The 69,919-nt window shown below is 51.5% G+C and overlaps 2 protein-coding genes and 1 non-coding gene across 3 annotated transcripts; 1 reads left to right on the top strand and 2 right to left on the bottom strand.

Annotated features, from left to right (window-relative positions):
* The first annotated feature begins 10,241 nt into the window (after positions 1-10,241).
* Positions 10,242-33,383, top strand: WDR86 (WD repeat domain 86). Its single transcript, XM_069461833.1, has 6 exons — positions 10,242-10,886; positions 19,088-19,229; positions 22,351-22,771; positions 30,190-30,325; positions 32,971-33,074; positions 33,160-33,383. Exons 1-6 carry the CDS (start codon positions 10,724-10,726, stop codon positions 33,319-33,321), a joined length of 1,128 nt encoding a protein of 375 aa, XP_069317934.1. The 5' UTR covers positions 10,242-10,723; the 3' UTR covers positions 33,322-33,383.
* A 2,821-nt stretch (positions 33,384-36,204) lies between these two features.
* Positions 36,205-66,086, bottom strand: NUB1 (negative regulator of ubiquitin like proteins 1). Its single transcript, XM_069461269.1, has 15 exons — positions 65,981-66,086; positions 62,774-62,891; positions 60,936-61,103; positions 59,515-59,573; positions 58,079-58,149; positions 55,357-55,539; positions 55,121-55,212; positions 53,073-53,179; positions 46,828-47,014; positions 46,111-46,218; positions 44,945-45,097; positions 40,499-40,645; positions 38,388-38,483; positions 37,634-37,811; positions 36,205-37,402 (listed from the first exon to the last, which is right to left on the bottom strand). The coding sequence occupies exons 2-15, from the start codon at positions 62,888-62,890 to the stop codon at positions 37,224-37,226; spliced, it is 1,845 nt and encodes a 614-aa protein (XP_069317370.1). The 5' UTR covers position 62,891; positions 65,981-66,086; the 3' UTR covers positions 36,205-37,223.
* Positions 49,640-49,830, bottom strand: LOC138377766 (U2 spliceosomal RNA). Its single transcript, XR_011231908.1, has one exon. It is a non-coding gene; the product is annotated as a U2 spliceosomal RNA (small nuclear RNA).
* Positions 66,087-69,919: the final 3,833 nt, after the last annotated feature.

The following is a 69,919-nucleotide window of genomic DNA, read 5'->3' as shown; positions in this document are numbered from 1 at the left end:
TGACTTCTTAGCTTTTAAACATCAGACCTTTGGTCATTTCCTCAGATAAATATGCATGGGGACACCTCGGGGGTCTGCCGCAAGAGTGTTTATGAGGATGAACAGCAAGATGTGAGGGTCGGGGGTGGGGTGGGGGAGGTTACGCTCTTGGCGGGAACCCACCCTTACTTCTAGGCAAGAAAGTGTGGCTGCTGCGTAGTGAGATCTTGGAGCTGTGTGGACGTAGGTTCAAATCCAGCCTCTCACTCATGCCGATGGGGAGAGTTGCTCAACTTCTCTGTGTCTCTGTTTCCTCACTAATGAGATGAGGATGTTAATTGTGCCTCTTCAAAAGGGTACTGTGAGGGTCACTTAAGATATTTAAAGCACTTGGAGGCCGGGCGCAGTGGCTCAAGCCTGTAATCCTAGCATTCTAGGAGGCTGAGGCTGGCGGATTGTTTGAGCTCAGGGGTTCGAGACCAGCCTGGGCAAGAGCGAGACCCTGTCTCTACTAAAAATAGAAAGAAATTATATGGACAGCTAAAAATATATATAGAAAAATGAGCCAGGCATGGTGGTGCATGCCTGTAGTCCCAGCTACTCGGGAGGCTGAGGCAGGAGGATCCCTTGAGCCCAGGAATGTGAGGTTGCTGTGAGCTAGGCGGATGCCACGGCACTCACTCTAGCCTGGGCAACAGAGCCAGACTCTGTCTCAAAAAAAAAAAAAAAAAAAAAAAAAAAAAGATATTTAAAGCACTTGGAACAGGGTCTAACCTGTTCTCCGTGTTCAGTCAATATTGCTACTTTGACTCCGATTGTTAACACAGCCAGAGCTAAGGGCTAATGCAACACTAAAGTCACTGTTTACAGGCGGGACCACCAAGGACTCGGGCCTCTCAGGAATAAAGGCTTGGGTCACTCCACTTGGCCAAGAATCTCACCCGGAAGACGTGGGTCACAGAAGCTGGGGGAACGTGAACAGCTAATGGGGACAGGAGACCATATACACATCACAGGAATAAGGCCAGTAGCCTCCATCTGTGCTTCTTGGCTTGCTGTGTCATGTACATGTTTTAAATTGTCTTCTCTTTGTAAGCAGGGTGGGATTTTGGTGTCAGATGTTATTATTTAGCCCAGACGTTGCAGAATATTAAACCAGTGTCTAGATGGGAAAGGGACATTACTCAGAGCTCTTGGACCCAGAGACCAGTGGTCCTGTCCTATCACTCTGGAGTACGGAAAACGGGGTGGGGGGCCTTGGATCGTCACCCACTGGGAAGAGGGAATTGCGCTTGTGACTCACTTGGGACCATTACACTGTAGAGCAGGGCACTTTTGGAATTGTGATCGTGGAAACACGAGTGTTTGCGTGTGAACATCTGGCAGCCAAGTGAGACTGTAGCGAGTGATCTGTGGGGTCCCCTGACACGACGGCTGTGGTTCTGACGGGGCTGTGGCCACAGGGTCCTGACCCCAACCAGATTAAACTCAAGGGGAGTCAATGAAATCCTCTCTCCTTAGAAGTTCAATCTGGTGCGAAATCACACCGGACAAGAGGGCTGGAGCCCGTCAACTCACAGCAGCATTGCGGAGACAAATGCCCCAGGTTCTGGCTGCTGAGCCCCCTGGCATGTCCCTCGAGTGTCCTTGTTTAAATCTGCACATTCATCGCTACCTTCGCTCACTCCATTCCCAGTAAACCCGATTTTCTCATTTAAACTCACTGAACTCATTTCTTTCCCCACAACCAAAGGACCCTCACTGATTCCCCCTCGCTCCCGCTTCCTGCCCCGGCCAAATAAGGGCAGGTGTAGGGCTGGTGGCTTCGCAGGCCCTGGCTGCCCTTAGGCAGGACACGAAACTCATCTAAAATGCCCTGTGTAGGACTGACAGCCTGAATGCTAATTAACCTGGTTCAGGATCCACACAAAGAACAAGCAAAGGCATCATCTTGTGGGCGGCTGGAAATCTGGAGTGAGCGAAACAGATGCTCCTAGACAACGGGCTTCCCTCCTTGCGTCACACGCTCACACACACACACACACACACATGCACACACTTGCACTCACACCTACACACTCTCACACCCACTCACACTCACACTCCCCCACACAATCACACACCCACACACGCACGCACTACTCTCTCCTTAACCAGGATGCCTTACTGTTTCAGATGAGAGCAAAAGCCCCTCACGAGACAAGTGATGCCTACGTGCAGAAGGTCCCAGATCCCCGACTGGGACAGGAAAACTGTGCCAGGAGCCAGGAGACAGGCTGACAGCTTGCTTGTCCCCGTCCTCGGAGAAATATACTGAGAATGGTGCACACAGTTCCTCATGAATTTTCAGGGGAGAGGCTCTTCCCAGACCTTCGCCCAAGATCTCTGTCTTTAGGGAAATTCAGCAGCATTGGAGAGAAAGACAGTAGGACGAGCCTTCTCTGTCTTGGGCACAGAGGAACCAAGCTGTCCTGCTGAGTCTCTACCATTTGGTAGACAGGTCATTTGGACTTTGGGGCACAACAGTCCTGAGACCTTCTGCTCACTAAATGAGTGACCTGTCTACTTAACCTCAATTGACCTCCATTTCTTCATCAATAAAATTGGAATAATATGTATCTTAACAAGCTGTTACGGAAATGTAAAATTATTACACAGGCCAGACGTGGTAGCTCACACCTGTAATACCAGCACTTTGGGAGGCCAAGGCAGGAGTTCGAGACCAGCTTGAGCAACATAGTGAAAGCATATCTCTACAACAAATAGAAAAATTGGCTGGGGATGTTGGTGCACGCCTGTAGTCCCAGCTACTCAGGAGGCTAAGGCAGGAGCATCACCTGAGCCCAGTACTTGGAGGCTGCAGTGAGCTGTGATGCTGCTGCTGTACTCTGGCCTGGGCAGCAGAGCGAGATCCTGTCTCAAAAATAAATAAATGAACAAACAAACAAATAAATAAAGTTATTACACATGTGAACTAAAAATCCTAAGCTGTTTGCTAACTGAATGGACCCCTCTCAGCCAAGACGGCCCCAGAAACACCTTAAAACTGAGTTTCCAGCCATGATGGGATAGAACTAAAGCACAATTACATGCATCTGCTGTCCCTTCATGAATATTCATGACTCCTCCTATAGCTTGTTGAATATGTATATTTGACTACCTTGCTCAGTATAAAATCCTGTTCCTTTTGTTTCCTCTTTGAAGCACTCCTGCCTGGCTTCTGGCTGGGAGGCTTGGCTTCCCAATCTGTTGGAATGGCTGCCCGGCAGGTTGCTACCCCTTATGAGAAATAAAGCTCTTCTTTCTCCAAAGTATGGACCTCACTAATTTTTTTTTTTTTTTTTTTGGTTAACACACATTGTGCTCAGCATAGTGCCTGCTTTATAATTTTCACTTAATTATAGTGAAATAATATAAAAATTCTTTTCTTCTTTTAATTTTAAATTTATTCTTTTACTCTCTTTCAGGTAGATAAGGCAAGGAATACTTTTTTTTTTTTTAGAAACAGGGTCTGGCTCTGTCCCCCAGGCTAGGGTGCAGTGGTGTCATCACAGCTCACTGCAGCCTCAAACTCCTGGGCTCAAGCGATCCTCCTGCCTCAGCTTCCTGAGTAGCTGGGACTACAAGCGTGCACCAGCATGCCCAGCTAATTAAAAAAAATTTTTTTATAGAGATACAGTCTTATTCTGTTGCCCATCTGGTCTTGAATTTCTGGCCTCAAGCGATCCTCCCACCTTGGCTTCCCAAAGTGCTGGGATTATAAGCCTGAGCCACTGCACCTGTCCTAAAACTATAGAGAGAGAGAGAGAGAGAGAGAGAGACAGAGTCTTGCTTTGTTGCCCAGGCTAGAGTGAGTGCCGTGGCATCAGCCTAGCTCACAGCAACCTCAAACTCCTGGGCTTAAGCGATCCTCCTGCCTCAGCCTCCTGAGTAGCTGGGACTACAGGCATGCACCACCATACCCGGCTAATTTTTTCTATATATATTTTTAGTTGGCCAGATAATTTCTTTCTATTTTTTCAGTAGAGACGGGGTCTCGCTCTTGCTCAGGCTGGCTAAAACTTCTTATCGCATAAGAATTTTTGTTCATTTAATGTTCGAGGAGAATAAAATATGTAAAAAGGCTTCTGTTGGCCTTATAAACTGTCGCTTTCCCATTGGTTTGTGGTGACCAGTGCAGAAGGCCTGATTTTACATCTTTATAACCTGTTCCAGGCAAGACGCTGGTAGCGTGTGAATGGGTGGTTAGTTTCAGGCAGTTACTTGCAAGAGGAATGAGCAGAGTTGGCCTGAAGCCATAAGCCAAAGGCAGCTGCTGCCTGCATGGTGCAGTCAGGGGATGGAGAAGGTTCTTCTGTCCCCAAATATTCCTCCCTCTGCCTTGTAAAGGCTGAAAATCCTGTAAGCAGGGGAGAAGCTTATTCCCTACAACAGCAAAGGGAAGCTCAGCAATTCTGCTTCAGGAAGCACAAGGTGTGGTATTTCCAGAGCAGAGCCCTCAGCCACAGCGGGGACCTGTGCCGGGGCGGGTGCGGTGGGCAGGGGGCTCAGGCCAGACCCTGGAGGAAGGAGCAGCAGCCTGAGAAGGGGTCTTCTGACTGCATCTGCCAGGCCTGAGGCTGGAAGTCCTTCCCACAGGGCCACCAACAAGCGTCACCTGCTGGGGTCTGAACAACACCTAGAACGGAGGGAAGGAGGTGAAATGAGCACATTTTGCTTTTGTTGTTAATGGCTTTACTGAGGCACAACTGACATGGAACAAACTGCACATATTTAAAGTGTCAAATCTGAATACATCTTGACACGTGCATACACAGTCAATTTAGTGAACATAGCCCTTTCCCCAAAACACAGCCATCTACCCAAAAGTTTCCTCTGCTCCTTTGTAATCCCCACCCCTGCCACCCGCCCGCTCCCCTCATCCCCAGGCAACCACGGGTCTGCGTTCTGTCCCCACAGACCAGATCTGCGCCTGGCATCTTTAACGACTCTGAGACCCATCCGCGGCCGGCCCTGCGCGTGTCAATACTTCATTCCCACTCACTGCTGAGGAGTGTTCCGTTGTACTGACAACCGTCACGGAAACTTACATGTGAGTCTCCGGGGGGACACACGCTCCCACTTCTCTGGGCAGACAGGAATGGACAAGTCATGTGGTAGGTGCACGTTTAACTCTTTACGAAACTGCCAAACTCTTTTCCAAAGTGCTGGTACCATTTTATAGTCTCACCACCAGAAACATATGAGAGTAACAGGCGCTCAGCATTCTTGCTGACAAGAAATGTTTGGACGATCAGTCGTGTTCGTTTTAGCCACTCTGACAGGTGTGCGTGGTGTCCCCTTGGGCATTTGCCTAAGGACGAGTGAAGCTGAGCGTCTTCCCCGCACCTGCTGGAGAGTGGCCTTGTGCAGCTCTCCAGGGCTCTCTCGCCTCCGCCGTGCTGTCCTGCCGACTCCAGTCACTTTGGTCTCCCCGGCCACTCGGTTGTGTCCTCAACTCAGGAAGTTCACTGGGCTCCATCTGGGATCCCCTTCCTGCCCTGTGGTCTGGAAATTCTCTCAAGGCAGTACACTGGGCCAATCGCAGGCTCACCTCATTTTTTTCCTGTCTCCCAGGGATTACTGACCATACGTGCCTGATGTCTTGAAGACAATTGCTGCATATATTCTGCGTGTTTGTTTGGGGGCTGTTTCAGATAGGAGGTGGGAGGGTCCATAAGTCCTTATTACTCCATCTTGGCCAGAAGTGGAAATCAAAGCTAGAGAATTTTGAAAGCTTTTTCAAAACTGCATTCCCTTTGCCTAGTTAGCCTTTGACACTTCTCCGAAGTTGCCAGGAAGAGGCTGTGGGGAGATAAAGTGAAAATTTGGAGGGATGTGATGTTTACCAGCCGGCTGCTTTCTACAGAACAGCCCTGTCCTTACTAACACGGCCCTGGGCAGAGACCCAGGAGAGACACGGACATTCTAGTCCCACGTGTGGGGACCACAGAGAACCCTGTGCATGTCCCAACTCTGGACCTCCATCTCTACCCAGGGCCAGGCTCCATGCGGCCTGGCTGCTGATTCGAGGGGCCGGCAGCTAGAGGCAGCAGCCAGGAGTGGCTAGCTTTCTTAAGATGAGCAGATTTGGTTTTCTAAAGCTGTGTCCTTTTTAATTTGCCCTTTTAATTTGAACCTGACTGCAATGGACAGTGACCCCTTGGAGCCATGTTGAGAGAATGCTGTGCTGGGTATGAGACGTGAGCTGTGGGCCAGCTCCCAGCGGGGCTCAGAGACTGGGGGGCCCAGAGACTGGAGGCTCAGAGACTATGGGGCTCAGAGACAACTGCAGGACTGAGAGACTGCAGGGCTCTCTTAATGTCTAGCGCTGGCCCCATCCCCCTCTGGGCTCTGGCCACGCTGACAGTCCGGGACACATGTATACACACAGGGTCCACATGGCCATGTAGTATTCTCCAAACATTAATAACTTTACTTCTCTGATCATTGTTCTCCAAACATTGATAATAGTAGTAATAATGTCTGGGCTTCATAAAGCCTTTTTTTAAAATGGCACAGTAAGTTTCATGTGCGTGTGGCAGAATACCCACAAAATTTACCAGCATAACCATTTTAACCAAACAATTCAGTGGCATTAAGCACATTCACAATGTTATGCAACCATCACCACCATCTAGTTACAGAACTTTCTCATCACCCCAAATGGAAACCCAGTACCCAGTAAGCAGTCGCTCCCGGTCCCCTCCTCCAAGCTGCTGGCCACCACGGGTCTGCTTCCCGCCCACATGGATGCGTCCGTGCTGGGTGTTTCATATAAATGGAGTCAGGCAGTGTTTGTCCTTTTGTGTCTGGCTTCTTTCACTTAGCATAACGTTGTCTAGATTCCTCTACGTTATGCATGGAGCAGTACTTCATTCCTTTTGTAGCTAATATTCTCTCGTATTTTATTTATCTTCTTGTCTGTTTGACAGACACTTGGGCTCTTTCCACCTTTTGGCTATCGTGAATGGCGCTACTGTGAACATTCCTTTCCAAATTTTTGTTTGAATACCTGTTTTCAATTCTTTTGGGTATGCACCTAGGAGTAGAATTACTGGGTCATATGGTAATTCTGTATTTAACCTTATTGAGCAACCACCAAACTGTTGTCCAAAGCGGCCGCACCATTTTACATTCCTACGCAATATACGAGCGTTCCAATCTCCGCATCCTTGCCAACACTTGTGATTTTCCATTTTAAAAATTATGGCCATCCTAGTGGATGTGAGGTGCTATTTCAGTGTGTGCGTGCGTGTGTGTGTGTGTGTGTGGTTTTTAAAACACATCTTTATGGAGATGTAGTTCACATACTGTAAATTGATCTGAGTGAAGTTTTTTCAGTGTTTTTTTAGCATATTCACAGATACATGCAACCATCAGTCAGTCCATTCTAGAACATTTTCATCACCCCAGAAAGAAACCCTGCGTGCTCTGCCTGCAAAGAACACAACGCGGGCACTTCCCCACTGTCACAGGAGCGCTCCTGCCTCTCACTCAACGCTAGTCTCTCCTTCCTCCCGGGACTCCTCCTCTCAAGGCCTGGGGCTCTCACTCTGCCTGTAGCCCTTTCTCTCCTGTGTCTTCACCTTCTCCCGAAAATATTGTAAGTCAAAAGTGCACTTAATGCACCTCACCTACCAAACATCATAGCTTAGCCTCGCCTGCTTAAATGTGCTCAGAACACTTACATTGGCCTACAGTTCAGCAAAATCACCTAACACCAAAGCCAATTTTATATTAAAGTGTTGACTGTCTAATGTAATTTATCCAAGTCTGTACTGAAGGTGAAAACACAATGGTTGCACGGGTACTCGAAGTGCATTTCCACTGAATGCTATCACTTTCCAACCATCATAAAGTAGAACCTTTGTAAATCGAACCATCTTAAGCTGGGGATCATCTATGTCAGTGGTCCCCAGTCTTTGGGGCACCAGGGATGGGGCCCCAAAGAAGACAATTTTTCCACAATGAGGATGGGGTAGTGGGGGTGGTGGAGGCGGAGCTGGGGAGGCACAGGCAGAGGTTGGGGACCACAGATCTATACAATCTTCCTAAAGTACAAGGTCTGTCCAGAAAGTACCCAGCCAGTAACTGTTCTCATTATATTAACAATGGCTGGTTACTTTCCGGACAGACCTCCTATGTCTCACGCACTCTCATCCCCCACGTATAAAACCTTTAGGGGCTTCCCATTTCCTCCTGAATCCCCGGAGTCTGGGGTAGCAAGCTCTTCTCTTGGAAATGCAGTGTTTACAAAATCTGCAGATAACTTAAGGATGGGGAAAGCTTCCATCCGTTGGAAAAAATCAACACTTTTATAAAATGAAGAGATCTAGGAGAGGCCTGGGCACCACAGGACTCAGGCTCTCGAAGAGTTAAGGGCATGAACAGGGACAGGGTGGGCAGCAGCCCAGGCTCTGCTGGCAGACTCAGCCTGGCTCGTGGGTCTCTATCGCTTTGCTGTCTCAAGGTGGGGAGGTGGGGAGAGACCCCAGTTTCAAGGGAATTAGTGCTGTTTTCCACCTTTCCCATTTCCTTGTGCTCCTGTTAGATTTGGGGAAATTCTCCAGAGCAGAGTCTGTAATCTGCGGCCTGTAAAAGAGAAGGGAGGAAAAACTGGCTGAGGACAACATCTGTACTGTGCACCCCCCCTTCCAAGCAGAGACGGCTGGCTCACCCCCACCAAGGAGCCACTTTGTGCCAAACCAAGGAGACGGAAGGCGGGTGCAGAACAAAAACAAAACATCCACCAAATTGGAAAGAGGAAGTTGGTAGAATCAGCCTGTGCAGACTGTAGGCTCAGAGACCAATGGCAGATGGTGCTTCCGAACACCCTCTGTGCACCAGGCCAGAGGGTCTGGGTTGGTGGCTGGATGGAGGAACCAGAGGGCACAGGTCCCCTCTTGCTCAGCAATATTTCGTGACCCCCTTGAAAGTTACACGGTTCTTTACAGCTCCAGGCAAGCTCCTTGAGGGAGTGGCCAGTTCTCCCCACCCAGCCTGTGACCCTCCCTTAGTTTCCAGAACACCAGATGCCTGTTTTACCCTGATCCTCTTCCCCCGCCCCCAGAACATCAGGGTACCCTCTGGCTCTTCCGCAGGTAAACTGCCGCGGCCTCCTCGGCCTCCTCGCTCCTCACACTGCCCTTCCCAGCTCCCTCTGTCTTCTGTCCTCATCTGGAGGCCACACCTGTATGGGCAGCTGCCAATCAGTCTTCACACCTGGATGTCGCAATGGCCCCTTGAAGCTCACAGGTCCCAAGGGGAACTCATGATCAGCACGTAGGTAGCGGATAAAACATCATCCTCAGCCACCACCAACCAGCCTTTCAGCAAAAAGGGGAAAAGAATGGATTTCTCTGGTTAGGCTACTCGGGAAATAAAGGCCCAGTGCCCGGTGGGACCCGATTATAGGGTTTTCTTTTGGACTCTGGACAGAGTGAGAAGGTCTGGTCGTATTGGTGTGGGCTAGTTCTCCAAAGCCACCCCTCTCCTTGCCCTCCTCCCCGGATTCTTGCAAGAGCCCTGGAGAGCTCGGGAAATCCTGCTACCTCTAGGACCTGGAGGATCCGAGTCGGGGGTCAACTTCCCCGCCCCCCAGCGAAGTCGGCCGGGGAACTGCTCTAATGAAAACCAGCAGCGGGGCGCTCCGGGCGGGGTGTGGGATTCCCGCACAGAAACCGCTGCAATCCGCAGAGGCGCGCGCGGAGCCCAGTGGAGCCCGCGGCGGCTGAACCTGACCTCGGGCCGCTGGGCTCGCACCCACCCCCGCGGCGGCGCCGCCCCCTCTCCCCATCCCGGGGCCGGACTCCTGTAGAATTCGGATTTCCCAGCGAGGGCGGACTCAGAGCTTACCCCGTTGCGCCATCCGTCAGGGGGACCACCCCCACGTCCCCGAGAGCCCCACTGGCTAGGCCCTTAGGGATGGGGGCCGGGGAGGACCTGACTTGCGGGCAGGGGCGAGCAGCGATTCTGCTCCACCCGGGCCCTGCCGGCCGCCGCCTCCTCCCTCGGCTCTGGGGTAGGGGGCGGGTGGCAGAGGGCAGAGCCGCGAGGCGCAGCCCGGGTAGCCGGAGGGTCGCACCTGGATCGGTCCCCTGGACCCGCGCGGGGGCGGCGCCCGGAGGCCGAGAGAGCCCGGGGTGGGGGCTGGAGTGCAGCCCGCGAAGTGGGAGGGGACAGGGTGAGGGGTGGTCTCTGAGGAGGAGCCAGGCTGGCCGGTATTGTTCTGCACTCGGCCGCTGGCGGCGCGGGGCGCGGAGGGCGCGCGGGGCGCGGAGCGCTTGGCTTCCCGGGTTTCTCTCCCCGCCCTGGCACCGCGGGCGCGAGAAGAGGCGGGGGCTCCCTGTGTGCCCCGAGACGCCGCCGCCCGGCTCGCCGGCGGGGTGCGGGTCCCCCGAGGCGGTGCGGAGAAGGGGGGTGGTCTGCGCTCGCGCGCCTAGGACTGCCCCATCTGGGGGCGTGCGTCCCGAGCGGGCCGCCCCCCGCAGAGCAGTGCCCTGCCCGGCTCGCGGGCTGGGAGGCTCGTGCGCGGCGAGGAAGTTAGGGCCCCTCATCCCCTCCGCGTGCCTCCGCAGGAGCCGGGTGTCCAGGCTCCCCGCGATGGCCTTGGGTCGCCGCCGCACCGAGCCGCCGCGCGGACCCTGGGGCGTCCCTCCCTAGTGGGGCGCGTACCCTCCTCGCCTCCGCCCGGGCCGGCGGGATGGGGGGCGGCGGGTCGGCCCTGAGGGTCTGCGCCGACCACCGCGGGGGCATCAACTGGCTGAGCCTGAGTCCCGACGGGCAGCGCCTGCTGACGGGCAGCGAGGACGGCACGGCCCGACTCTGGAGCACCGCGGACGGCCGGTGCTGCGCGCTCCTGCAAGGTAGACCCGCCCTCGCCGCGCCCCCCGCTCCTCTCCTGTGCTCTCCTCCGCCGCTCACCTGTTCGCACCGCGGCCGGGGGCTCTTGCGCCCGCAGACCGCTTTCCTAAAGTCCAGTCCCTGCCCACGGCCCACGCGGGGTAGAGTGCCCAGCGGCCGGCCAGCGGGGCTCTCGGTGGGGGGCGAGAGGTGAGGCGCTGGGGTGGGGCCGGGGTCGAGTGGCCGAGGGGCGCCGCTGCGGAGGCGAGTATCATCTGTCTACCGGATGCAGGAAATCTACCATTACAGCAATTTTAACAAACAAAAAGAAGTCGCATCTATCCCGCTTCTAAGCAGTGCTTCCCTTCTCTTGTTGGCCTTTTGGTCTTGCCCCGCATTTCCTCTTTGGGACTGCGTGGCCACTGTAGGGTTGTGTTAAGGGCCAGCCGTGCTGAGCAGTGCGCTATCTCACTGTGTTGTCCCACGTGTGGGTTTGGAAACAGGGGACGCGAGTTAAGTAACTGGCCCAGGGTCTCACAGCCAGTGAGGGGGGCAGGGTTGAAATTTGAGCTCCCCACCCCCATAGCACCCCGCTGCCCACCTCTCTGCCCACCTCTCCAGGGCATCTCATCTGCTATAAAAGGGTGGGTGGGGTGGGATTGATCGAAGTTTCTCTAAAGGGGGTTGTTAAATCCGTTTAGCATTTGGAAACGGTGAAATACCAGGTGTCGCAGGTGGTAGCGTGAGTGCTGTTATGAAGCAGTTTTGTACATGCACCTACTGGGTTCTGTTTGTGTACTGCTCTGACTCTGGAGGTCAGTGTACCTTGGGTGCATCTCACCCTGGGCCTGTCCAACGTCTGCACTGATGCACTGGGAGGTCCCTTGCAGCTCCTGCTACTGCCAGAGCTGCACACACAGTCTGATGAGGCACGTGGCTTTCTGCCCTGGGCACACTTAGTTGTCACAGCTGGCTTCTTTGCCATACGCAGCCAATCCTGGTTGGCCTGGCAGCTTAGCTAGGATATAAGCCTCTATATTGGCTAATCCTGACGCTACTGGTTTTAAATAAAAACATTCAAGGTACTCTGGGAGGCCGAGGTGAGTGGATCATTTGAGCTCGGGAGTTCGAGACCAGCCTGAGCAAGAGCGAGACCCCCGTCTCTACTAAAAATAGAAAGAAATTAGCTGGACAACTAAAAATATAGAGAAAAAATTAGCCTAGCATTGTGGCGCGTGCCTGTAGTCCCAGCTACTCAGGAGGCTGAGACAGGAGGATCGCTTGAGCCCAGGAGTTTGAGGTTGCTGTGAGCTAGGCTGACGCCACGGCACTCACTCTAGCCTGGGCAACAGAGTGAGACTCTGTCTCAAGAAAAAAAAAAAAAACAGTCAAGGTATATATTACAAAGACCAACAGGGATGAATTTTGGAATGCTAGTTTTACTGGTTAGTGTGGAAAATGGAGAGCTGGCCACAAACTAACACATGCCTCCTACCCTCAAACTGTCACAGACACCCATAGGCACCCAACTAGGAAGAGAAGATCTGGGCTCTGTTACAGATTTTACATCCAACTTGTATTTGCTTCCCAAACATAAAACGTTATTTGGAGGGGTTTCAGAAATGCAGATCCCCAGGCCCAGGCTCCAGTGATCTTCCGTGAGTAGGACTCTGGAACTGGCATTTCTAACAAGCTTTTGGTTGGATCTGATGCCCGGCTTCGTAGGTGGGTTTTCTCCCCAGCGAAGCCCCAGGCTTCCCCAGGCTGGCTCTGGCCTGGTGGGCACCTGGCTTTGCCCCCACAGAATTCTGGAGCCCCACCAAGCCTCCGGGGCCCACCTTTGGCCCAGCTCTGGGTCTGGCATCTGCACTTTCTTCCATCACACCCACTTTGGTGACCCTCATAGCTTCTCGTCCCCTTAAGGCACTGGCACCCACTTTTCATTGAAGGGTGCCCGACCTTCTGCCCCAGTTGAGGGCCATCCCCACTCGATAGAAACACTGTTGAATTAAAGAACTGCTGTCCATTTCTGCCAGGTTGTTTCTGCTATTATAAAGTTGGCATTTCAAGAATTTTCTAGTATGAGGGGACAAAGGTAACCTTTCTTTATCCTGAGATTGCACTAATAGAATTAACTTGCAAAGAGCCATCCTGGGTGTGCGATAATCCTTTTGTGTGCGCCCCCCACCCAAGGACAGCAAGGTCTTGCCAGCTCCTTCCTTCTGTAGGACTTTTTTTATATCAGTGAAATATTAATAAAATGTCTTAACATTAGTGCCCTATGTTTTATAACTACACATCTATGTACATCTTTAGTGTGTGGGGAACCCTCCCAACTCTGAGACAGCGGGATTGGCACCAGCTTACAGAGGAGAATGGGGAGGTGCAGATGTAGTTTCCACACGAAGAGGGTTCTCAGTGTTTTCCGGATGCTTCCCCCCCTCCCAGTGGGGTGGGTGCTGTCATCAACATCCCACCAGCCGCCATGCAATCCGAGGACTCGTCCAGGTCACGAGGCTGGTCGATGGCAGAGAGGGCTTCTAACTGCTGTGTGGGTGCTGCCTTTACCCGGGTCGCTGCTGTGGGGGGGGTCGTGCCCAGGCTACACTGCTGATGACAGCAGCCCTGGTCCCTTGCAGTCTCCTGGCTCCCAGTCCAGAGCTCTTTGCACTCCTGTTGCTTGCTCCTCACACACATAGCCCAGGCCCACGGAAGCCTCTGGATAGAAGCCTGTGGTGGATCAGTGGCTGGAGTTGGTGACTCATACAGGGGTTTTCCTCCGAAGATGAGCTTCTTGCTCCGTTCACATCAGCAGAGACGATCGAGGGGGGGGCAGAGGCTTCCCTGTGCACCTTGCGGGGCTCAGGGCAGTTTGGGCAGAGGGGTGGGATGGAAGGGAGGAGTAAGGATGGTGCCCTGTGGAGTGGGGCTTGGTGGCACGCAGTTGCTCTTGGGGGCCCCGGGAGAGTGACCGTGACTGGAGGGCAGGCGACCTTCTCTCTGTGAACAGTTTTTAATATGTGGAAGTGGCTTTCAAATACAGTTGGTGAGCTCACAGTGGAAAAGAAGGCTTAGTCGCCAATTGTTCTGTGAAAGAAAGAATTGCTTGCTGTGTAATCCTCCCGGCCTCTCTTCCTCTCTTTGACTTACCGGTGTCCTATTGGAGGACACTTTATTGGACCAATGGGATGAGGGACCTTTTCCAAAATGGTGGCTTGTCCTGTTCCTGTTGAGTAAGGGACCAGCCTAGGGATTGCAACTGACTGTGGCTATGCCACAAGCTTCCTCATCTGCTAACATGATTGGAGGGGGTTAATTCTGTGGGTACAAACTGCACTTGCCCATTTACTGGGTGCCTGTGGCATGGGAGGCGCCTGCCTGGCGGAGTGACCCCTGCCGGCCACCAGTGGGCAGGAGCCTGGGCTCTGACGCCGGACTGCCTGGGTTTGAATCCTGTTACTTAACTTCTCATGCCTCAGTTGCTTCATCCGGAACAGTGGTAACCCAACCTCGCAAGGCCGTGGCGGTGATTAAGCCGGTTAACGAGCCCCTCCTGGCGCATCGTATCAGTGGTCCTACCCACACCTGCGTCCCGCAGGCTCTGCGTCACGAGCAGCGTCTCATGGCGTCACACCTTGTCAGGTTGGAAGCTCTTCTTCCTCTTTTGCTTCTCGTATCCCGTTGTTATTTCTGTTTTATGGATGAGGAAACTGAGGCTGGGGGGCTGACCCGCCTACTCACGTTCGCTCCGGCAGAGCAGGACCTGGTGGAGACAGCGGCCTCCTAGTCCAGTCTCCCCTCGCCTGCCCGTCGGGCCGGCTGTGCCGGGTGCCTGTGCTGACGCTGAGATGCAGGAGTCCCGGGTCCTGCCCCGGTGAACTTGCAGGTTGGACCGGGAGAGTGAGCGCTCAGCCCAGGGGCTGTGCAGTTGAATTTCTGATAAGCATGAACTCTGTGAGTAGGGGTACTCGGGGTTCCCCTCTTGGCCCAGGGCAGCTGGAACCGGGACTTGGGGAGGGCAGTGGCCGGAGGCAGGAGACCGGGCTGGAAGGAGCAGGTCCCGTTGCACACCAGTGACAGGAGCAACAGGTGGCCGTTCGGGCAGCTCCGGGGCAGGTGGGCCAGTCCCGCTGGAGAAGTCCAGGAAGCCAAGGCTGCGGTGGTCTTGGTTCAAAGTGGGGGTTTGCAGAGACCCTGCAAGTCTCCAGTGGCCGTGCCAGTGTCTGTTTCAGCCACCTTCGGTGCTTCTGGGCCCAGATGTCGCCTGCTTCAGCTTGCTCAGAGGACGCATCACAAGGCAGCACCTTCGGTCAGGGTCAGACAAGGAGAGTTTAGTGAAGGGACACCCTGCAGAACGCGGCAGAGTGTAAGGCCCTGGCCTAGTACCTGCAGGCTGTCACCTCTCCCAGGCTCAGGCCCTGCCGTCACTGCCTGGGGAAACAGCTGTGGAGGGGGCTTCCTCCCAGGCCCGCTGACCCTGGCTGGAGGGCCACAGCCAGCCCAAGGGGCCCCGCGGGTCGGCGCTGGGGACCGTGACCTGACCTAGAGTCTGCTGGGGCTCCCAGTTGTGGAAGAACCAGGGGGCCCCCTGAGTCTGTGCAGGCGGCTGGGGAGCAGCGGGGTGGGGGGAGTGGGGCCCGCAGGGTGGGGGAGCAGGTGAAGACCCAGTGGCGGACGTGCTGGTGGCAGCTCTTTCCAGGCTGGTGGCCCAAGCATGGGATGCCATCCCTGCCACCGCCTGGCCGTCGGGGCAGCCGCGTGCTCTGTTGTCCACAGCTGGGCACTTGAGGAGAGAAAGGGGCAGCGTTTTCATGCCGAGTCTAAGGCGTGTTCGGCTGGGCTGTCCCTGTGGCACCAGGGCCCACTGCCGCCCCCTCCTCCCTCGGAGACGGGTGGGGGTGGGGGGAGCAGTTTGACTTTAAACTTCCAGAAAGTCCGTGGGGTGTGTGGCTGCTACCTTGGCAGGAAACCCTCGAGCCTCAGCATGTTCTTCTGCGTCTTATCTGTAGTCTTCATCCCTGCGAAAATATTTATTTTGAGTCTGACGTTTTTGCTTATTCTGCACAATTCCAGCAGCGGATGGCCAAGGCACTGCAGCCCCTGGAGGTGCGATGGGCCCTCCCTGTTCCCTCCGGGGTCGGGGCGGGGGCGTTGGCTCCGTGGGTGGCAGGAGTGATTCTGTCCCCTGCCACCGGGGATGGCCCCCACGGGCCCTGGGTCAGTGGAGGCCTGTCTGGTGTTCTGTGGGACGTGGGTGATGGGGGTTGGTGGCGCTGGCCAGAGACGTGCTCCGCAGGGTCCCCCAGGCCCTCCGCTGGCAGGGCTCTGACCCGTGACTCACCGGGTGTGTGTTCAGATGTGCGGTGAGTGCTTGGAAGCCAGAGGAAGGGGCCTGTCTCGGCAGAGCCCGGGCCGCTGCGGGGGGGGGGGGGGGGGGGGGGCCTCGGCAGGCTCAGTGCCAGGCCCTGCAGAGGGCAGAGGGCAGAGGGCAGAGGGCGTCGGGTCAGCCTGGCTCGGGCTCAGAGATGCGGTTTTTTACATTGAAAGACTTCACTTCCTTTCATTGTGGCCTCTTCAAGTCTTTGTGTATATGCATTGGTGCTTCTGTCGGTTGGCGGCCTGTGTACGTGTCCTCTCTCGTCCTGCGGCCCGGGGCCTCAGCGTCCCGGGTGCAGCGCCCCCAGCTTGATGGAGCAGAGGTGCTGCAGCTTTCTAGCCACGCTTGGCTTTTAAGTGCTTTTCTTGGCTTAATTTACGACTCAGTCCTGCACTTTACCTTCCTGCGGTGGGTTGGGCTAGGGCAAGAGGTGTCTGAGGCAGCCCCTCTCGGCCTTGGCTGGTGCCGCCCCACAGGGTGCTTAGGGAGCCGTGGGTGGTGACACCCATGCAGGCTGGCAGGTGCGCGGCGAGTGCCCACAGAACATCTTCCATCCTGGGTGTCCCCAGCCAGCACGAGGAGGCCGGCGGGGCGGGGGATGTCCTCTTTGATCTGTGCTGAGCCCTCCTATGGCAGTGGGGAGGGTGGGACAGTCCTGGTCCCAGGGAAAGTTTGTTGACAATCTTAAACTCTTTATAAACTCTTTGGGGTTGGCAAAAATCCAGCCTGTTTTGACAAACACATTTTGCCCTCAGTGTTTAAGCTGACATGTGTTTTAACCGAAACATAATCTCCAGTTTCTTCAAGTGTTTATTTAATTCGTACATTGTTTTCTTAGAGGCCTGGTATATGCTCTCCAAGGAGACTGAAAAACTTTTTAATTCTGTGTCTGAGAACCTAGGAAGTTGAGTTCTTCCATGAGTAACTGAGCTTAAACCTAGGACAAAAAAACTGTGAATTGGCTTGAAACAACCCAGGAGGTTGTGAACCCCTGTCCACCTGATGCCAGACATTGAACCAAAATTTTAAGTTCTACCAAAATCCTTAACGTAGTAAGTGCTTCTCCCAAATGCGTGGATGTTTAAATTCATCAGTTTCCTCATCTTTAAAATGCTTAGTTGTGACAGTCTTTTGATTGTGTTCCTTGTCTGGTCCCCGCACTCCTCCCAGGGCAGCCGGCCCTCCGCACTCACCTGTTCCTCACCCACGGCGTCAACCAACCGCAGATGGAAAATATTTGGGGGGAAATTCCACAAAGTTCTGAAAGGCAGTATTTGACTTTGCTGCTCACTGAGTTCTACTCAGGTGACGTGCAGCATCGTGTTAGGTACGAGGATGATCCAGGGATGATTCCGAGTACTCAGAAGAATGCGTAGGCTGTGTGCAAATACCACCCCAAGGGACTGAAGCATCCATGGATTTCGTATCTGCTGTCCCCACCGGACACCGGGGACGACTGTGTCCTCAGCTTGAGTTTGCTGTGGACCGCTGTTCTCGGAGGTGGAAGCATCCTCACCTGCAGGACACCCTGAGGGCTTTTCCAAGGCTACTGAGTCACGCCCGGGGTGTGAACGCTGACCTGAAAGCCGGGGCAATAGTCAAGACCCTCCCAGGCGGGGGTCGCTCGGGTGCCAGGTCCCCGGGATTTCAGGCCTCGGTCCTGGCACGTCTGGCCTTGTCAACCATTTCTGTCAAGCACCTGGTTTCTGGCCTAGAGGGCCCCAGGGAGTGACAGTGACAGCCCTCCACGTACATGTGCCACCTGTGCTCCCAACCCCTCTGCCCCCCTGCGGGCCGTGGTAGGCCCGTCCGCACTCCTCAGTGCCCAGCCACCACTGCCCGGTGGGGTGCTGAGCCCCAGGCCCGCACTCGGCTGAGGTCTTTCCTTCTGGGCTGGGAGCTCCCGTGGAAGGCAGGACCGTGTCTCAATCATCTCGGGATCTGTTGGTGTCCTGGGGCTGCTGTGCCTTGAAACAACTGATGTTTATTCTCCCACAGTTATGGAGGCCAGAAGTCTGAAATTAGTGTCACTGGGCCGAAACTGAGGTGCCAGTAGGGCTGCCCCCCCCCCCCCAGAAACTGTAGGCAACAGTCGGTTCCTGGCTCTTCCTTGGCGATGGCCACCTCTGTCCCTGCCTCCACCTCCGCACGGCCTCGTCCCCTCCGTGGGTCACATTTCCCGTCTCTCCTCTCACAAGAACACCTGTGATTGCGTTTAGGGTCCGGCCGGATAACCGAGGAAAATCGTCCCCAGTCAGGGTCCTCAGCTTGGTCACACCTGCAGAGACCCTTTTCTGAGTGAGGTGACACTGACCTGATCTCTCCGGGGGCTGTTGTTCCGTCTGTCCCCGAACGTAAGGAAAAGCTGGCACCCAGGGTTCCCTGCGTGGCTGCCACCGTGCCGCAGCGTGCACGGCACCCGTGAGGGCCCGCGGCACGGCACTGGGGGGCACCTGGCTCGGCAGCCCATGGCGCGGGTCCTGCCGGCATCCAGGCCACGCCCTTGGCCCCTCCGCTTCCGCCTCCGTGACACTGGGGGTGCCGACCACGAAATCTGAGAAGTTTGGAGGAGACTAAAAGGAGATGGTGAAGCAGGGGGAGGAAGGAGAGAGCGGGGGGCAGGTGGGGGCAGAGGGCTCAGGGCGGGTGAGTGCCCGGCTTGCTCCCGGTACCCCACACCTGCTGAGACTCTCCCAGACCGAAGGCATTTAAAAAGGACTGGTCCATCCGGGCTTGCCTCAAATCTCCCTGCCCTGCTTTCTTCCCGTTCTCCCCTTTCCACCCATTCTTCCCAGACTGAAGGCAGGAGCTGGCGGCCCTGCTGCACTCACACCCCCTTGTCTGCAGGACACGAAAGCTACGTGACCTTCTGCCAGCTGGAGGACGAAGCCGCCTTCACGTGCAGCGCCGACTGCACCATCAGGAGGTGGGACGTGCTGACCGGGCAGTGTCTACAGGTGTACCGAGGACACACGTCCATTGTGAACAGGTCAGCCTGGGCCCCTGGGGGACAGAGATACAGGGCCCCTGCCCTTGAGGACCTTACAGGAAGTCAAAACGTGGATGCCCGGGGAGGCGTCATAGCACACGGCCCAGGAAGATGGGCAGAGCCCCAAGTCCCCTGGCTGCAGGTGGGCTGAGGAGGGCTGGGGCAGGCCAGGCCTAACACTGAATTGGGTCTGGGGTCACAGCTGCCCCGGCTAGGGGCAGGCAGAGGCACTGGAGCCCACAGCTCCTGATGGGACACATTCCAGAGGAAATTGTTGGGTTGACACCCGAAGGTTGACCTAGGGTTTGGAGGAGGAGGAGGTGGGGGTTGTTCAGAAGAAGGAGTCCAGGATGTTTTTAAACCTCTTCTTTCTGTGTGGGTGTTGAAAATATCGCAGTCCCTTCTCAAGAAGGTTCGAATTTTTCCTTTCCTTATTGAATTTGGGTCTTAGCTGAGCAATAGAAATTTCTCTGCTGATCAGATCAATTTGACACCATTTATGTAATTTGTGGTGCTCACCTCGCCGACAGGAGGGGCACTGCCTGGGAGGCTGGTCCACTCGAGGCTGGCATTTGGAGGGCAGAGAGGAAAGGACGTGCCCAGCCGGAAGGGACGCTGCCACGTGAGCTTTGGCAGAGCTGAGCGGCTCCGTGGACCAGTGGGTGGAAAGGGTGGGCTGCACCCTCGTTCCGACTGGAGGAGCAGGCGCCTGCCGCTGGGACAGTTACCCGACGGGCCAGGGAACGGGCTGGTGTCCCTGGGGGAAGGTGCAGAGCCTGCAGACGGTGAGTGAAGGGCAGCTGGGGCAGCAGGCAGGGAGCCCGGCCGCCCACCTGCGGCAGCTGGGACTGGGTCCCTTGGCCATAGCGCATGAGGCTGGAGACCCGCCTGGCGCGGGCCGACGAGTGGTAGAGAAGGGCTCGGATGAGAACTCAGGGCTCCTGGCTCAGCTGGCCTCTTCCCGGCCCCCGACCCTCCTGAGGGAGAGGTTTGCCGTTGAAGAGTGGGGGGGCCTCCGTCCGCAAGTCAGCAAGAGGCTGTGATGCAGCCTCGGGGGAAAGGCCATGCCCTCGGGGGACCAGCTGGTCCTTGGCCGCTTCTCAAAGGTAAAGCTGGACGATGAAAGGTAGAAATTATGCTCTGCCAGGGTCAGTCTCCTGTGCGTAGGCATAACATACACCTACACACGTGCACACACACATATACACAAATGCAGTCGCACATATGCACACACAACATACACACACACACACTCACACACACACACATTACCTTCCACTGGTCGCTGTTTCAGACCCATAGCTCTGGGGAGACATTTGCATGATTAAGTAACTGTGCTCACAAATGGGTGAGAGCCCCTTGGGGAGGCTGTGAAACTCACTTTTTCCAGTGTTTTCAGAGCCGGGCCAGGCGTGTGAGCTTCGGGGCACTGACGCTGCAGGCCTGGCAGCGGCCTGCTGTCCCCGCCTTCTCGTGCTGGGCCACGCCAGGCAGGACTCTCCCCCAGGCCCCACCAAGCCCCAAGGCCTCCCCAGCACACAATGCCCAGCATCAAGGAGTCACTTTTGTTTAAAAATACACACCTTGTGGAAATCATGTTATTTGGGTCTCAGGGAAAAAGCCAGTCAGAAGAGAGAGTTGGCATTTTAGTGCCATCTGTGTCATTAGGTGACTTGCAGGAAATGAGAACCACCGTCTGGGGACCCTGCAGAGGTGGAAGGCAGCAGGCTTGTGCCTTGAGTGGGTCTGTTGTCCACGGCAGGCTTGCGGCAAGGCCTCCTGAGAGGGAGCGGTGAGGCCGGCCTCGGTTCTGATCCAGGAGGGTCCCACACGGGCAGGGACGCCCCTCGGCCTCAGCCCTCAGTGGCCTCCCCTCCTGCAGGGCGCAGGGCTGCTTAGCAAGGGTGTGTAAACAGACCCTTGGAAGTTACGTGCAGAGTTCTGTGCCAATGACAGATGGGTGCTTTTCCAGGGAGAAGTTCTTAGCTTTCATCAAAATGAGAATAAGAAGGCCAAGCTCACGCCTGTAATCCTGGTACTCTGGAAGGCTGAGGTGGGAGGATTGCTGGAGCTCGGGAGTTTGAGACCAGCCTGAGCAAGATCGAGACCCCGTCTCTACTAAAAATAGAAAAATTAGCCGGGTGTGGTGGTGTGCGCCTGTAGTCCCAGCTACTCAGGAGGCTGAGGCAGAAGGATCACCTGAGCCCTGGAGTTGGAGGCTGCAGTGAGCTGTGATGATGCCACTGCACTCTGGCTGGGGTGGCAGAACGAGATTCTGTCTCAAAAAAAAAAAAAAAAGAGAATAAGAGTCGTGAATATTCACTGCAAGGGAGCCTGGGCCCTCTGGTTTGGCCAGTTCCACTGAATGAACGGACCCTCTTGGCCCCCTGCCGAGTTCCCTTGGGCCCCTGGGCCCAGTTGTGTGCCTGGAACCCCATTAGGGCTGGAGCCCTATTGGTGACGGGGGCCGGAGTGTCACCAACAGACGTCAGCCCATGCGGGGTATGTTGTCAGAGTTGATGGCAGACACCCACCCCACCCGCTATGGCTTCGTCCCCAAGTGTGCCCCCAGAAGTCACCCGTAGGCACACTCGGGCATTCCGCCTGCCCTCCAGCCGCTGGGGCTCTCTCTGAAGGGCCCCTGCCCAGGCACTTGAGTCTGCCCTGTTCCCAGGGTGACCGCACCTCACTTTGGCCTGGACTTTCCTGGTTTCAGGCTGAAAGCCCTGAGTCCACAGAAACCCTTCGGCTCTGGGCGAGCTGGGAAGGTCGGCCATACCCTGCTCCCCGCTCCTGACCCCTCTCCCGCCTCCTTCCATGCTGTGCACGAGCAGCTGCCCTGGCCGAGTGTGGGAGGGATCGAAGCATCGAGTTGGTCCCTCTACAGGTGCTGGCCAGGCAAGCAGGTGGCTGAGACGAGGAGGGGTGAGTGTGGGGAGTCAGGGTGACTTCCTGGAGGCGGAGGCGCTTTGAGCTGGAGCTTGCGAGGTGAGAGTGGCAGGTGTGGCAGAGAAAGGGAGAGGCTGTTCCAGCCGCGGTGCCGAGCCTGGCCTTGGGGAGGCTGCGTGGATTCTGGCAGCCCCGTGTGTTCTGACCCCTGACGCCTCCCCTCCTGCCGCAGGATCCTGGTTGCCAACAACCAGCTCTTCAGCAGCTCCTATGACCGGACAGCTCGCGTCTGGAGCCTGGACAAGGGGCAGATGTCCCGGGAGTTCCGGGGCCACCGCAACTGCGTGCTGACTCTAGCCTACTCCGCGCCCTGGGACCTCCCTGGTGCTCCCTGCTCAGAGGAGGCTGTGGCCGGGGGCCTCCTGGTGACCGGCAGCACGGATGGCACGGCCAAGGTGTGGCAGGTGGCCAGTGGCTCCTGCCACCAGACGCTGAGGGGCCACACGGGTGCGGTGCTGTGCCTGGTCCTCGACACGCCGGGCCACACGGCCTTCACAGGCAGCACCGATGCCACCATCCGCGCCTGGGACATCCTGAGTGGGGAGCAGCTGCGCGTGTTCCGGGAGCACCAGGGCTCCGTCATCTGTCTGGAGGTGAGACTGGCCTGGCTGCCACCCAGCGCCAGGGAAGCCCCAGGTCATCCTCTGAGCTGCCGCCCTGCCCCGGTGTCTTAGCTCTGCTTCGGAACACAGCACCGCGGACGGGGGGCGGCGGGGGCTTGAACAACACACACTGATGGTCTCATGGTCCTGGAGGCTGGGGGCACAAGATCAACGTGTCCGGCAGGATCGGTTCCTCCTGAGGCCTCTCTCCTTGGCCTGTGGGTGGCCGTCCTCTCCCTGTGTCCTCACCTCTGTGCCTATGTCTCTACCTAATCCCTTCTCATAAGGACAGAGTCAGGATTAGGACCCACCCCAGTGACCTCATTGGAACTTAATTGCCTCCTTAAGGCCCTATTTCAAATAAGGTCACATTCACGGATACGGAGAGCGGGGGGCTTTACCTTATGAATCTGGGGGCCACAATTCAGACCCCTGCACCCAGCTTCTGAGTCCGCAGGACACGGCTGGGCCCGACCCTCCAGAGGAGCCTGGAGCGAGTGTTGCCTGTCCTGTTCGTCTTTGCACTGCCAGGCTAAGGACCGGCAGCCTGCTGGGCTCTGCCCTCGTGGCCTGGGGTCTGGAAAGTGGCCCCATCGTGGGACTTGTTCAGCACGCGGCTCTGCAGTGGGGTGGCCTGCGGGCCGTGGGGCTGCTGCCCTGGCACCGCCGCCTCATCTGGACAAGTGCCTCAGTTTCCTCACATGTCTGGTGAGGATGGCAGGCGCCCACGGCCCCTTCTCCATAATTCCCAAATCCAAAAACGTGCCAAGCAGTGGAAAGCTTTTTTCTTAAGCTTGACCCCAAAACTCATTGCAGCGAAGCCTGGCCTGAGCGGATGTGAGGCTGTTTCTGATCTTCTGCTTCTCCGGGACTCTCACACCTGTACTGCGGGCATATGAGTGTGTGTCTAAAATTAAAACATTCCTGAAACACATCTGGCCCCCAGGTTTGGATTAGGGGTTATGGTTATGAAATTGCCCCCATCCCTGGGGTTGTGAGCCGTCAGTGACTTGGCAGAAGACGGTGGTCCCTCAAGAGCATCCGGTCTTTGCTAAGGACCATGTAAGAAGGTTATTACTAAGGACCTAGTGGGTGTGCCCGGCCAGAGTCCCTGCTGTGCGTCCCCGTCCCCCATCGTGCGTGTCAGGGTCTGGGTGTCCCTGGCTCGGGCCTTGGCCAGCCTCGCCCCGTCGGGCCGGCTCCCCCACCGCGTCGCAGGGCGGGGTGCGTGGCTTGGCAGCCCCTGATGCGCAGTGAGGCCACAGGCAAAGCAAAGGGTGGGCTCCGGGCGACAGGGCAAGTGTGGGGCCGTCTCAAGTGGACACCGTGGTGCTGGCTTCTCTGTGCTCCGTCCAGCGGAGGCCCCAAGTGGCGTTCTGGGGGTACAGGGTAGCCCCAGGGCTCCAGAACCAGTGGAGAGGGAAGGGGTCTTTTGTGCTTGGCCAGGAGGCACGGGCAAAGCAACTCTTGGGGTGGGGGGTGCTTCGGGGTGGGGTGCTCTCGTGTGGGGACACTCAGTGTGGGGTGCTCCCAGGTGGGTGCTCCCAGTGTGAGATGCTCTCGTGGGGGTGTTCAGGTGCTCAGTGGGCGGTGCTCCAGGTGGGTGCTCCCAGCATGACATGTTCTCATGTGGGGGTGCTCAGTGTGGGGTGCTCCTGGGTAGGGTGCTCCCACTATGAAGTGCTTTCATGTGGGGATGCTCCTGGGGTGGGCTTCCCCCAGGGTGGGGTTGGCCTTGCCCCCGTAAGCACAAACGCTAAGTCCAGGATGGAGCCAGTCAGGGAGGGAGGTTCCTGTTCCTGACGAGGAGCGGGTGCTGGGCTGGGCTGGGGTGCGGGTCAGGGTGTCTGAGAAGCTGGGGTGGGGAGGCCCGTGGGGCGAGGACCTTGCTGGCCGGCTGGGTGGGGGCACACGGGCCTGGCACCGTGGAGCATCGGGCTGCAGCATGTGGCCGAGCCCTGGGTCAGAGCTGGGGAGGCGGGAGCTCCATTTCTGGGGACACGTCGTGGGTTTGCACGTTGTCCTGGGCTCCGGACTGAGGGGGCTGTGCACTGGCACCGTGCCCGGAACTGGGCGTCTGAGGGGTCGGCGGCACGAGGTGGCACATGCTCTGCAAGGTGGCAGCCAGCACCGAGGTCGGTACGCGCCAGTCGTCCAGCGACTTAGTTAACTGTTAAGTGACCCCCGTTTCACTCGGGAAGCACCGGAGGGGTAGTTGGGGGAGAGGTAGGTGTCGCCTCACGGCAGGGGGGCCGAGGAGGAGGGTTTTCCTGTACTTGGGATTCTGATTCTCGATGGCACCTTCACTTTACCCCCTGGGGAAGCGCGTGTGGTGGCAGGTCGGTGTCTGCAGGGCCGTGGCCTCGCTGTGCCCTCAGACTCCCCCTCTGCCGTGGCGGCGTGGGGAGGGCCCCTGTTCCCGCCCGCCCTGACCTACCTCTGGAAAAGCGCCGTGGGCCCAGGACCCAGGGACGGCTCCTGTCACCCAGCGAGGGCGTGGGACCCCATGACCCACAGAGGGATGATCTTACTTTTCTCTTTTTTTCATGTAATTTATTTCACTTGACACCGCTCAGAAAATTGGAGTTTGGGGGGCTTAGAAGGCTTCTATCTTCCGAGCCGGGTTTGACTAGAGTGACGCGAAAGTTCTGAAACTGTCCTCCACACAGAGGGGCAGGAGGCTGCCCCACAAGGGGCATCCAGGGATCCGGCCCCTCTGTCCCCGGCCCCCCTTGGGGTGGCTTCATCTGTCCTCTCTCCTGCCCTCTCGACTTCTCTGCCCGTGGGCCATCGCGGCCACAGCCTTCAGGTTGTCTGTGAGTGCCGCTCGCCGATTTGGGCCTGACCGGCCTTCCTGGCTGGGGGGTCCAGGGCATCACCTGTGACCTCCCCGAGGGCCCCTTTAAACCCGTTTCGAGTGGACAATTCACGGGCGCTAAGCACGTTCCCAGTGTTGTGCGACCGTCACTGCTGTTATTTGCATCTTTTTCATCACCCCAAACTGGAACTCTGTCCCCACTGGACACTTAACTCCCCGTCCTCTCCCCCAGCCCCTGGCACCACCATTCTGCTCCCTGTCCCTGTGAATCGGAGGCCCTGAGGACCACGTGTGCGTGGAACCACGCGGTAGTTCTCCTTCCGTGTCTGGCGCATGTCACTGAGCATAAGGCTTCAAGGTTCGTCCTGTGGAGCTCATGGCAGGATTCCTCCCTGTTTCTGTGGCCAGTTAATATCCCTGGGCTGTAGCCAGCACAGGCTGCTTACCCGCCGCCATGGGCACGTGGGCACGTGGGCTGCTTCCATCTGTCGGCTGTTGCGAAGGGTCTACAAGGATCCGGCGCATCCTGCGTTCAGTCTCCTGGGTACGTTCCTGGGAGTGGAAGTGCTGAGTCACTTGGTGACCCCTGCTCCGCGTGTGGAGGGATGATAAACCAAATGGCCGTTAGGCCGCGTGCAGGGGAAAAGGGGCGGGGCTGGGTGCCGTGTGTCCTCTGCAGCCCCCAGCCCCAGGACGTTGCTGGGAGCCAGGGCACTGGGCCTTTGTGATGGGGGGTCCGCGTCTGCTGTGCCATCGGGCTGTGTGACTTCACACGGGACCCTGGCTGTGGGGACCTCCATTTTCACACTCTGCAAAGTGCGGACATGCAGTGACTGCCCCTGGGGCTCGACACACACACACACACACACACACACACACACACACACAAGGCAAGACTACTCTGTCTCAAAAAAAAAAAAAGGAAGGGAGGGAGGGAGTGATAAGGGGAAGGGAAGGGAGAAAAGGGAGGAAGAGCAAAGGAAATGAAGCATTTCAAATCCCCCAGGGCGAGAAGGCGAGGCGCTGCCAGGTGGGGGCAGCGGCCTGACAGGGCTCTGGAGATTGCAGCAGCAAAGTTGTGCAGGATTCTCTCTCTGCGTGCAAAAGCCTGGTCTCGCCCAGCCCCAGGGAGCTGGGGGACAGAGATTGCGCCTGCATTTTAGGGATAGTGAGAGCGCTGTGCTCAGGCCAGCCCCTGGGTTCAGTGCCACATGCGGCAACGCATCCACCCTCTAGGCCACCTCCTGAGAGAAGGATGGTTATTTCTCATTTTGCATGTGAAAAAATGGAAGCTGGGGAAGCTAAGTATTAATAACTTGCCCACCACCTCACAGCTGCTAAGGGGTAGAGGCAGGATTTGCAGCCAGGACTGTCCATATCCGAAAGCTGTGCCCAAGAGCACCAGGCTGTGCTCGGGCTGGCTGTGCACGTCAGGCCAGGAAGCAGCTGGTGAGATGTGACCCTGCGTTGCTGCCTGGGCTGCCGTGGGACCCAGGGACCCATGCCTCCAGGGACCTCTGAGCAGCTCTGGTGGCTCTCATCCCAAGGAGAGTCTCCTCAGAGCTGCTGTGGTTGTGTTAGGTAGGTGGTGAGAATCTGCGGCACTTCTCGGGGCAGGGTGCCCTGCTTTGGTGCTATGCAGAGCCATCGCTCCACCTGGGAAGGAAGATGAAGGGGCACTCCATTTTGGTGCTGCACACCCCCCCCCCAATCCTGTCTCGAGCAGCTGCTACACCTGGGGAGGGAGGGACTGCGTTACCAATCTAGGAATTCCCCAGCCCAGGCACGGTGCCATTTAGAAAGTGACCTAGAGTAACCTAAGGGCAATTACTATGCCATTGGCTTGAATCTTCAGTGCGGTTCACCCCCAGGTGGGCCTTCCTAGAGCGAGCTCATATATGCAGATGGAATTTTGAGGACACCTGTTGATCATTTGATAACATCCCACACCTCCCAAGAGCCCGGCTCCAGACTGGGCCAATAAAAGGAAACAATCCAAAGCGAGTGGGTGGGTCAGTCTCTCTCCGCTCGAGGACGCAGACCGGGTTTACTCTACAACAAAGCTGCTCGTGTGACGCTGCTCCCTGCCCCAGGTTCCTCCGTCGTGTCGGCCTTGCTGGTGATTTTTCCAAGAAAGGGGTCAGAGAAACGGGATGATAGTTTGGACTTGACGCTTTGCTGTGTCTGGTTGTTCTTCGGCCAAGAACCGAGGGTGCACTCCCACCCTGACATCTTCCGTGCCGTGACTCGGATGAAAATGCTGTGACTCAGGTTGTGACATCTTTGGTGCCGAAACCCAGGATTCTGAGAGCTTGGGGGAGCCCCGCAGGACCTGGCCCCTTGGCCTGTCCCTGCCAGGGTCTCTCCTGCCTCCCACATCTGCCTCGGGCCTCCCGGTGGCGTCCTGTCAGGAACCAGCCAGGGTGAACAGAGGCTCAGGTGCCACCCCGGCCTGTGGTGGCCCGGGCTCTGTGCTCTGGAAGTGCTCCGCCTGGTCGGCTTTGACCACAGGGCGACAGGCCCCCTGTCAGGACTGGCTGTCGGCGAACAGGAGGGGCTTCCCTTCGTCCTCACAGCCGTGGACGCCCAGCGAACCTCCTTGGAGGCCGCACAGCTGGAGCCCACAGGGGTCTGGATCTCAAGGCTTCTGCCCACCCCCGCCCCCTTGTCAGACACCGAGAGCCACAGGCCTGGGCACCGGAGGCTCTGGGAGCTGGTGTGTGTGTGTGGGGGGGGAATGGCCAAGACACACTGGGCCCGCAGCGGTCAGCCTGGCGTCCAGGACGCAGACACGGCGTGCGGGGGGCTGCGTGAGGGGAGTTTTGGGGGACGGCTTGGGACCCTTCTGCACTTGCCCACGAAGTGGGGAGGATCAGGGTATGGGGCTTTCTGGGCAGGGAGGCCTTGTAAGAAACCTGGGGAGGAAGGTGTGTGCCTGGGGTCTCTGGGGCCAGTGTGGACACAGGTGTGCTTGGAGCAGGCGTGTGAATTGGAAACCGGGGGCCACGGCTGGAGAAGCTGGCTGCGGGAGGCCTCTGCGCGCCAGGCTGGTGGTGCGGGGGGAGGGGTCTTCCTCAGGGAACAGAGGGGCTGCTGAAAGCTGTGAGCAGCGGCTGTGTGCCGGGCAGGCTCTGGAAGCCTCTCTGAGTCTCCTGCTGATGGCAGGAACTGTGCCCTTGGGTGGGGCACGCAGCCAGAGGTGTGCATGCAGGAATGTTCCAGAATCCTGCCGGCGCTGATGTGGACAGGTGGTTGGTCGCACCCATTCCTGTCCTTAGGGAGTGGACCATCCAGTCAGGGAGGCCACATGGGCTGGGGCCAACTGTAGCCCTCGCAGGGCTTCAGGGCAGGGCCTGAGACACGGCAGGCGACCGTCCCCGGGAAACACCCCGCAGCTCAGCTTCCAGGAAGGCCGCACTGTGGCCGCTGGATCCCACCACCCTCTGGCCATAGTGACTGGCCCGAGGCCTCTTAAGTCCTTAAACCTGGGCTGTAGCCAGGGCAGAAAGATGAGCCGGGCTGGTTGGAGGCCTGTCTGCTGGGATTTGAATAGGGACCTGTATGGGGAAACTGAGTCAGCCTTGGGAACTGAAGTGGAAAGTGGCCGTGATGAGCAGGTTAGGAGGGACGAGTTCAGGATATTGGTGGCCAATGTGGACTGACCCTGGGTCAAGAAAAGGGCCCTGTGTGCCTAGTCTGCCCCCAGCTCCTGGTTCTGGGCCCCCAGCAGTGGTCCCTGGCAGCTTCTCTGGGCTTGTAGCCTGCTGCTGGCTCATGTGCTGCTGTGCCAGGTCACTGCAGCAAGGAGCCCTGCCCACCCCTGCTCCTTGTCCACATCTCTGCTGGCCGGAGGTGCTGCAGGATGTTGCCGGGTGTGGGGGTTGGGGAGTTCCAGAACCGTCATACCGCGGCAGCCTGCACCTCCCCGGGGCTGCCCGTCTTGGCAAGGGCCCCCTCCTCACCTCCTGTGAGACGGAGCAGCTTCAGCAGCTGGGGTGAGCCTGTCCCTGGGTCCCCTTCCCTCCCTGTCAGGGGGCAACCCTGTCGGGGGGTGAGGGGAGCAGCGACCCTGTGACGCCGCTGGCGGTCCGCTCAGTCCTGGCGGGGGCCCACCTCACACACTTGCCTGCACCAGTCTCTCCCCTCTGCCCTTCTGCAAGCAAAAGCCCGTGTGACAGCTCTTCCCCCAGAGCCTTTTCTCACCCAGACCGTTGGCGTGCACGGTCGAGGTTGTGCCAGTCCTATCTGTAACCCTCGCAGCCCCTCAAGGTAGCCCCTGTCAGCGTCCTCCTCCAGGGGCACAGCAGCAGGGGGCGCAGAGAGCCAGGGACTTGGCCAGGCCAAGGCTGCGGCCTGCTTGCCCCCCTGGCTGCGGGGAAGGGAGGCGGCGCCTGCTTTTGGTTGCTGAAGTGAGTGGTCGGGTGGGGCCTAGGGCAGGGTCATTCTGGGCTCATCCCCCGATTTCACCCCTGAGACCTGCATTTGCACTTTTCTCTGTCACGAGGGGGGCGGGCGTCTGGGGGCTCCCCAGCCCCCCTGCTGCAGGTCAGCAGTGCCCGGCCATGGCCAACCTTCCTGCCCCTCCTCCCAGCTCGTGAACCGGCTCGTGTACTCGGGCAGCGCGGACAGGACCGCCAAGTGCTGGCTGGCAGACACGGGGGAGCACGTGCGCACCTTCGCGGCCCACAGACACAGCGTGAGCACCCTCAAGTACCACGCGGGCACCTGTAAGTGACCTGTCCCCGTGCTGTCCACTCGGCTCTGGTCTGCTGAGCCCTCACCTCTCCCCCCAACCAAATCCTGGCTTTTCCTCTCTTTCCTTCCTGCCCGATTTTCCCTCAATGAGCCTCGGCTGCCGTTCAGGATTTGCAGCGCCCAATGCAGCAGCTGTTCCTTCTCCACGAACTGTTCTAGCAGCTATTCTGCAAAGAGGGTCCAAATAAGGGTTTGCTCCCCCCCCGCCGCCAACATTTACCCTGTGAGAACGTGGGGACACCTGAATGTTTGGAGGTCCTAGGGTCAAAAGCACGTCTCAAGGACACATTCTAATTTTCCAGGTGAGACAGTGACACCCACTTAATCCAGCCAGACTTGAGGACTTGGCTTCACTTGGCCTTAGGCTTGACTACAGATGAGAAAAATCCAGATAACAGTGGTTTAAATGAATAGTGGTTTATTTTTCTCTCAGGAAGAAGGATTTCAGAGGCTGGCAGTGTAGGCAGGACTAGGTGGCTCTGCAAAGTCATCAGGCACTCGGATTCCTTCTGTCACTTTGTTTCTTCGTCCTTAGCATGTATCTTCCATCTTCAAGGGAGCCTTAGGGTTCAAGACAGCTGTTGGCACTCCAGCCATCATGTCAGGCAGGAAGGAAAGGAGGAAAGGACAAAAGAATGCATCTTCTAGCTCAGCTGGCCCCTTCAGGATCTTTCCTGGAAGCCTCCCTCAAAGACTTGTGCCTCTCTGACCGCTCTGTTTGCAAGAGAGACAGAATCAAGGTCTTTTATCTGAGGACACTGCTGCCGAGATTGAGTCAGGGTTACTTGGAAAGAGAGAAGGGCAGAGTGGCTTGTTGGGCAGGCAATGAGCTGTCTGTCCCACTGGTCTCAAATTGTGACACACCTGGACCTTGCTGGCTCTGTCCAACTGGCTAGACACATTTATACCCCAGACAGCCCCCAACCTCACCACACTCCTCAGGACTGTGGCTCCCAGAACAGTCCCCAGCTTCCCCCTGTATTTCAGCCCCACGGGTAGCTGGACCTGAGGGTGTCCCCTAGCCCTGGGAGGGAGGAGTCAGGGTGGCAGAAGATTCACAGCAAAGATGTCAGAGGAAGGTAGAATGTGGCGTTCTGAGAGTAGAGCCTGGCGTGCCCTCGGGATTTGGGTGTCTAACACAGGAATATTATTTTTTTCTTTGTTCCCGTGGCCAAGCCTGTAAGTGTGATTAGGGCTCTGCCACGCCTGGGACCTCTAATTGAGCATGAAGAACATTCCACTCTCAGGCTCCCCCCAGGCAGCCGCCTAGAGCGCCGCCCCTGGGCAGCAGCCGGCACAGAACCTGCAGCTGAAGGGAATCCCGTGGGCCGAGCTTGGGCTTTGGTCTTTGCCAACAAGGCTACAGGATGACAGACTGTGCTCCTGACCCTCCCCCCACCCACAGGAGGCCCAGCTGCTGTACCGGGTTCCAGGCCCATGTCTGCCTCTCAGTGTGGGAGCCCGGTGGGCGGGGGTGCTGCTCAGCCCCAGGTGCTCCTGTGAGGGGCAGTGGGTGCCCCGGGCAGTGTTGGGGGTTGACACCTACTGAGCTCCCTTACTGAGGGCCAGTGGGAATTGGTGAGTAGCCCATCCCTGTTCCCCAGGTGGGCTGCACCTTCTCCCCCGGGCCCCCAGCACAGCTGAGCCCAGCTGCCCACAGTGGTTACCTGCTCATTAACAGAGTCCCAGGGTTTCCTCACCCCCCTTCCTGGAATGCCTGCACGAGAACTGTTTGCATCAAATGCCGGTGGTGTCGGGGTCGGGCTTCTGAGAGCCCCACCTAAGCCAAGCGAGTTCTCAGGTCAGTGTTCTCAGCACGGTCCCCTGACCAGCAGCAGTGGCTCACCTGCAACTGGTTAGAAACGCAGATTCTCCAGATCCTCCAGATCCTCGGGCCTTTCCTGCTAAGCCTGAGACTCTGGGGCGGGGCCCAGCAATCTGTCCTAACAAGCCCTCCAGGTGACGGCAGCAGGTTGCAGCTGGAAAACTGGGGTTATAATGTAGGAAAAGCCCCAGGAGAGGCGGAGCCTGGAGGAAAAGGCTAACAGTGGTGCGTGTCCTGCTAGGAGTCTGAGGGAATGTGCTAGTGCACTCCAGTGGACTTGGCTTTTGTTTCCAGGACCAAGTCCCTCTCAGGAAGGGGATGATGAGCCTGCTCAGGCGGCGGGGGGAGGGGAAGGCCCTCCAAGGACATGCCAGTTCTCCCCAGGCAGAAAAGCAGCCTCACCAAACAGGGCATGAGAGTGGGGACCTGGGCCCAAGAGGTATCCAGGAGAGGGACAGGCCACCTGGAGGGACTGCACAGGCTGACCTGAAGCCCATGGAAGGTGTGGTGGCCACAGGCCATGCAGGGCTGTCTGCAGATGGAGGAGGGGCCCTCCAGCCTCGCTATTCTCCGGAACCGGCAGGACGTGGCAAGGTAACAGGTGACCCTGGTTCCTTTCAGGGCACTTCTGCCTACTTCCCACTGAGTCTTAGGCCACCCCCGTGAGGTAGGGGGATGAGGAGCCCGAGTCCTGGAGGTTAGGTCGCACCGCCCTTCCCGCCCTGTCCCTGCCTCCCAGGAGCAGGCGGGCAGCAGGCCCGGAGGGCGCAGCGTGTCCCTGTGTGTTCACAGTGTTCACGGGCAGTGGGGACGCCTGCGCCCGCGCCTTCGACGCGCAGTCAGGACAGCTGCGGAGGGTGTTCCGGGGCCATGCCTTCGTCATCAACTGCCTGCAGGTAGGCGCGGGCAGGCTGCAGCCCCTTGGCCCCCAGGAGGCGTCCGGCGGGGCGGGGCGCAGGCTGAGCGGCCGCCCGCCCGCAGGTGCACGGCCAGGTGCTCTACACCGCCTCGCACGACGGCGCGCTGCGCCTGTGGGACGTGCGCGGGCTCTCGGGCCGGCGCCCCGGGCCGCCCAAGCGCAGCCTCCCGCGCCTCTTCAGCAACAAGGTGGGCTGCGCCGCCGCGCCCCTGCCGCCGGCCTAGGCCTTCCACCGACAGAGCACGGGAACAGCGGCCACCCCGTCCGCGCCCGACGGCCTGGGCTTTCCTTCTCCCTTGGCATTCAGAGACTCTCCAAAGCCCTCTCCTGAGTGTTCTTGCCCCGGGGCACCTTCCCCACCCCTCTTACACCTGTAGCCTTCTCACGTCACCCCCACCCCAATCCTGGGACTCCCCCCGCCCCACCCTCAGGGCTGACAGCCCAAGCTCCCAAGCTCCCAAGCCCCAGAGGTTGGGCCTTTCCTGCTGAGAACAAATGAGGACTTTCTACCAAAGCCATGGAGCGTGATTTATTTTGGGAAATCATCTGTCATGAGGACCTTCATGAAGAACTCAAATACACATCCTTCAAAGTGCTCTTGAGTGTGTCCTGTTTTGTTTCGTAAACTGTGCCTCGGCCTTCAGAGCTAGGGACCCAGGAAGCTGGGCAGCTGGCCGCCTCCCTCTGCCACCTCTCCTGTGGGTGAGACGCAGGGCTGCCACCAGTGTCACTCCTGTCGGGGGTGGCCCTGGGGAGCAAGGACCTGGCTCTTTAGCCTGCCCAGGTGACAGCAGGAACCCCTGCCTTGGAGCAGGCCTCTTCAGGGTCTGGAGTAGCAGCACCCCCCAGCCTCCTGCACAGGAGCCAGTGCTGTGCCAGCATGTGCAGACGCAGGACACACGCTGGAGCCACTGAGCACTCCAGCGGGGAGCGGGGCTCAGGCTGCAGAGAGATCCTGTGGAGGCTCCCCCAGCCCCAGCATCTGAAGGGGGTGCTCCTCAGGCCCTTGGTTGCTGCTTTCTGCATCCAGGGTGCCCTGTGCCAGGCCCCGGCTAGCCCCTGGTGCAGGAAGAGAAGGCCCAGATGACACTGTCTGCCATTGAGAGCTCGGCATCTGGCTTCAAAGGAGCAGCTCCGGTGCAGAAGCAGCCCCCGGCGTAGAGAAGGGTGAGCTTTGTCATCACTTACAGGTGTTCCTTCGGCAATGGCTGCTGCCTGGCAGGGCTGACCTGCTCTCCGGGGCGCCCAGGCCTAACAGGCGGATCTACCCCTCCAGCTGATGCACCCTGGGCAGTAGGAAGGGATGTGCACGTTTGTGATTGTGCTCTAGGCCAACCCTGCAAGCACCCCCAGGAAAACAGGCTTGTTGGTGAGCAAGAAGAATCGGTGCCCGAGAACCCACATGCTCTTCTCGGGGTGGGACTTGAGCGCACACAGACCTGTGGGGTGGCCAGGTCCTGCTGGGTGGCGGGAGGGGCATGCCCACCCCAAAGGGAGCTTCCCGACACCCCAGTGACTCTCCAGGAAGTGCAGGCAGAGAGAACTACCTTGAGTACCGTTTGTGAGCACTCCTGGAGGAGCAAGTCCCAGGCCTTTTGGGCTATTCCATTCTCAGAGCCGCCTCCGCCCACAGAAGATGCTCCCAGATGCCAAAGGTGATGCTGCACTCACACCTCGGAGCTCTTGCTATGTCATCTCGCGTCCCCGTCTTGTCCAGCCATGGCAGACTAGAATACACACCCAGCTGGGTGCAGACCCTAAAACGTGGGCTGCTGCGTTTGTTTTTTGTGTTTATATAGCGTAACACATTTGGATAATTTCTATTTCCACAGCACAGAGACTTTTGCTAGATGCTGAGTATACAGAGACAAGACAAGATGTCCGTTATCTCTTTGCCCAAAAGCCTGACAGACGTGGTAAGTGCAGTACTCAAATCCCCCGAACCTGGGTCCCCTTCCAGCCACACCACAATCGCCTCGGTATAAAGGAAGAGACCAGGTTGTCTGCCTTTGATAAATCTATTCAGTTGGCTAGGAGACAGAGGACAGGAACTAGCCATAGGCCCTATGAGAAGAAATCAGGGACAGGGCAGGGCAGTGTCACCAGAGCCCAGAGTAGTTCAACAAGCAAAGGGATCAGCATCCAGGACAGCTGAGTACGTCCTGCACAGCCCTCACCTGCGCTCTCTGCATCTGTGTGCGCCCCGACCCCCAGTCCTTGATGGCATCAAACCTAACCCCTGCCTGCCTTCCAGGGTGTTCCATGATGGACTCGGCAACCACCCCCTCTCTTCTCTCCCCCCACCTCTGGTGGATCCAGAACCATCCATCCCTGAGGCCTTGTGAACGTGTCACACTCGGCCTGTCTTAACCCCACTCAATACTGCCTCTTTTGTCCCAGGTCCAAAATGTTCTCCTTTCTCCTGTGATCCTAAGGAGAACCCTCACAAGACCCCTGTCCTTTGTGATGGCCTCTGCGTCTCTGGCCCCGGCACCCTCCTTCCCTGTTTCATACGACCAGTCGGAGGCACAGCCGGCCCAGGGTCTAGTTCTCCACTGCTGGAGACGGCAGCTACGCGTGGACGTACCGTATACCCAGAACTGCCCACCTCCACCACTGGACAAGAACAGGGGCCTGGCAGCGTGGCTGTGCGGCCCTAGCCTTTTCCATGATCATCAAAAAACAGCTGGGACAACAGAAGCCATGCCTAGAACCAAGCCCAGGACAGTGGCTTGTTAGCCAAGACCTTCAATGCAGGCCCCAAATCTGAGCCTGACATCAGCTCACGAGGCCGAGAGACTCCGTTACCTTGGTTCGCTGGCCACGTCCGTGGCCGCGCTGACGGGCACGTTTCCGTCCCCGCCTTGCTGAGGCGAGCTCCTTCCGTGGTCCACCGAGCCCTGCCTTCCACGCAGGCCTGTCTGTGGCAGACACTGCCGCTGCTCGAGGTTGCTCCTTCCACCTCCTCGCAAAGCTCAGTAGGACGAGCATCTTGGAATTGAAATGAAGCTCTGGGTGACCCAGACGTTTTCAATACTTAAAACAATTGAGGAATCCGAGTAACTTATTGCAAAGGTAAGGCTGACAATTGTTCAATACATTTTCCACCTTTTATTTCCATCAGTATCATCCATTTTAAAAGAATGACAATATTCCTGCTGAGCCAAACCAGACTGTCCATACTTTATGAAAAAATTGGAACATTTCAGCCAGCTCCCTGAAAGCAACACATGGCCCACCCTGCTGTCAGTCAGAGGAGCTTCCAGCAACTTCTAGAAGGGAGGAAGTCTCAGAACACATCTGACACTTGATCCACTCAGCACCTGGCTGCTGCCGCCAGTCCCAGGTGGAAGGTTTTCCATTAATACACGTCTACAGAGGAAGGCGTGGCGCAATGAGAGTGGTTATCTGAGTCAGTAAAAGGCTACGTGTCTTCAGAAGTAGGCTTGTCATATAGATACGACAAAAACCCCACAAAAAACCTGAGGAAAATATATCTAAAAATCTGAGAGGTCTCTTAGCTAGCAGTGAGTTCAATATAACAGCAGAGTCTAAAAATGTTAATTAAAAATAAGTTGCTTTGGTTAGCATTTAAAACTTTCCCATTTAATAAAATATTTTTTGTAATGAGTAATTCTGAATTCATATAAAGTCTGACTTTCAACTCTGAATTTCAAGTGCACATTGGACTGAACGAGGAGCGTAAAACGCTGATGGTACAGGCTGCGGGCACCTGCCACTGTGTGGCTACTGCGGCCTGAGCCCCATTTTTATGCCCACAGCACTTGGAATGAAGACTTAAAGGATGATTTTGGGGGTGGGGGTGGCACAGGAAGCCACGGGACTTGCAGAGACAGCATTGCCGGAGGGCGGGAAAGCAGGGCAAAATGAGGAGGAGGGAGGGTCTTGACACCCTCCCTCCCCCTTCCCCTTCCCCAGAGACCAGCCCCTGGCCAGCAGCAAGCCGCCTGTGCACTGCTGGGAGAAAAACCAGGCAGGGCCAGAGGCAGAAGGACGCGCTCTTGGAGCAAAATCCGATAAAAAGAACAAGAAGAAGACCTTCATTAGACTTTTCATAATGATAGCATTTATAATCAGAAACTTAGTACTTATTTCTGTTGATTATTTAGTTTTTCTTTGTTGCTGACTTTATATTTTCTACATACGATAGGTACTCTGCAATAATAATTTCTTCATCTTCCAGAGTTGAGTCCAGATAATCTTCCTCATGTTCTGGAATGTCCTCCAGGATCTCATTGACGGCCTCTGTCTCCATGTCCTCATCCGTTGAGGCACTAGAGGTTCCTACGATAAAACAGCGTAGCAATAATTGAGTATGTGAGGGGAAGAATCCTTGGGACGACGGCACGGCCAGTCAACAGCCCACTGTGCCTCCTGCTGGCCACGCTGCCCAGGCAGCCGGCCCAGACGCCCTTCTCAGTCGCCATGCCAGCCTTGGCACAGGCTCCGTCTGCCAGCTTCCAATGCTGCGGAACACTCTGCCCTCAGCCGGGCATGCAGGGCCCTCTGACCTACCTGCAGAATCCGAAGGGGACGTGGACGGCGTCGGGGAGGAGTCGTCTGCCGGGAGCTGCAGGTCGGGAGGAAGACTGCCTCCGTTGTGAGCCAGGGTCTGGGCTGCCAGCTGGACGTTGCCTCGGAACACTCTCAGTGCCGCTTTGGCCACTACTGCATCAAAGCCCATGTACACCAGCTAGGGGACGACAGGGGTTGCTATGACGCTGACTTCGGTTCTACCTCCAATGCTCCCGTCACCCCCAGGTAGCCTCAACATGCATAGCACAAGTCACGCATCAGCACCAATGCGAGTGTGGAGCCACCTAGAAAAAGGCTGGAAGACTTGAGTCGAATGGGTCAGTACGCAGCCATCTCGGGACAGGTAACCGCCGCAGGGGCTGGGAGCAAAGCCTCTCACCAGCCTAACCACAAGTACCGCTAGTTAGGGCGCCACAATGTACCAGGCCTACGAATGCGTGTGGCTGGGGAGGGGGACAGAGTCATCACTGGGACACAAAAAGTTGGATGGATTTCACAGGACACAGCAACATCTTTTTAGGTCACAGGCAAAGGGACAGGGGCGCACAGAAAAAGGCGGCACACCGGAAGGAGAACTGCCCAACGTGTTCTCATTTGTCCTGCTCTCTGTGCTGGGCAGGCAGGTCACACCTGGTGCCCAGGAGCCCAGGCCAGCACAGCCTCACCCGGTCACCGCACACAACCCCACCCCAGGCTATATGAGCAGAGAGGGCACAAAGGCACCGTCACTCACTTGGTCAACGTTTTCCTGGGAAGGACTTTCTTGAGGGCTGTTGGTTTCAGGATCAGAATCATTTAACCACCACACGTGAGGATTGCTGAGCAGAATCTAAACACAGGAACACCCTTTACTCACCACTCACAACGCCGCATGCGTTCGGAGCCCGCACCCCTCCCACGTGCTGGGCAGGCCAGCCCGGCTGCTGCTACTTATAGGACAAACAAGTGCAGGACACTGTGGTGGGACCACACAAGGGTGCCACGAAGCAGAGGTGGCCCCCACCCAGGCTGGTGGTCACCAGCAGCCTCCTGGCAGAGGGAAGGTCAGAGGTGAGGTGTGAAGCAGCAGTAAAACTAGCCAGGGAAAAAGCCCACTTCCCCCAGCAAGCAGGAAGGGGCGCAGCAGGGGCAGGTGGAAGAGTGCCAAGGAACCAGGAGCTGGAGCCCCAAGGCCGGGAGCAGCTCTGAACAGTTCCCTAGGCAGCTCAGGGTTACCCAGTCTCTCCCCAAGGCACCCTCGGGACTGAAAGTGTCCAGCAGTTGGTAAAATTCTTTTGACCCGTGACATCTTCATCACACAGTACTTACTGTTAACCTGAAGAAGCCCTACTGGGCCCTGCCCTCTGACACTAGCTACTCCTCACTGGCCGCAGGGCGTTACGCACTGCTTACAGGGTCAGGGCTATGCTCGAGTCCCCGCAGTCCCTTCAGACAGTCAGAATTTCCTGCCCCTTTTATATTTTCTTCAACACAAAAAAATCAAACTAGATATCCAAACATTTTTAAATTATAAATAGGCCGGGCGCGGTGGCTCACGCCTGTAATCCTAGCACTCTGGGAGGCCGAGGCGGGTGGATCGCTCAAGGTCAGGAGTTCGAGACCAGCCTGAGCGAGACCCCGTCTCTACTAAAAATAGAAAGACATTATATGGACAACTAAAAATCTATATAGAAAAAATTAGCCGGGCATGGTGGCGCATGCCTGTAGTCCCAGCTACTCGGGAGGCTGAGGCAGTAGGATCGCTTAAGCCGAGGAGTCTGAGGTTGCTGTGAGCTAAGCTGACGCCACGGCACTCACTCTAGCCTGGGCAACAAAGTGAGACTCTGTCTCAACAAAAAAAAAAAAAAAAAAAAAAAAAAAAAAATTATAAATAAAGGCTGTGGAGCCTTCTGAGGAACGGGACAGGGATAAAAGGCAAAGGTAGGGCAGGCTCCCTCAGCCTGCGGTGCCCAGCGACCTCCTCAGCAAGTGAACAAGATGCCACCCACGCGCCTGGCCCTGCCTACCTGGACAGCCCCGCCCCAGCAGGTGCACAGCCTCAGCCCTCCTCCCTGTACGTATGGTAGATCCCAACCTGCTTTGTCACCCCTAAGGATTTCTCTGAAAAGCCCTTTGCCAACCTGTGCCACGGGCTAAATACATAAAACTGGATATCTGAATTTAATTCTGGGCTAGGCATGGTAGGATTACATGCCTGTAATCCTAGCACTTTGGGAGGCTGAGGTAGGAGGATCGCTCGAGGCCAGCCTGAGCACGAGCAAGACCGTGTCTCGCAAAAAATAGAAACATTAACCAGGTGTGGTGGCACGTGCCTATAGTCGCAGCTACTCGGGAGGCTGAGGCAGGAGGATCACTTCAGCCCAGGAGTTTGAGGTTGCTGTGAGCTAGGCTGACGCCACGGCACTCTACCTGGGGCAACAAAGCAAGACTCTGTCTCAAAAAAAAAAAAAAAATTCCAAAAAATTATACTAAAACTTTAAGCACAGAAATTATGCCAGTTTATGTTGAACTTTCTGTTGCACATGGAAACCCTACACAAAGTCCTGGCCTGTGGCCCCTGCCACCAGTATGGGCAGGTGCCACGTCCCTGAGCCTAGAGGCCTGGGCCTGGGCCAGGCCCCAAGCATGGGGCCCATCGTCCTGGCTCTGGCTGGCTGGTGCACAGGGGAGAGCTGACCCTCAGATCCACGTGAGGATTAGGAGGAAGGCCCCCAGGAGTGGGGTCCATGAGCCCGGAAGGACACTGTAGAGATGTGGAGGCAGTGGGACCGGCCTAGACTCGGGCTGGGCAGGATGCCACCCACTGCTCAGGGACAAGGCGGGAGGCCCTGAGGGAACTGTTACCTTCAGGGCCACATCCAGGTTCCCGCTGGCCTGATGGAGTGCCTGCCTGGCTGCGTGCGTGGAGTAGCCCATTCCTTTCAGAGAGTTGATGTTCTCCAGGTGGCGTCTTTTCTTCTCTTTTTCCTCTTTCCTTATTTGGGCCAATTCCTTTAGGAAAAGGGCGAAGTCCCACTGAGTTGGGGATTGAGATTTTGCAGAAAGCCTCTCAATCTGTGCTCTGTAGGATTCTCAGGCTTGCCCGGCAAAGCAGAAAACCAAACCAAAGAGGGGTCCACTGTCTACCTGTCCTCGCCAGCCAAACGGCGGGAGCCCAGGGCCGAGCGCCAGGGGCACCGCTCCCAGGGCATGCAGTGGAACATCGGAAGCGGAGACTCCAGCCCGGGCCGAAAGGAGGCGCCTCACGAGCCCCACTCTGGCATCAGAAGGGGCCACGCCAGACCCACACTCTTGCCACAAACGGTGGCCAGAGAGAGGACAGATCTTCCTGCACCGGGCAGGGAGACTGCTCAGCCTTGACTGGCTTGAGGATTCACGTTCAAATGTGAATTGGAAGCGGGGCGGGGGCTCCGGGCGATACCGATGCTGCGGACCCACCTGCCGCACTCTGGGCCTTCTCGGGCTCATCAGTCCATGCGGAACCTACAGGATGCATGTGGACAGAGGCCATCTAAGCCCATGGTCCTCAGACCTGTCTCTCAGCGGAGCCCGAGACAGCTACAGAGGGTCCTCGTTTCTTCCCCTCTCCCACCCAGCCCAATCAGGAGAATTCTAAAGTTGTTTTACAAACTGGTACGAACACCCATAAAAATGTCATTTAAAAAAGGATTTTCCTGCTTAAAAAAAAAAAAAAAACAACAACAACAAACAGGTTGGACAAGGTGGCTCATGCCTGTAATCCTAGCACTCTGGGAGACTGAGATGGGAGCGATGCTTGAGCTCAGGAGTTCGAGACCAACTGGAGCAAGATCAAGACCACATCTCTACTAAAAATTAGCCAGGCATGGTGGCACATGCCTGTGGTCCCAGCTACTCAGGAGGGCTGAGGCAGGAGAATCGTTTGAGCCCAGGAGTTTGAGGTTGCAGTGAGCTATGACGATGCCAATGCACTCCAGCCCAGGTGACAGAGTGAGATTCTGTCTCAAAAAAAAGGCAAACAAAATCAAATGTGAAAACCAACCACATTTAATCCAACCTCATCATGTCACCAACAAGGAGACAAACCTTTCAAGAAAGTTAAGTGACCACGTCTACCACGTCCCAGGGAGACTAGCCCACCGTCAGCGGCAGTGGGCACAGGAGAAAGCAGCCGCTTCTCTTTCTAGAGACCTACTCTTGCCTCCTGCTCAGCCCACGTAACACCTGTCCCCTCTGCCTCCTTCCTTCCTATGACTAGAAAGTGGCCTCATCTCTTAGGAACACAAAGGAAGTATCACCATGGAACCAAAAATTCCCACAGGGCCCACAGGAGGGCCAGGCAGAATGGTGTGGCTGCTGAAAACATCTCCAGGGATGAAGGCGCCCTCAGACTGACTTCCTGGTTCTACAGCCGAGTGCCCAACAGTGTGCCCCCTGGAGTAACCACAGCACCCTCTGCCTCTCCGTCATCTGCACCTGGCCTGTCTCCACACGTTATGTTCCAATGCCTCTTCATGGCCAGTCTCCCCGGATCCAACCCCTCTGCACAGCGCACTGGGCTCTACATCTCATCCACCTACTCAAAAGCCTGCAGTGGCTTCCTACCCACCTCCCAGCTAGGCGCCAGGCCAGGTCCTTATTCTGACAACCAGGGCTCCAACCCTGGGCCCTACCAACGCCTCCAAACTGACCTTACCCTGCTGCACTATCTCAACCACGAGGCCAGCGAAGTTATTCCACGGCACTCACATTTCCACTTCTGTTCATACACACACCTCCTGTAAAATGCCTGTACTGGCCTTGTCTTCTACTTTCAATTACAGCTGCTTCCATTTAGATTTCAAAAAACTAAGCAGCATGCATAACACTCAAGCACAGAGAAGGACGCTGCCAGCCAGCAGACACAGGCATTATCAAACTCAGATCTGACACCAAGTTGGAGCCTCAAACAATATGCTTCCTTTAATTACAAACGATTAAGTCAGTTTTCTTCTAATCATGTAGCTATACAGGAGAAAATCATTTTCTGATATTTTTCTTTATACTGAAAAGAGTTAGAAAGATAAGATAGACCAAATAAATGACAACGAGCATTGCACTGAAATACATCAAGGATCCAGGAGAGTCAGAGTTCCGGTGAGAGGTGCTGTGTGGTCGAGACAAACTGGAAACCTTGCAGGAAGCTGCTAGGCTGCCTCCCAGGGCCTTGTCACACTGCAGCACTACCCGTGACCTGCTTCTAAGCCTAGTTTCTCTTGCCAGATGAGAAACTGGCCTGTACTCAGGGCCATGCTGTACAGAAAGTAAAAACTTTTAAGAGTTATGTACTTGAAACTACACTCAGCTCAGCAAGAGGCTCAAACCCAGAGCCTGGGGAACTGAGAAGGCAGCAGATTCCTCTCTCTTAAGCCCCGACGGAGCACACGTTCTGTGGGACATTGTGTTTGTCTTCCCAATGCCCATTCTCCCCATGCCTAAGGTGTGGGATGATCCAGCTCCCCCGGTAGGCCCTGGGTGGTCTAAGCTAATGAGGGTAACCCCATAGCCCTTGCTCAAGGCCTGAGCCAATCAGGTCTTCGCATTCCCCTGGCATGGTTCAAGGTGGCCCATCAGCAAGAAGCTCAGGCCTTTCACTGAGGATTCTGGGATAGACTATGGCTCTTGGTGTGATGGGATGATACAGGGGAGAGAGACAGACATTAGGTCCTCAGTGACACTGGTGAGCCACTGACTCACCCAACCCTGAGACCCATCCACTTCTAGACTTTTTACAATTAAATAGGCTAATAAATCCCCCCGCCCTTTTGTTGTTGTTTAGGCCACTCTCAATTGGTTTTTTTTGTTGCCTTCAGCCAAAAGCATCCTAGCACACACATCCACTGGGCGGAGAGAGAGCGGGATCAACTGCCCATATACACCATTGTTTTTTACCTGCATTTTTTCCAAGGGCTTATAACTTAATTCAAAAATGTACATATGATATGACTCCACTATACTGTAAAAGTCAGTCTCTGAGCCACAGTTTTCCTCATTTGTAAAATGAGAATTATCTGTTCTCAGGGCCTCAAGGTGGTCACAGGCAGAACTGAATGACATGACTGTGAGACTGTTTTATGAACTATAATGTGTCATACCATGATGAGAATTATTTTTCAAATGATCTCATTTTAAAACACTGGCTTTCCAAATGCTAACAAATTCTTGCTGGTAATCAAGTAATAGTAAAGTAATAAATGCACTATCAGCAAAGTGTGCCTTTCTGTTAGTGCTGAATTAGATGCGTAAATGCAAACACACAGAACTTCACTTTGCAAAGTCTTTGTCTTTCCCAACTCACTGACTTCTCTAGCAAGACCCAATGGACCATGATTAAGAGAGCAGTCGAGAGCAGTTGCGAGAGAGAAGGCACCTAACACAGCTGGTGCTGTGAAAGGAGAAACCGGAGCCCTCTGGCGCCAGGTAATCAACCCGTGAATCCACCCTGACCCTGCACCAGGCAGGCGGATGACCACTGGGCTTTCCTGCCCCCTTCCACATACCCCTCAGGCTGCTCTTTCTCTTCAGAATTACCCTGGTGTTTAGCACAAATGGAAACAAGAGCTATCTACATGTGAAGATTCTAGAGATTTCTATGACTGGAGTTTACAGCTGGAAAGAACCTGTGAGATAATCTATAATAATACCAACTTCTTTTCAGGAAAAAAAAGTGGTTCTACTGCTAATGTCCCATCATCAACTTTCTCTGGACCTCAGTTCTTTTATTGTAAAACTACCATATTGGATACGATGATAAAGTTCCTTCCAACTCCAAAATTCTAAAGTTTTCTTTAATGTACTTAATTGTTATAAATGACTGGATTTTTACCTGTGCTTTCATAATATAATGTTACTCGTTTCTATGATCTGACTCATGTTTCTAGGCAAGAATGTAATCCAAACCACAATAATGGTCCCAAGGAAAAACAGCCTCCTTTTAAAATGATTTCTAGAAATACACTAGAGAGAAAGAGAGAGAGAGAGGAGATTGTTTGAATAACCTACCACCACAGCAGGAAACAAAACTAAGGAAACCGTATTGTCCGAAAAAATGACATAATTAAAAAAAACAAGTTTCTCCTTCCTCCCCAATGTGGAGTGACAGAGAGTTCCTTGTCACTAATACCTCCTATGGGATTATCTTTTTGGCTCTTTCGTACCCAAGATAGCTAGGGCATTTCAGGAGCAAGCTTGCTACTGCCTTAAGTTTCACAACACTGAAACCTGAGGCACAGGCCTCAACCAAGCGTTGCCGAGGCCACGTGAGGAGGGTACCTCTCTGCGGTTGGTGATGTGCGTAGCCGCGTGGTCCACGTTCCCGTCACATGCCCTTAGGCCAAGCCGGGCTTCCTGGGCAGTAAATCCCAACTGCAGCAAATTGTGAACTTTTGATGGGTCAATATACAGCTCTTTAAAGAGCTGACGTGCCTACAGACAGGAAGAAATATAAGAATCATGTAACTATAGCAATGTTACAGCTTAACATTATACTGTACTCAACATGTATTTAGGTGCATCAGATTTTAGATGCACACTCTCTAAATGTGACCTATTATTGCCAAGTACAAACGGAAACACCTGCTCACATAACTAATCCATAACATGAGTGAATAGGCTGGGTGCTGTGGAAGTGAGTGGTATCCATCATCCCCTTTGTTTTTGTAACAGAAGCCCCTGAATTTGGGGCTGGGTGCAGTGGCTCACACCTGTAATCCCAGCACTTTGGGAGGCCAGGGAGGGAGGACTGCTTGAGGCCAAAAGTTCAAGACCAGCTTGGGCAACACTGTGAGACCCTGTCTCTACAAAAAAATTAAAATATTAGCCAGGTGTGGCAGCGTGCACCTATAGTCCTAGCTACTTGCAAGGCTGAGGAAGAAGGATCCCTTGAACCCAAGAGTTTGAGGCTGTAGTGAGCTATGATCACATCACTGCTTTCCAGGCTGGGCAAAGGAGCAAGATTCTATTTCAAAAGAGAGAAGAAAAAAAAAGCCCCTGAATTTGAGCAGTGCACATGGCATTTCTCACACTCCCTTTCGGCTAGGTGTAGCCAGATGGTTAGGTCTAGGCCAACTATATGTAGCTGAAGAGTTGGGTGCAACTTCGGGGCCCTCTTTGGGCCCCTCTGCTGGCTGGAAGAGGCACTGACGGGAGCAATCTGGGACCTACACGTCCAGGCTGCCGTGCCCTGGCCTGCTCCGCTCTGGACAGCTAGATGACAGACGGAAACTTCTATCCAATTAAAGCCACTGTCTTTTTGAAGTCTCCTTATTACAGCACCTTGCCTGCGCCCTAACAAATACGTTTATGGTACATGTGAGGGAGCAGAAACAGGAGAGAGACGCACGTTTCTCACAAGTCACAAACTACTGAGTTGATAAAATACTTAACTTCTAAGGATTTACAAAAGCAGGTGCAAATGGTTACAACTTTACTTTTCTTACCTTGTTGAGATACTCACAAGCTTCTTCACCATTTCCACTGTGATAGTTTCGAATACCTTGAAGCAAGTAGAGTCTTAAAAACAACACCTTCTCTTTCCCACAATTTCCCTAAAATTTCAGGGGGGAAAAGGGATAAAACTGTCTTACTTCTAATTATAGGTCTATAATGTTCACATCTGTATTTCCCTTTGTCTCCATAGAGGCAAAATGATAGTACTAAAATGTCTGTAGTTTCACTACCACTGAGAGCAAAAGTGAAGCCCCCAAGCACAACGGCATTCCCTGAACCACACAGGAAAAAACGCGGCAGAACACCTGCCTTCCAGACATCCAGGGCAGCGGCCCTCCCAGGCACAGAAAACCCTTACTCAAATCACAAGAGCTGTGACTCATTCAAGGTCTATTTTCTGCATTTACACCTTGCAAATTAGACTCTACTAAACATATGTCACCAGCTCTCTCCTGGTCAGGGTAATCATCAGTGGGGTTCCATGACTAGACAATGGTGTTCCTCTGGACTAAACCTTATCCACCAAAGAAATAGCCAGATTCATAAAACATGTAACACTTTACAAAAGTATAGCTTTAAAAGAACATATTGCATACTACCACCAAAATAAAATCACTGCTTGGCAGTAGTCTAAATACTTTAACAGGAATAAACACAAATTCTAGAAATGGACTCAACAACACATAAAACAAATTACAGTAACATACTTTTATGTGGACCAGTCTCTGATGATTTTCTCCGTAACAATTTTTAAAGCATTTCTGGGCCAAGTTTAATTTTCTCTCGGCATCATCAAGGCATTCCAGCTGTTCCAGGCGGAAGTAACACCACACTATGTCCAGCTGGAGCACTGCGTAGTTGTCCACCGTGTCCAGCAGCTCTCTGCAGCACTGACTGGAAGAGAAGGGAGGTGACACTGCAGACAGGCAGCACGAGAAAGCTTTTTGTGAATTACTGAAATTCTCTTCCGGGTTTTTGGTGTATTTGCAAAGGCTGACTGCTCTAAAAGAGAGATCCCAATGTTTACAAAGGGAGCTGTATTTATAACCTGAATCCTTCCAATAGGGGGAGAAAAAAAAAAGAAATTCTGGCTCAGGAATAGCAGCTTACCACTACCTGCCCCAGGACATAGAGACACACCCTTGCTGTACTGGGAGAGAGGCCCTGCAGGAGGCAGAACTGGGGGCCACTGTGGCAGAACCCCTCGGCAAACATGGGGAGACCATGCTTTAAAGCAGTGACTTCCAACTCTGACTGCAAATTAGAATGACCTACACAACAAGAATTTTCTTTTTCTTTTTTTTTTTTTTTTTAGAGACATACTGATGTTGGGACCCCACCTAGACCAATTATAACAGAAATTTCTGGGGTGGGGCCTGGATGTTAAATTTCTGAAATCTCTCTAGGTGATTCTACTGTACAGCCAAGGTTGAAAACACTGCTTTAAAGACACCAAGAAAAAAAAAAATCACCACTTAACTACAAATGCCCCAAATGATGAAGGCTCCAGCGAGGCATTCATGTTCAATCACAGTCAAGCTGGGAGGAAAACCCACCAGAAAATGCCAGGGTCTAAATGCCTAGCTGATTTCCAAGGGCCCACAAGCAGGCTACACCCAGGCACAGGGAAAGGAAAACAAATAGAAGTCAGTGTGGTCCAGAAGGAATGCTGACAAAGACAGCCATCAAGATTATTTATTTTGATTTTTAAGTTGTGATTACATTAAAAATTCATAATGCAAGCCTAAATTTCAAGTCTTTAATAAGAAAGAATACTTGGATCCATGAATTATACATTAACAAACTTTAAAGGTTTTATCTGTTTTTTATTGGTATTCTACTAAAAATAAGACTGTTCTTGTATAAAACTATAAAATCCACATGCTCTCAAGCTTCCTGTCTTGCCTATCAATATATGTTTGGAAAAAAAAAGAAAAACCCAAAGGACTTTTGTCCTTTACTCTTTAAAAACAGTGGTCTCCCAAGGAGACCCTACTGACAGTCCAGTGGGGGTGGGCAGGGGCAAGAAAAACGTAGTAGATGTCTTTTGATAAAGAGTTCCAAGAGGAGGAAGAAAAAAAAAAAAAAGAAAAGTGTATTAGAACAGTATTTTAATATTTATTTTTGTCTCCTTTTAACATTTTTATTTTTTGTTAACGTTTGAGGACACATAAACCGTATTTTACACACCTGCACACAGACACAGAGGGGTGGGGACTAGGAGAGGGCAATTTCTCCAAATCTCCTGCTCAGCCTGAGAACAACTTTGAGAGAAGAGGAAGCACTTTCTGGACTGTGGTCTCACACTCCAGGTGAAACTCCTGAACTGCCCCTAGCACATTCTGGTTTCTGTGACCGAAGACTATCCTGCCACCCACAAGAAAGCAAGGGACATTTTGCCCCACTTTTCAATTTCTTATACGTGTGCTCAAACAGGCTTTTTAAAAATGTTAATACAGGCCGGGCGTGGTGGCTCACGCCTGTAATCCTAGCACTCTGGGAGGCTGAGGCGGGTGGATCGCTCGAGGTCAGGAGTTCGAGACTAGCCTGAGCAAGAGCGAGACCCCGTCTCTACTAAAAATAGAAAGAAATTATATGGACAACTAAAATATATATATACAAAAAATTAGCCGGGTATAGTGGCGCATGCCTGTAGTCCCAGCTACTCGGGAGGCTGAGGCAGGAGGATCACTTAAGCCGAGGAGGCTGAGGTTGCTGTGAGCTAAGCTGATGCCACGGCACTCACTCTAGCCTGGGCAACAAAGTGAGACTCTGTCTCAAAAAAAAAAAAAAAAAAATGTTAATACACATCAAGAGCAAGAACAGAAACAGCCTCATTTCAGTTCAAAATAAAATCAATGTGTGCTTATTTTAAGTTTGACCCAGAACTGAGTATTTGTGCACACATACAAAAAATCCCCCCAAAACCCAAGGCACAGGTCTCCTATTACTCAGGTATGTGTCATCCTTTTAAAGAAATCAACACCTGTATATAATAATGCTAGGCCTGTATTTGAACCTGATCATATCACTTGGAAAAAAAATTTTTTTAAAGCCTGGTATAAAACTGTGTCTTAGAGTATACTTTTATTAATATTGCTTTAACTTTGGTTTAAGATTTTAGTAGCTTTAATATTCAACACTGTCAATAAATTTTTTTTTTTTTTTTTTTTGAGACAGAGTCTCACTCTGTTGCCCAGGCTAGAGTGAGTGCCGTGGCGTCAGCCTAGCTCACAGCAACCTCAAACTCCTGAGCTCAAGCGATCCTCCTGTCTCAGCCTCCCGAGTAGCTGGGACTACAGGCATGCACCACCATGCCCGGCTAATTTTTTCTATATATAGTTTTAGCTGTCCATATAATTTCTTTCTATTTTTAGTAGAGATGGGGTCTCGCTCTTGCTCAGGCTGGTCTCGAACTCCTGAGCTCAAACGATCTGCCCACCTCGGCCTCCCAGAGTGCTAGGATTACAGGCGTGAGCCACCACGCCCGGCCAAAAACCAAGCATTTGTGATCCCCTGAGGGGGTGCACCGTTCCTGGAAGTACTGCAATACCAGGTCGATGCGTGGAGTGGACGGAGCAAGCTCCTATTCCATCTCCCTGCTCCAAAAATCCATTTAATATATTGTCCTCGGATAGAGGACGTATCAGGTATTAAACTGATAAGAACAGATACTACACATGATCTTAGCCAAAAGGCCGAGAAGCGATGTCAATAAATTTTCATGTTGAAAACAACATTAGTTAAATATATGAAATTTATCTTAATAAAATCTACTGAGCCTAGCTTTAGTGAAATCCCGTTTGGACTGAAGCCAGTTTAATAGAATTTATTACGTTTGTCTTCTGGTTTAAAATTTTTATGAAAAAAGGAAAGATTTCAAGAAAAGCAAGCTAAACAGTCATTTTTAATTTTATTACTGGTTTTAAGGAATTGGATTATAGTGTGCCCTGATGTAGTTTTTCCCCGAGATTTCTTGCACTTGAGGTTCATTAAAATTATTTTATCTGGGGGATTATAATTTTCACCAAACTGGGAAAAATTCTGGCCATTATTTCTTCAAATATTTTTTCTGTCCCAACCTGCCTCCCTTTTTCAAGGACTCCAATTACACACATACTAGGCTGCCTGAAGTTCCACTGCTTGCAGATACTCCGTTCATTTTTTTCCAGTCTTTTTTCTGTTTCATGTTAGTTTCTATTGACTTATCTTCACATTTACTAATCTCTTCCCCACTGTTTATTCTGCAGTTAATCCAACCCACTGTACTTTTCATCTCAGACACTGTATTTTTCAGCTCTTAAGTCTTCTATCTCCCAAGTCTTTATCTAACACGCTCAATCCTTCCTCTACCTTCTCGAACATATGGAATATGGTTGCAACTTTAATGTCCTTGTCTACTAATTCTGTGCTCTGTGTCACTCCTGATTCTGTTTCTATTGACTGATTTTTCTGCTCGTTTTTGTTACAGGTTGTATTTTCTTGTTTCTTTGCATACCTGCTAATTTTTAATTGGATGCGGGATATTTCTGTATTGCTAAATTATTGAGCTTTGTTAGGGATGCACTCAAGTTACTTAAAAACAGTAACTTAAGGACACTGCTCAGGGCTAGCCTTTAAGCTTTGTTAGGTGGCGTAAGAGCAGCCTGTAGGGCTAATTTTGCCCTGGTACTGAGGCGATACCCTTCCCAATGCTCTATTTGATGCCCTGTGATTACAAAGTTCTCCACTCTGCCTGGTGAAACTAGTCCTGGCCCTCTGTGAACTCTGAGGACTGTTCTGCTTTTTTAAGGTGGTCCTCTGCCCCTTCCTGAGTAGTTTCCTCATATACGTGTTGATCATCACTCGGCAGAAGACTCAAAGGGACCCTGGAAGCTCTCCGACACGCCCTGCGGCAGCTCTCTCCTCTCACCTCCTCGGCCCAGGGAGCACGAGGCTCTGGCTGGGTTTGCCCTCCCTGCTCTGCAGCCTGAAACTTCTCCAGGCAGTGAGCTCCCCTCGTCTGTTTCCCCTCCTCAGGGTCACTGTCCTGCACCGGCAGGAAGCCACTGTTTCACATGCTCTGCCCAGTCTCTTAGTTCCTTCAGGTGAGAGGGCAAATCAGTCCCTCTTACTCCATCTTGGCTGAAAGCAGAACTCACATTTTTAGTTTTAAATAGGGAAAGAAATTATTCTTGGTTATACTAAACATCATACTCCAAGATGTATAAGAGACAGTTGTGACAGAACTCCTAGTTCACTTGAAGAAGGTAGGAAAAAAAAAATCAAGTGGGAGGAAAAAATGGAACAATTGATGTTTCCTCTGCCTACATTTCTGACTTGTATTACAGCTGATCTCCTTTACTGTAAGGGGGAATCACACCAAAGTATTCGTGTACGGTGGCCAGAACAAACATCCTCAGAAAAAAACCATTCTCTACTCAGAAAGGCACTGACAATTATTATTTGATTATTATATATACTACTTACAGAACACATTAGTGTACCACGAACTGACAATGTATTTTATTCAGGGGTTCCCTGAGACCTGACAAGTATTTCAAGGATTTGTCCAGGGTAGAAAGATTGAGAAAGGCTCACACAGATGAATCAAAATCAACTATGTCTTGATAACTGCTGAAGCCAGATTATGAGTATATGTGCGCTCATTATACTAGCCTCTATTTTTAGGTACATATTTAAAATTTTCCATGATAAAAAATCGGAAACAATTATGAAGGGGAATGAAAAATTTACCTGAATTACACTGTTTGTAGCGGGGAAGGAAACCGACACCCAGAAAGAAGCAGAGACAGAGGCCCCGGAGACACCCAGTCCTCATTCCTGCTATTCCCAGCATGGCTCCTCCCCTCCCAAATACGTGAGACAGTAAATCCCTTGTTTCAGTTAAAGTTGGGATTTGTTCACTTAGAACCCGAAAGCGCTGACCAATGCCACTGGCAAACTATAAACATCTGTATTCATCTTGAAGTGGACAGTATTATCTTGGGAATTCACCAAATAGAAAAGAAATTAACATTGAAGTTAACTTTAGATCATTTTCAAAAATCAAGTCTATTTTTCAAATGTTTAGTATGTCTGGACTGTAGTCTCTAAGTACCATTTCCCATTAAGAGGAACCAGAAATCCTTGAGAAATTGCTGATTCCTAGTCTGAGGCAAGAAATGTCCAAGATGAGCCTGGAGTATCTCTGGGCTTCAGAGGTCAGAGACGACAAAGACTACCAGGATCAGATCAGAGGACGCAGGGGTCACCTGCCGGCCAAAGATGGCCAACCTAAGCACTGAAGTTTGAAACACATCGAATGTACCAAAATCCAAGAGTTAATATATTGATCCTTAAAAAAAAAAAAAGAAAATGAAGACGTCTTTGGTCACCTTTAGAGGATGCCAGTGAAGCAACTTGTTTATTCTCAAAAAACAAGAAAATAAGGAAAAAGGAACCAAATATTTTATTCCGTCTTTCCTGTATAAATTGTACCCCAGCATAACCAAATAGCTGATGAGGAAAATATTTTTTTCAGAAGAATTTTAGCAATAGATACAAAAGGAATAACAGGGTATCACCAGTTTGCAGCCCCTAATAAAGCAATGGATTTGGGGAATGACCACCAACGCCTACACCAAAGCCATCAGGTGAAGAGCTGACAGAGAACTTCGTAACGAACAGTTCTGACTGGCAACACGTCACACACAAAAAACAGAGAGATGGTATTCTACACACTTGTTGGGAAACAAAAAAAGTATGTATGTTTATAAAATTCTTTAGGAAGAGAGGCCAAATAGAAATACAAAGGGAAGAAATAATTCACAAATTAACTTCTCTTTTACATTAACCACTATCTTGGGTGAAAATCTAAATTAGCCTGAAGTACACAGGGGATGGAGGTGTTGTGTGTAATCTGGGCCCACCTTCCTTAAAACTGCTATTCACCAAGTACAAAAGTGCCTACCAGAAATATTTGTCCGCGTCCAACAGACATGGCAAGGCTACTCCATATTCTTTTCTTTTCAGGAAAGCTCTGCCCTTCTCATGATATCCCATCGCTAACATAAGGGCCTAGGAAAAAACATGAATTCAAAAAAATATCACTTTAAAATATAATAAAACAAAATATATTAAAAGCACAATAATTCTTTAAAAAAATCAAATAAAATACACAGAAACAAGATCACAACTCAATCTAAAAGACAAAATTAAGAAAAACATAATTAAAGTTTTATTTTTTTTTTTAGTTTAATTTTATTCTTTGTTTGAGACAGAGTCTCACTCACTCTGTTGCCCAGGCTAGAGTGCCGTGGCATCAGCCTCGCTCACAGCAACCTCAAACTCTTGGGCTCAAGTGATCCTCCTGCCTCAGCCTCCCGAGTAGCTGAGACTACAGGCATGTGTCACCATGCCTGGCTAATATTTTCTATATATTTTTAGTTGCCCAGATAATTTCTTTTTTTTTTTTTTTTTTTTTTGAGACAGAGTCTCACTCTGTTGCCCAGGCTAGAGTGAGTGCCGTGGCGTCAGCCTAGCTCACAGCAACCTCAAACTCCTGAGCTCAAGCGATCCTCCTGTCTCAGCCTCCCGAGTGGCTGGGACTACAGGCATGCACCACCATGCCCGGCTAATTTTTTCTATATATATTTTTTAGCTGTCCATATAATTTCTTTCTATTTTTAGTAGAGATGGGGTCTCGCTCTTGCTCAGGCTGGTCTCGAACTCCTGAGCTCAAACGATCCGCCCACCTCGGCCTCCCAGAGTGCTAGGATTACAGGCGTGAGCCACGATTTCTTTCTATTTTTAGTAGAGACAGGGTCTTGCTCTTGCTCAGGCTCGTCTCGAACTCCTGAGCTCAAAGGATCCACCTGCCTTGGCCTCCCAGAGTGCTAGGATTACAGGCGTAAGCCACAGTGCCTGGCCTTAAAGTTTTAATTCATTTAAATACTAAAACCAAGCACTCGATTTAATGTGGCTGATATGGTCATAACCAGCAGCTGGCTTTTTGTTTTCATCAGTTTATTTTAGTATTCTCTAATCTAGACCTATTTCTAGTATTCTGTAAGTGTATCTTTTTTTTAAAAAGAGCGTTCATTTCACTTTCTATTCTAATCATCAAGTTTTTTCCAAAGTATTTGTCAACTCTAGTATTTCCAAAATGATTTTTAAAAGGTGATACAAAATTTTTTGAAGTTCATTTTTTTTAGACTTAGATTTGAATTTTTACATAATTTTGTCTTACAGAGGTTTTCCACAAAGATCTGGATGTCATCATTTAATGTAAGAGAACACTGGGCAAACGCTCCCCAACATTTTAAAAAACAAACCTATCAATCCACAAAGTTCTCTTATTAAAGCTTAAACTTTAATCCTTAATTTAAACAGAATAATTCATATAGTGAAACCCACTTGAAATTGTCCTTTAAAGACAGAAAAATTAAAATTAATGTGACCCATTAGCATTGGAACTCTTCATCATAAGGAGCTACTGGACCCTCACGCAGGGTCCAAGCTGTAGAATGCTGCTATGCAGACCCCCTTGGATATATTCAAAGACAAAGTCCCCTCCCACCTATTCCAAGTTACAGAACAGGGGACGAGGGTACGACGAGATGGGAGAGATGGCAGAATCACGTGCAGACTTCCCCACACCACACACACAGTTCCCGCTGCCACTATTCTGATGCAGCCCTTAGGGGACATGGTCCACTAATAAAATAAACCAAACCAAAACCACTGCCACAGGAAGCCACTTATACTGAAAGCAGTGGGTCATGTCACTCAGGTATGTTGAGGGACACTGCTCCAGGACAACAAGGTGAAGACACTCTGTGCTGATGCACTGAGTATTACAGGGAGAGACTCTTACATGGTTACATTCTCTGTTCACAAGGCTGGAGACAGACAACTGTTTCTAACCCTTTACAAGATACCAAGATGTAATAAGTAGAATACCACCTTCTGTTACGACAACAGATCGAAGATGAGTCACACATTTCTCGTAGTACTTACTTTTCTTTCTGATGGGGGAATTCTGATTGATCTGCCTGTCTGGTTAGCTATGTCTAAGTACGGGGTAGTTTCTGGATCCACCACCATCTCCGCTGAAACAAAACCAACCCAACGTTAAAAAGCAGCAACAGTGACAACATTACAAATGTTAGACTGTCGAGGGAAAAACTCAATGAGATGTGATCCCCCCACCTCTAAGCATCTGAGTGAGGTGACAAGCCCAGAGCTCTGAGTACCTCTCTCTGCAAGTATCTCTAGTCCTCTCTTAGTCCTCTGAATTTGTTTTTCTCTCAGTTCCGCCTCATTTTGTTCCTCTTCCTCTACCTGGAAGTTTTTCCTCACATCCTCTTCAGACTGTTTTAGTTCAAGCACCATCGCTTTTACGTTGTGAGTCACTCCTTGTTCTTCAAGGGTTTTCCCTGTGAAAGCCGGAATTGCTTTTATAAAAAGAGCCATTAAATTTACCAGGTTAAACTTGCATTAACATTTGTAAACCACCATACCACCTAATTGGTAAGAATGTGCTTAAATCTGGTTGGGTAACTAGTTGCTATAGAGCAGCGGTTAAAATCAGCCAGTGACAACAGAACCAACTAAATTCATCTTTTCCAATTTTCTTAGTTCTCACCATGAGACCACATGGAAGTAACAAATACTTAAGAATCCACTACAGGTAGAATGCTACTCTAGGCAATATAAAAGGAAAATGAGAACATATAACACACAAATCTTCCTACCTTCTCACTGGAGAAATAATAAACCCAACACACAGCAAGAGACAAAAGCCACAGCACAGGAGTACACCGAGAGGGGTAATCTGTCGTTACGGTTAAAAGCAGAGACCCTGGGCTCCATCCCTTTTTAACTCTGTGGCCCTGAGTAAATTACTTATCTCTTCTAGGACCCTGTTTCCTCATACATAAAATGGAAATAAAGATAAGGGCAGAAATCAATGAAACAGAATGAAAGAGAACTGTAACATCAATAGCTGGCTCTATGAAAAGACTAACCAAATACATAAACCTAACAAAAGTTATGTCAAAGAGACAAAATTTTAAAAGGGCAAACACAGATGCAAACAGACTTTAAAATAACAAAATAATATTAACTATAAACACAAATTTAAACACATTTCTGGAAAACTCTAGCTGAGTTCTTTCTTCTTCTGAGAAACCTGATAACCACTCTAACATGTATATACAAAATAAAGATCCACCAATGGTTATGCCACCTTGAAAAAAAAGAGTCAAGAAGGGGACGTGCCTTACTAGTTTTTAAGACAACAAAGCCACGTAATAAAAGCACTACAGGTGGGTAGGAAGAACAGAAAGTGCAGAAACAGAGCCCTGATAAAGGGGCATTGCCAATGATCAAGGGCAGGGCAGGCTGTTTCGTAGCTGACAGTGGAGGAAAAATAGAGCTGGACCCTTGGCCTTTATAAATAAAGGGGGACCCCGAACAGATTAAAGAGCTCTTACAGATTAAGCTAATATAAAAGAAAATGTAGAATATTCCTGTGGCTCTGGGGTTAGGGAAAGAATTTCTTCAACAAAACACCAACCATACGGTGACAGACTTTATAACATCAAAATCCAGGATTTGGGCCAGGCGCAGTGGGTCATGCCTGTAATCCTAGCACTCTGGGAGGCCGAGGTGGGAGGATCACTTGAGCTCAGGTGTTCAAGACCAGCCTGAGCAAGAGTCAGACCCTGTCTCTACTAAAAATAGAAAAATTAGCCAGGTGCCTGTAGTCCCGGCTACTCAGGAGGCTGAGGCAGGAGGGTCACTTGAACCCAGGAGTCTGAGGTTGCTGTGAGCTATGATGATGTCACTGCACTCTACCTGGGGTGACAGAGCAATAGCACTCTATCTCAAAAAAAAAAAAAAATCCTGATTTCTGTCCAATGAAGCCTATTACAAACAGAATTAACAGAGAGATGCAATGACAGTGAAAAGATATCTGTGACATCTAAAACAGACAGTAGGAAATGGCTGGAGATAGCCCTGGAAAGGAAGGCTAGGGTAGGCTGTGAAGGGCTATATTACATCAAGCTAAGAAATGTAACTTGGTTCTCAAGGCCACAGGCACCCACTGCAAACCAATTAGACCATGGTGTTTGCCTGAACTGCTGCAATAACTAACTGGTCTCCCCAAGTCCATTCATACCTCCTTCAAATCCATTCCCTACTTCAGCCAAAGAGATCTTTAAAACATACATATAATTGTGTATCATTCCCTAGCACAAACGCCTTCCTGCTTTCCTAAGGAGAAATTCTCGAACACTGAATAAGGTTCGTCTAGTCTAGGGTTTCCCGACAGCTGCGCTACTGCCATCCTGGGCTGGGCGGTCTCTGCTGCGGCTGCTCTGGGCAGGGTACGTCTGGCAGCATCCCTGGCCTCCGCTCACTAAGTAACAGTAGCACAACCTCCTCCCACCACCAAGTCGTGACAACCAAAAAACGTCTCCAGACAATGCCAAACGTCCCCAGGGTGGCAAAACGGCCCCTGGTTGAGACCCTATGCTGTAATCTTCAGTGTGGGCTTGGCCACACCCTTCATCCTTAAAAAGCACCCCCCTCACTTTCTGCACTCGGCCACAGGGGACCTTTTTCAGACCCTCAAATTCATGTTGTGTTGCTCTGACGTGATGCTCTCGGTTTGGAACACGCCCACCACAGCCTCTCTGCCATCCTCACGCAGCTTTCGCTCTTCCCCTTTGGGGAGAATCTGCTGGAACCCCATCTTACGCTGAGCACACCCAACTTCCATTCTGTAACGTTTTATCTGACTCCCATAACACAGAGCAGACATTTTATTTTAGTAAACTTCTAAATCAGTTTTGGATTACAAATGTAATAAAGCTACAAATTTTTGAATAGAGGAAGAATGAGAAAGAAATGGAAAGTCATCATTACATTAGCTTGATTGAAAAATCCTGCATACTTTGCCATACATACCTAGTTGAAGCTGTTTCTTATTTATGACAATTTTGATATAATTTTCCTGAAATCCAAATGTTTCAGCTATTCTGTAAAATATAAACCAGTTAAAACTATAGGAAATCAAATTTATTTATTATCATTAAAAAGATTTTAGTCATGACAGCTATTTTAAACATTATAATCAGAATCACCCAGGATTTCAATCTGCTCACTCACAAACATCACTTGACCACAAAGCCAGCTTATGAGATGCTATTTGAAATTGCGTAGGAGAAAGGGTCCTCTTTTAAACTGTTTTACTCCTTGTTTCCTCAGGAAGCAGAGACCACAGTGCTGTAGACTCATGTGAATAGGAAGGCCTTGCTGCCCACCAGGAGAAAACCCACGCCCCACACCTCTGTGGTCTGCTTGGAGGAGCCCACGCCAGCGGGATGCCACAGGATCTTCTACTCATGTGTGCTGAATGAATGATGCTTCCTGACTCCGTCCCTAACAGCCCTGATGTAAACCAAAGAACGTGACAGAAATCAGCCGAAGAGACACTGTGACTGGCTAGCCCCAGAGGTGCTCAAGACACGTACCATTTAAAAATATATAAGCAAGGCCGGGCGAGGTGGCTCACGCCTGTAATCCTAGCACTCTGGGAGGCCGAGGCAGGAGGATCGCTCGAGGTCAGGAGTTTCAGAACAGCCTGAGCAAGAGTGAGACCCCGTCTCTACTAAAAATAGAAATAAATGATCTGGACAGCTAAAAAATATATATATAGAAAAAATTAGCCAGGCAAGGTGGCCCATGCCTGTAGTCCCAGCTACTCGGGAGGCTGAGGCAGGAGGATCACTTGAGCCCAGGAGTTTGAGGTTGCTGTGAGAGAGGCTGATGCCACGGCACTCTAGCCTGGGCAACAGAGTGAGACTGTGTCTCAAAAAAAATAAAAATAAAAATGTATAAGTAGATGAAATAGCAAACCGTATCTCAAAGTTAGAATGTCACTAGTATGTGACAGGAAGGTTTTGGTTTTTTTTTAAACATGAGCCAACAGCCTGAAATGGGTTAAAGCACTTTGCTGAAGGTCACAGCAAGCTATTAGCGCACTAGCGAATAGAATTCAAAACTCATGGTCTGGCCAACGCCAGGCTCTCTTATTTACACCACTCATATATTCATTCATTCATTCAAATGAGCACCGAGTAACTACTGTGTGGTGGGCACAGGGTTCCCACCTGATCCAAAGTTACACCAAGAAAGAAAGAAGAGAGTTCAAGTCTTGAGTTTTCACTTTGCCACTTATCTACCAGTGTGAGCCCAAGTAAGTCCTTCAACCTCCAAGTCTCAATTTTCTCTTCTATAAAATGAAGATAACATCTGCCCTATCTTACAAGATGGTCACAAGGATCAAATGAGACAATGTAAGAAGGACCAGAGCACCTGGGACACAGCACACAGACACTTACTTAGACCTCAGTTCTCTGCCAGTAACGTGCAATCGCGTCTCCAACAAGTTTTTCCTATCCTATGAAAATAAGACAAATAAAATAAATGTACTTGTATGGGGCTATTATCCTGTCTATGAAATCACAAAAGCTGGTGTCAGAGGATGTAAACTCTGGTCACTGGTTAAGGACTAACATGTTGCCTGCCTCGAGAAGAAGCCTATGGGACACAGCACAGGCCGACTCCGGGATCTAAATGTCCTCAGGGGGCAGCAGCATGGCACCACCAGGGAGGGCTACTCAGAGGGGTTTGTCACACAGCTGGCCATCTTCATAATCAAATTTCAGAACATTTCTATCATCTGTCAAAGAAACACCATACCCCGCACCCCCTCTTCTCTCCCCTTTTCCTCCCAGCCCCTGGCAACCATTAACCTATTTCTGGTGTCTACAGATTTGCCTATTCTGGACATTCCATATAAATGGAATCATACAGTACATGGCTTTTTGTGTTTGGCTTCTTTCACTAAGCAAAATGTTTGAGGTTCATCCATGCTATAGATACACCAGTATTTCATTCCTTGGTACTGCTGAATAGTTTTCCGTTGTACAGGTATACATTTATTTATCCATTCATCCATTAATGGATATTTAGGTTATTTGTACCTTTTGACTGTAGTGCACAGTGCTACTATGAACATTCAGGTACAAGTTTTTACATATACACTCATTTTTTCTGAGAATGATTACCAGTGATCAGCCCTGAGAGGCTGGCCACCGCTGAGTGCCCTGCCACAGTACCATTTCTCGATGTGAACTACTGAGGCCCAAGAAATGAGATGAGGTGGTCCCACCCTGTCATTTCAGTCTGCTTGAGCACTCAGCACACTGTCCTCTGACCTCCACCAGAATGGGAAAGGGAGGAATTTCTTTGTGATATTTTCTACTGCACAGAGTTCTAGAAAACCTGAAGTCCTTTTTTATTCCTCATTATTTCTAAACATTCAAATTCAAAATAGGGTAAGAATGTAATACACAGCTCTGTGAAGTTCTGGAGGTCCAAGAGGAACAAACCTGCCTTGGGAATGTTCCAGTTTAAGAATCCCTAACATTAACTTTTTTTTTCAGATGGAGTCTCCCTGTGTTGCCCAGGGTGAACTGCAGTGGCTACTGACAGGCACAATCATTGCACACTACAGCCTGGAACTCCTGGCTAGGCTCAAGCAATCCTCCCACCGAGTGGCTGGGACTACGGGCTCTCACAGCTACACCTGGCCTTTCTTTTTTTGTAACATTAACTTTTAAATTGATAAATGTTCAACATACAAAATAAACAAATTTTAACTTTGGATTGTAGCTTTACATAAAACAACACTAACTAGTTAGTGATCACATCACTAACTAGGCATTAATACCTATGCAAATTTGGGGAAATTACTCACTTTTTTTAGTCTTGGTGGTAAAAACACCTCAATTGTAGCAATTCCTGTTTTTTTGTAATTTTCATTTCCTGTTCCACGCTCAATTGCTTTGCAACGTATTTCTTCTATTATCTTTTCTACTTCATTTTCACAGCATTCTAGCTTGACAGAGTACTTCTTAGCAAGGTCCTATGAAGAAAAATATCAGAAAAATGCAGATAAATATAGCATCAATTCAAAATAAAGGGCAAAATACAAAAAAGGGCATGAAGGCCCTAAGGCAGGCAACTCTGATGAGTGGAGGTTACCCCTGTCATACTGCAAGACACACTGTGGCCAAATAGTGAAACAGGCTCAACGGAAAAAGTGAAAATAATTGGAACTCTTCTAAGGGGAAAAAGAGGATAGGCTATGACTTATGCGACTGCAATACATTAAAAAATTATTTTAATGAATAGTGAAATGTTCAACTCCACTGAAGGGGAAAAAGAGAAAAAAACAGAAAACATTCTCATTTTTCAAACTTGTAAGAACATGTCAGGTTAGACTTAAACAACTTGTTTAATGGAAAATTCTGAATCATGGGTACTGGCTGTAAAACTATTTGCCAGGGAGAGCTTTAGAACTGCGAAAGAAGACTTACAAGAGTTAAGGGACCTCAAAAAAAAAGGATGTGAACCAGTTTTTACTTGGAGTGAAGTAATTGTTTCCTCCCAAAAAGAATACAGGATGAGTATCCCTAATCCAAAATTCCCGATTCTCCAAAATTCAAAACTTTTTGAGTACCCTCATGATGCTCAAAGGAAATGTTCACTAGAGTATTGTGAATTTTAGATTGTTGTGTCAGGGATGCTCAACCAGTATGTATAAATATTCAAAAATCTGAAAAAAATCTAAAATCCAAAACACTCTGGGCCTAAGCATTTCAGATAAGGGATACTCAACCCATATTTGCATTTGGGGCTTAACAGCCCATTAAACATCTCATAAAACAGTAAACACTTCCCAAAACCCTAAAGTTGAAGGATTCATTAAATTCATAATGTAATACTATGTGACACCTAAAAATGATGATAGAGGAGCTATCATGACATATGAGATATATAAAGTTATAAAACACAAGAGTATTTTATTTTTAAAATAATATAAATCTATTTATAATACTTCTTGTTTAAAGATGGGGTTTCACTGTGTTGCCCAGGCTAGAGTGCAGTGGCTATTCAAGGTGAAATCATAGAACACTACAGCCTCAAACTCCCTGGCTCAAGCGATCCTCCTGCATCAGCCTCCTCATTAGCTGGGACTATAGGCATGTGCCACCTGGCCTGGCAATACCTTTTTTTTTTTTTTTTTTTTAAGAGACAGGGTCTCACTCTGTCACCCAGGCTGGAGCGCAGTGGCATGATCATAGCTCACTGTGTCCTCGAACTCCTGGGCTTAAGTCATGCTCCTGCCTCAGCCTCCTGATTAGCTAGGACTACAGACACAGGACAACACATCCAGCTAATTTTTTAAAAAATTTTTTTGTAGAGATGGGAGTCTCGTAGGTTGCAGTGAGCTGTGATGACACCACTGCACTCTAGCCCAGGTGACAGAATGGGACACTGTCTCAAAAAAAAAAGAAAAAAAATTATATATGCCTGAAAAATTAGGTAACAGTCTCATACAAATGAAGTATTAGTAAACAAAAGTAAGCTTCTCAACTCCTAGCAAAAAGTAGGTACCTGTTCATCACTAACGCTTTTGGTTATGCCAAAAGCTTATATGGTCATGCCTGGCAATTTCTGGTGACTTCAGAAACTTATTTACCAAGGAGATTTATAATACTGTTAATTATTTATGTCTTAAAAGAAACATACCCTTAATGCTAAGCCAACTTCTTTATTTTCATCTGTATATGGAGGTTTCCAAAGCTGAATCCTGTCTTCCCTTAAAAACTGGGTCAATTTTGCTTGAAGATATTTCTTTTGCGCCATCCTTGAAAGCAAAACAGTACAACAATAAAATCCACACCATATTTGAAAATGTTTTATAAGTTATTTATATGTTGAGGCATTTTGTAAAGTAAGCAGAGCCCCCTCCACCCCTTCCTCTCCACTTTAAATTACTGGGGGTGGGGAGGTAAAAAAGAAAAACAAAAAAAACCTAAATTACTCAGGTTTTAACTAGCTCCAGACTTCTCTAAAAATATATGTATTAATATATCGAAACATAGGCATTCTATTACACACAATATATGTAATATAAAACATATATTTCAAAGTTGCTACTATGTAATAAATTTTATTGTTTTGTATTTATTAAGCTATTATTTTCTGATCTAAGATAAAACAGAAAATAAAAGGATCCCCAAAGCAGTGAACTTCTTTTTTTGTTTGTTTTTGAGACAGAGTCTCACTCTGTTGCCCAGGCTAGAATGCCGTGGCGTCAGCCTAGCTCACAGCAACCTCAAACTCCTGGGCTTAAGCAATCTTACTGCCTCAGCCTCCCGAGCAGCTGGAACTACAGGCATGCACCACCATGCCCAGCTAATTTTTTATATACATATTATTAGTTGTCCAGCTAATTTCTATTTTTTTAGTAGAGACAGAAGTCTCACTCTTGCTCGGGCTGGTCTCGAACTCCTGAGCTCAAAGGATCCACCTGCCTCAGCCTCCCAGAGTGTTAGGATTACAGGCGTGAGCCACCGCACCTGGCCACAATGAACTTCTTTAAGCAACTCAATATAGAGCTCGTAAATTCTCTCATATTTTGGCCAGCTTAACACAGAAGACTAACCACCCTGGTAGTTAAACATAAAAGAAAAGCCAGCATGAACTATCAATAATAAATATTCTCTGTATTTGAATTTTTTAATTAAAAGAATTTTATACTATTAGAAAAGTTTTGCATGATATCTTACGACAACAGCACATCTACATATACTGTTTGAAACTAACACTGTTTGGATCATTTTACAGCTGAGAAAACCCAGGCCCCTGGTTGGTAAAATGACTTGGCCAAGGTCATAAAATTAGGCAACATCACAACTAGCACTAGGACTTCTGCCTACAGCACTGGACTCTGCACTTTGTCATGGAATCCCCTGCTATCAGTCTGTCCTATGTATGTAATTTCTTTCTTGCCCAGAGAAGCACGTGCCACGATGGAGTTGCCTAGTCATCCCTCACCAACATAACAATTCAAAGGTGTGTGCAAGGCTGCTAAGAGATATAAAGCACCTGGCAGGTATAGTTCAGCGCTTTAAGGTCTGCCAGATTGGATGAGTAGTAAGAAAAGTAAAAAGTTATTGGCTCCTAAATGATGAATGCAAGTCCTAGAAAGTGGAAAATATATATATATGTACGTTAATACAACCTGGATAAATAACTTTCTTTTTGCTGTTGAGGTCTTCTATTCCACATCCTCCCAAACCCAATTCACCTGATTTTGAAATCCAATTTGGTGGCTTAATTGTATTCCATACACAAGTATTTTTTTAAAAGAAAGTTCAAGTCTATTTTATGTCAGTTTGGGGTCCAAAAAGAGGGTAATTAGGATAGAGAGGAAAAATGACATGAAGGAATAAATAGTCAAGGAGGGTGCTGTGTGCATCTTGGGTGACCCATGAGAGGGTCCTAGATTTTTTTTTTTTTTTTTGAGACAGAGTCTCACTCTGTTGCCCAGGCTAGAGTGAGTGCCGTGGCGTCAGCCTAGCTCACAGCAACCTCAAACTCCTGAGCTCAGGCGATCCTCCTGTCTCAGCCTCCCGAGTAGCTGGGACTACAGGCATGCACCACCATGCCCGGCTAATTTTTTCTATATATATTTTTTAGCTGTCCATATAATGTCTTTCTATTTTTAGTAGAGATGGGGTCTCGCTCTTGCTCAGGCTGGTCTCGAACTCCTGAGCTCAAACGATCCGCCCACCTCGGCCTCCCAGAGTGCTAGGATTACAGGCGTGAGCCACCACGCCCGGCCGGGTCCTAGATTTTTCAAGTACTAACAAACTGCTTATTACAGCAAAGCTCATTAGTACTTTGTACTCGTTAATACTCATTAGAGCTAGTACTTGAGTATTAGCCCTTCGAACACAAATAAAAAGACCATTTTATATACCACTCATAAATCCTCAGAATAAAATATCACAGCAGCCCCACTGGGAGGGAATACTTTCACCGGCAGCTTACTGGAACCAAGCAATTCGAAAGGCTGACCCCACCCAAGCCACTACTTGACAAAAGGACCAAAGAGTAGCACAAATCTAGTTTTTGTCGGACACTCCAGGGAGCAAATCAACAGCTTCAGGGTCTACACTACTTATTTAGTGTTTAAAAAAAATGAAACCACTGTCTTGAAACTTACAAAACTTCATTTATAGACAACAGAACAGTGATGACACATTTTAAATCAAGTCAAAAGGAAAAAAAGATTCATAAATCAGGTTTCGATTTTAACTGGAAAACAGAAAGTTTCATGCATGCCATACAACCAATGTTTCACATTACAACCAAGAAAAGACGAAATTACTTAATATTTACTGCACCAAACTGGAAGTGAAACGTTATAATCAATCCTTTACAATTTTCACTTTCACTTTTGTAATGAGTCAAACCACGCTACCTTGAGCCAGAGCTTTTCAACTACACATATATGCATGCATACATACATATATTCAAAATACATTACATTTTCTTTTAGGAACATACAGAGGAAAAGATTAGTGTATGAAAAAATAAAAGAGAAAGCGGTGAGAAATACAGAATCAGGTCAAGGTTCGAGAAAACCAAATGTCTCATTAAACAGCAAAAAGAAAATCTAGCTTTGATTGCAAATAAATCCCAAACGGTATACTTGGAGTGTTAAGATTCAAGCATTTTGTTTGGCTAATTTGATTAATTTTTATATACATAGTTATCCCTCTGTCTCCCTCAAATACAGCAACATTCAATGTTTTTTTTTTACAGACTCCACCATCCCCGCCCAACCCAGCGCAAACCTAAGGGCCCCGGACCGCCAGCGCGTCCCGAAGTCCTGCCCGCCGCCCCCGGCCCAGCCCCGGCCCGGCTCCGCGCAGGGCCGCTCACCCCCGCCGCTGCCACCGCGCCCCGCCGGGCCGGGACAGGTGTCCAGTCGCGCCGGGAACCCAGGCGCTCCGCGGCGCCTCTGATGCTGGAGTCCGGTATGCTTGGCCACCGCCTCCTCACCTGCGCCACCACCGCCTCCGCCGCGACCTGCTGAGTGCCCGGATGCGGCGGCGGCCGCCGTTTGTTTTCATTCCGGGTAAGACCGGCCCCGCCCCCGCCGCCGCTGCCCGGAAGGAGGTTGTGGGCGGAGCTAAGGGCAGGCAGGCGAGGAGCGGGCGAGGGTCGTGGGCGGGGCCAAGATGGGGCGTGGCGAGGACCCGGCCGGGCGGGCGGCGAGGGGCTGCTATGGGGCGGGGCGGAGGTGGGAACGGGGGCGTGGCGGGGACGGGGCGAGGACCCAGGCTGGGTGGGGGGCGGCGCAGTGGGGCTGCAGGTTCAGGCCTCCGCGACCACCCCATACGCGTTCTCCCCGGACCCGCGGGCCCTCAAAGGAAAGGGAATCTGGCTGTCTCTCCAGAAGTCTTGAAAAAGGCCTGGGGCTTTGCAGGAAGTCCCGTTTCCCGCGGGCAAGGGTCTGGACCTCCTACGGTCCGGCCCCACACCCCGCCCCGTGGCCTAGGCTGGACCCTCAAAAGCGGCCCTCCAAAATCTCACCCGGGGCCTCCCCTGGGTGAAAGTGGGGTGCTCTCGCGCACTGCCCGCCCCCTCGCCCTCCCGCCACTGGGAAGCACGGGTCTATGGATCGCTGCCTGCTTCCCAGGTGCTCTGCCCGATGCTGTGGTAAATACAGCAGTTGTATTTTGTTATTAGTTACTGTTGTTAATCTCTTACTGTGCCTAATTTATAAATTAAACTTTATCATAGGTGTTAGGATGGAAAGCTTAGTAGGCGCTCGCTGCGCACGTGGAGAAAGATTTCTCACGCAGAGATTAGGATAGGAGGTTTATTTACTTTTCCCTGGGGAGGGGAAAGGACCGGAGCGGAGGTGGAAAAGGAAGAAATGTGCTGGCCGAGAACGAGCTATTGAGGCTTTTTAAAGGCGGTTGTAACAGGGCAGGTACCATCGAGAAACTGCTGCATCCGCTCCTTCCCTTTTTCTTGGCCAGGTAGGTAACAAAAACTACGAGGATGTCCAAGTCCAAGGTTGGCTCTCCTGCCTTTCCTTGGAGAAGGGATTATCGCAGGAAATGGGACTCTCTCCTGGAGACAAGGCTGAGCCTGGAGCCAACCCTACTGTTGGCTCACAAACTCTTTAGACTGTAAGAAAGCAGGTTCTCAAAAAACAATGTTGAGAGAGAGAGAGATTCACATCTCTTTTCCATTCATTCAGCTCTTTTCAGAAGTTGTAGAGTGGAGGCTTATCACCAAGGAGCTGGGAGGAGTCAGTGGGTGAGAAATGACTAAGAGGAGATGCCGGGATAAGGGGTCTGGCTGGAATGACTTGGTGGGATAAGGGGGTCTGGCTGGAATGACTTGGTGGGATTCTCGCTGCAGGCAGGCCAGGGAGATCAAACATGAGATGAGAGGGTGGTCAGATGCCAAGGATGGGGGATTTTCAATAAACTGACTTAGCAAGATTCTTGCTCAGACTGGATTCTGTAAGGACACAGAGAGAAAACGAAGGTTGAGCTATCAGAAAAGACTCAGGAAGCTGACCAGAGTTTTGGCCAAAGGATAGAGTCTTTGTCAAGAGTTACTGGTAAAACTGAAAACCCTCATTGAGTAGTGTTAAAAAAAATTGAAAACCCACCAGACTGAAAGTGTGAATCATCGTTCAAATTCCCCTGAAATTCCAGTTTATAACCACTCCCTGGAAATTACTTTCTTTGTAAATCTACTTCCCCATCTATAAAAATTAGTTTACCACACAACCCAGTGCACGTACAGTCATCCCTCTGTAACCATGGGGACGTTCCAGGACATCCCACAGATACGAAAATCCACAGATGCTCAAGTTTCTGATATAAAATGGTGTAGTATTTGCACATAACCTATGAACATTCTCCTGTATACATTAAGTCACCTCTAGATTACTTACAATGCCTAATATGTCACTTCTTTTGTGGATTCAATGTAGTACTTGGCACATGGCAAATTTCAGTTTTGCTTTTTGGGGTTTTGTAGAATTTTTGTTTTCTGGATGTGTTCAATCTGCAGTCGATTGCACCCACGGGTGCAGAATGCACGGCTACGGAGGGCTGAGCAACAAGGAGGAACTGCCAGAGCTACCTGTTGCTTTTCACATTTCTAAGCACCAGCGGGAATCTTCCTACAGCTGAGGAAAGCCTGAGACCATGACCCAGGCCCACAGCTGGAGGATAAGAGAGAAAAACAGAATAACACAAAAACCACTCTAAATGTGGAATCCCACAGTTCCCTGCACCTGGTGAGCTTTGCGCCATCTTTCCTGGCCTCTCGCATCCACGGAGAACCTACTTTGGGGACCTGCTATGATCCCCTCAGATCCATGATGATGACACCATGGAGAGAAAAAGGGGGTATCTAGGAGGAGAGTGATTGCTTTCTAATGTTCATTCACTGCTGTATTCCCATTCTTAAAAAAGTGCTTGGCACATAGTAGGCACCTAATATCTATTGAATAAATAAATATATGACAAACCCACACATACAGAGCATGGATTAAGAAAATTATTATGTGAACTTTCGAAGGTGGTGGATGAGAAACACCTCCAGACAGAGCGTCTCTGCAAGAAAGAAAAATTTTAGATGAAAGAGGAAAAAACAGACAGACAAACAGAGTGGGTGAGGGTCGGAAGGAAGCGTGCCTGAACCTGCAGGAGGCCCCATGGGAAGGGGCTGCGGAGCAGAGCTGTCCAGAGAAAGGCATCGGCAGGGATTAAGCCCTGAGAGGCTTGGAGACCAGCGACGGGGAGGTGGAGCAGTTAATGTGCCCCCCCCTTCATCTCGGACTGCTGGTGGGGCCCGAGCTGCTGGAGAGACCTGCTGACACCAGCCCAGAGACTGCTGCCACCAGTGAGAGAGAGCCCCTCGCGGACAGGGCACCAGGCTCCCAGCTCCCTCAGGACGCCTCCCGCCGCACAGAGCCAAGCTGGTTGGCAGGTGCCATATTGCCTTTGTCCTCCCTGGGGGACCTCAACTCCTCAGGATTCATCTTGCTCGTCCCCACTCAGACATTTCCCAACTCCAGCCCAGACTGCAGGAGCCACAGGGGTGCAGTGGTTCCCGGGAGATCTGCAGGACTCCAGGGTCTGGTCATTCCGGGAGGACTGCCTCCTGGAGAGAGGGTCAGAGACTACTGGTGTGCAGCCCTTCCTCCACCTAGTCCTTTGTTCTCCCCTTCCCTTACTCTGTCTGCAGCTGCCGAACAAGACAATTTAGCCACCATTTGGAGGCATGGACAGGGAATGGGGTTTGGACCTTTCCTTTTGGGGCCCTGCAGTGGACTGAGGGGTGCTCAGGCTGTGAGCTCCCTAGGTGCAGGCCTTTCCTGGTGCTGCTTGCCCAGTGACTCCAGCAGAGCAGGGCAAACTCTGGGGCAGAGGGACATTGATCCAGCTTGGGCACCCCATGGGTGACTTGGGACCAGCATTCTTCTCCCTGGCATGGTCAGGATCTCTGGGGCCTGGGGGACAGGCCTGCAGGCCAGATCCCGCACACCCAGGTCTCCATAGCACTGTCCAGGGGCACAGAAGGGATATTTGTGAACCAGTCTACTGAGGTGTGTGTGCCTTCAAGGGCAGATCAGAGTGGGTCCTAGCTATGGCATGCTCATGGGACACCCCTTCTCCCCTGGGAGGGCCATGATCCCAATTCAGGCCAGGATCCTGGGCAGGGAACCTCCGGGCCCACATCACAGTTGTGGGGGAGCTCAGCTGGCTTGAGGTCCTGCCTGCTGGCAGAGACCTAGGAGAAACCACGGAATAGGGGAGGGTGGAAAGGAGCAAGGCCTGCTTCAAA

Source organism: Eulemur rufifrons, chromosome 29 (assembly GCF_041146395.1).
Source record: "Eulemur rufifrons isolate Redbay chromosome 29, OSU_ERuf_1, whole genome shotgun sequence".
Lineage (NCBI taxonomy): Eukaryota > Metazoa > Chordata > Mammalia > Primates > Lemuridae > Eulemur > Eulemur rufifrons.
Note: the sequence above shows the minus strand (reverse complement) of the source record. Positions and strands in the feature narration are given on the sequence as shown.

Coding starts and splice junctions, on each gene's coding strand:
- WDR86 (XM_069461833.1), top strand. CDS start 10,724: ATGGGGGGCGGCGGGTCGGCCCTGAGGGTCTGCGCCGACCACCGCGGG. Junction 10,887..19,087: donor GTGCTGCGCGCTCCTGCAAG/GTAGACCCGCCC, acceptor CCTTGTCTGCAG/GACACGAAAGCTACGTGACC. Junction 19,230..22,350: donor CACACGTCCATTGTGAACAG/GTCAGCCTGGGC, acceptor CTCCTGCCGCAG/GATCCTGGTTGCCAACAACC.
- NUB1 (XM_069461269.1), bottom strand. CDS start 62,890: ATGGCGCAAAAGAAATATCTTCAAGCAAAATTGACCCAGTTTTTAAGG. Junction 55,540..58,078: donor TAAGAAACAGCTTCAACTAG/GTATGTATGGCA, acceptor CGGCTTTCACAG/GGAAAACCCTTGAAGAACAA. Junction 53,180..55,120: donor TTCCCCCATCAGAAAGAAAA/GTAAGTACTACG, acceptor GTTTTTTCCTAG/GCCCTTATGTTAGCGATGGG.